Raw genomic sequence first — 60,948 nt, forward strand, 5'->3', positions numbered from 1 at the left:
TGATGGGGTTTTCATCAAACCTGGAGCTTCTTTCATAATCTCTGATGATCTGCTCATATTGCCGAATGATACCGAGTTCTTTGAAGCCGTCAGCATTTTCGACATTAAAGAAACTGATAAGGGTGAGCAGATCGAAGTCCATTTCGGGCTGACTGAGGTAGATTCTTTACCCTTTGTTGTGATTAAACTTGTGTTGGATTTTAGGTTTAGGGTTTCATTCTAGATCACATGGTTAGGTATGTTGTACTTATAAATTGTTGCTTAAATAGAATGGTTAAATTCTTTTGTGAACGAACCAAAAATAAAAAACGGATAAGTAGGTTGTGGACGGAGGTAGTACTTATTTTAACGCGTATATATTGTTGTTAGATTGTGAAGTTGTTGAAGGCATCCTTAACATCCCCAACTCCATTGTCGGATGTCATTCTGAATAAAACAACGAAGTTGAACCATCGAGCTGAGGAGTCTCGGAAGCTGGAAGGTGATAAACCCAACCTTTTCACTTTGAAAGTTATGATGCAAAAATCCACAGGCAAGTTGTTGTGTGCACAAGCTAAAGAAGAATTCGTAGAGTTTCATGTGATCTCCTCTTTATCCCACTAGGACGAGTCGGGCATCTTCTTGGAGGTAAGACTTGTTTTGAGGCCATAAGCAACTTGTATCGGAGCACAACTGATCTTATAGGTGAAAAATATTTCAAGACGGAATATAAAAAAAGAAGCTAATGAAACTCAATGTGGTTCATGGTTGTGTTTCTGTAGCAACATTCTTGGCCTTACTGAAGAAAGCTTGCCTTATTTCTATTTCGTTATTTGTCTTGGGATAACTATCCGATGGGCAAGGGGTGTCACTTGCAAAGGCCACGAACTTATTTGGTGAACGATGATTTATCTGTTGAGCCATATTGTTTTTCCATTTATTACAGTCTACATGTGCAAGGTATTCAGATATCTGATGTGGAAGAAGTGGAGCTGAAAATTGGATTGAAAGAGGTACTTAATTATTTTAGTTTATGCCGTTTATGGATTTAGGGTTTAGGGTTTATAGAAAGGGCGAAGTTTGTTTGTTAATTGGTGCAGTGTTTGGGCATACTAGAAGCTTCTCTCACATCCACTTCTGCACTCTCTGATGCTCTGCTGGCAACAAAAATCCAAAGGCGAACTCTGCATTTGGGGTGTATTGCTTTATATTAGAAGCTTTAGTAGTGTTACAGTATTATTGAGTGTTGGATAAACAGAAGAAAGAGTAGCCTAGACTGATTTTGAGTCAGTTTTAGCATGGGTAAAATAATTTATATCAGAAATGTTATTTTCATGTTGAAAATAATACATTACTTTTCTATTTCATAATTTTGGCCATGAGGAGAAATATACAAATGAAATGATCAAATATGTGACCCTTTTTCTTGTTTGGAAATATAAAATGAACATATTATTATTTCAAACTTTTGGGTTTTCGAAACAAATAAGTATCAGGGAATGGATAAATTAATGGGTCTTGGAAATTTATTAGGCCATTAACTCTTGGTTTATTCATTTCTTGCTAGAATGCAGAAGGCCGTCTTGAAAATAGAGAGACTAAAGTAGAAACTCTTCGTTAACTTCTCCCACATAAAAGATAGTGAATGTACATTCTTCTTCTTGTATAAATTTCAAAATCTCTTACTTCTTCTTTTACCAACTACTTCTAGAGCAAAATGTCCTCATTTAGAAAGGATATCAAGTTTTCATTGAAAGCTGTGGTGAATAAAAAGAAAGGGAAGGTTCTATTTGCTGAAGTAGACAGCACCTTTGTTGATGTGTTGCTAAGCTTGCTAACATTTCCATTGGGATATTTTGCTGAAACGTTTGAGATGTTACCATTTGGAAGCTTGTCCACTTTGCACACTGGTTTAGCTAATCTTGATAGTGTCCATTTCTATTTAGAAGGTGCTAAGTCGATTCTGCTCCATACAATGAGGGTTGGCTCTAGTGGTTCTTCAAAATTTGAATATTTAGTTTGTCCTAAGAAATGCAAACCTTATGTTAGATATCAAAGCCACTGCTATAGTAAAATGGAAAGAGAAGTAGCTAAAAACCAAACTCGGACTGTTCCTTGTGATGATGATGGAGTTTTCATGAAGACGCAACGACTTTTTTGATCACTGATGATCTGCGTATAATGCCTAATGCTGATCTCATGCAATTTGCCAGTGTTCTTGGCATTACATACATGGATGAGACTGTGATTATGGATGTTACCTTTGGATTTATTGATGCAAGTAAATCCTGATTCTAATTCTTTTATTATAACGCATGATAGAAATCCATGGGTTTCATTCTAAAACCAATTAGTGATAGGAGGAGGGGCCCATGAGACTTATATAGTGATTTCAATCTCTTTGTTCATTGTGGGATAGTAGTAATATATGTTTAGTTTCAATTGTTAACAATGCTTGTGGTCACTTCCTCTAGTTTTACCCTGTAAATTAGGTCAGGTTGTTGCTCGTGTATTCGTTGGAATTCATGAATCCGTTATCATGTATGATACTCGATGGGAAAAAGAACGTAACAAGGGAGCTGAGTTCACTGCAAATGAATCAAGCTCTAACTCCAAAACAATGAATTTGAAATTGATGGTGCAAAAGTCCAATAACAAGCTACTCTATGCTGAAGCTGAGGAAGATTTTGTTGAGTTTCTATTTAGCTTCCTCATAATCCCACTAGGTGGTGTCGAGTCCCTTCTGTCCGGTAACACTAATGTTAAGACTTTCGACAACTTGTATAAGAGTGCAGCTAATTGTATCCATGATAAGTATTTCAAGAATCTTGATGCCAAAAATAGGCTATTGAAGCCCAACATAACTCAAGGCTTTATTTCTGAAAACCACATTTTCTCCTCGCTGAAGATAAGTTGCCTGTTTCCTATGGAGATGGTATTTTCCCGGGGTTGGTTCAACTAATTTTCCCGAGTGGCGAGGGTTATCTTAAAGGACCAAGATCGTTTAAGGTGACTGATGACTTAACTGTCACCCCTTTTGTATTGCTTCTATCCTTTCTAGTCTTCATGAGAAAAAAGTTCCATTGTCTGATGTAAAAGAAGTGGAGCTGCAAATCGGACAAAAAGAGGTAATGCACTTTGCAATCTTTGAAGTACTTATGTTTTTTCAGTGTGATATTTTGATATTTAGACATGAGTTGTTGCAGGGTTTAAGCATACTGAAAGCGTCTCTTACATCAAAATGTGCTCTCCCCGAGCCCTGCTCCATAAGTAATGACCAAAGAACCAAAGAGAGAAGAAGGGTGACAATGTTGGCTTTTTATGAACTATGTTTGCTGCATTTCTTCTTTTGAGTAATGTTCTTTGCCTTTTCAGTTATGTACACATTTTGTCTTTCTAGTACAAATTGTTGTTGAGTATTCATTTCTGCAAATTGTTTTTATGAACTTTTAACGATAATTATCCTTATCAAATGGATCAAGATCATACTCTTTTCACTATTTTACTTCTATGATACATGGACTTGTGAGTATTGTTGAAAGTTTAATAAAAAAATTAGATATATCTATCTTATGAGAAGTTGTGAGTTTGCTCGGATATGGCTGCGTCATGACACATTTATGGTGTGGCCGTGTGGGCGGTGTCCTGGTAATAATCCCTCATAATAACAAACTACATTAATAATACATATAGTATTTTAGATCATTTTTGTCATAGAATTCTAAGATAGATGTGTGTTTAGACTTTAGACTACAAACTCAAGTATGCTAAAACCATCTTCAATAGTACCGTAAAACTTAAAATGCAGTAGAGAAATAGCTCCAAACCGTATTGCAAAATCAATTCTATTATAGGTTTTTGAAGAAAAATACCAACCAAAAACACTTTTAATATTTGATTATTGCATTCAAGTCCAAATCATTTTATATTTATCAAAATAGAATACGGAAGGAAGAGAGAATAAAATTACAAAACAGAAAAGCGGCGCGGAGAAGAAGATATATGAATAATAACCTAATTTAATTCTATAAATATTTAGTTAGTTATTTATTAGTGGACTGGGCCATATTAGTTAAATTAAAAAAAATTACACGTACAGATTAGTTAAATTTAAATTACATGTACATTAATATTTGAGAACTTCTTCATAATGTTAATTTTAAATATTAAGATTGTTTATTTTAATTTAATTTAAGTTATTGATAAAGTGTCATGGGATTAGTGTGTAATTTAGATAAAAATATATGGATATGATGGAAAAGAATAAAGAGTAAGTGGGTGGAGAATATTTTTGGTTTGAGTTTAGTGTAAATGGTTGGAGTAAAATCAATATTTAGTGTGATATTTATACTAAAATGGATTTGAGTTTAGTGTAATGATTGGAGATGCCTATAGAAAGCTACCAAAGATCTCAATACTTAATAAGAATTATATCCATGATTTTTTTCTAAAGGGAACATATCACAATCATATATTCAATTATTTGTTAACCAAGAGTATACTATATAGATTCTAAGCGCCTGTTCGGTTGGCGACACTAAATAACCCTAAGATATAGCATGAGATAGGTTGGGAAGACACAAAACTGTAAGGAAGAGTGAAGGGGAGGGAGGAAGGCCTGAAGTTGCGAGGGTTGGCGGCGGCAGGATGAGGTTTCCGACGGCGGGGCCAGATGATAAGTGGTTTCTCACGGCGACGGGCAGATTTGCAGAAGAGTGGATTAGAGGAAGAGAGTTACGCTAGCGCAAGATTAAAATAATCGCAGGGGATGGGGTGAGATGAATAGTCTCCCTAAATAATCAAAATAGTACTCCGTATTAAAGGCGGGGCTCGTTGCAGGGCCTCTTATTAGTGATGGGCCGTGATTTTAGTTTATTTAGCCAACCACTATTAAAAATCTATTGATCTTTAATCTGGGCCAGTCAAACCGAACGGGCACTAAATTCACTGCTCCCTCCGTTGGTCGGGAATCATGCTTTATCATTTTAGGTCACCCATCGTTAAGTTTCTCGCATTTTTATTATACTTTCTTCGTCCCTGAAAATTTGTCGCTTATTTTTATTTTCATCCGTCACTAAAAAGTTGTCATCTTTCACTTTAATTCTCACTCACATTTTATTTCAAAATTAATATATATATAAATAAGACTCACGTGCCATAAATTTTTTTCAACTTTTTATTACTACTACTTTATTTCTTAAAACACGTGGTGGATCAAATGGTGACGAACTTTTAGAAACGGAGGGGGTAAATGATAGGGATATCCTCTGTCCTCTAATTAATTCAACTCACATTTATTATAAAACTAGTAGTAGTATATAAAAATGAATCTCACATTTCATTATCTTTATCCACTCACTTTTCTTAATACTCCTTTCGTCCTATCACAAAGCGATCAACTTTCCATTTTGACTTATCTCATCATAAGTGATCAATTTCCTTTTTAATTAAATAAAACTTAACCATCTCTTATTTTATTTTCTTTCTTACTTTATTCTTTCTATTTCTCTTTTTCATCTCTCATACTTTACTTTCTCAGTTTTACTACTTTACTTTCTTAGTTTTACTCAATATATATATATATATATGGAGTATCATTTTCTTAAATCTCGAGTTCAAAATTAATCATCACATTAGGATGGATGGAGGAAGTACTTCTCCTTCCTAATGATTTGTCACCATTTGACCCAACATTAATTTTAAGAAATGTATTAAAAAATAGATCGAAAAGTTAGTGGAATGTGAACCATATTTTCATATTTTAGTTTTATAATAAAATGTGTGTAGAAATGAGTCAATGGAATATGAGCTCCACTAAAAAAATTGCAAACTAACAATTTTTAAGGACGGAAATAGAAATAAGTGACAAATTTGAAGGGACGATTAAAAAATACTCCCTCAGTCCCAAGATAAGTTAGTCACATTCCTTTTTGGAATGTCCCACTATAATGGAACCATTTTCCTATTTAGTAAAAATCATCTCTCTTCTTTATTATTCACTTACTTTATTCTTTCTTTCAGTTTTCTACTTTTTATCTCTCTCATAATTTACTATCTTTACATTAACTCTTTATTTTAACTATTTAAATATCAATTCCTTAATTTTTGTGTCCAACGAAGTGCTTGTTTATCTTGGGACGGAGGGAGTAGTTTAAATTAATTATTAAATGAAAGGTTGACGAAGGAGTACATTTTACTCCTCCGTCCCATAATTTTACAATATTCCATTTTGGGCAGTCCCACATAATTTTTCACACTTCACTTTTACTATTTTTGGTAGTGGACCCCATATTCCACTACCTCATTCCTCTCATATTTTATTATAAAATTAATACTTTAAAAGTAGGATCCACATCCCACCAATTTTTTTAACTACTTTCATTAGATTTCTTAAAGCTATTGCAGGTCAAAGTGGAGTAAAATTACGTGGAAAGGAGGAGGGAGTATACAACTTGATTATTCTGCCAATTTCAAAAACCACTCGAGTGTGCCCATTAATTTTTGTTATCTTCTTCCACATATATAATCCTCTACATTTCAATTTAATTAACCGAGATTTAATTATTCAAGCAATTTAAAAAATCTATGTGACAAATAGCAGTAGGAGGGTTAACTATCCAATTAAAATACATTGATGCATGTATAATAATACATGGAAAGTGCATAATTTTTGTAGTTATATATTTATGATTTGTGTATAAATTTTTTTTGCTTTTTTGGAACTATAAATACAATTAATTAGTGCATACTTTAAGTTAAATTTTCAAAACAATATAAAGGAAATTCAAATATAAAAATAAAAAATATGATTAAAAGCTAATAAGTTTTTTTAACTTGTCTATTTATTATATTTAATTATTTTAATATATTAATATATTAAATTATTAATACAATCTTGATTATATAAAATTTGATTGTTTATCGTCGCACATTTCAAAAACCACTCAAATTATTAACCACTAGCATACGGCATAATCACACTGTGGCCATTAATTCTTGGTTATCTTCTTCTGCATTTCAACATCTTGAACTTCTTTATCACACCCCACCCCACCACTGCCGCTAGCAAAATGGCAGATGATATGAATGATACTCCTATCAAGTTTCCATTGAAAGCTACGGTGAATAAAAAGAAGGAAAGGTTCTATTGTAGAAGTAGACGGCACCTTTGCAGATGTTTTGATAAGCTTCCTAACATTGCCATTGGGATCTGTCGGCGAATTCTACAGGTCCAACCTCTTCCCATCTGGAAGCTTGAAATCTTTGTACCTCGGTTTAGAACGGCTTGATAGTGCTCATTTCTTGAAGGAATCTGACAAGTCAACTCTGCTCCTCCATCCACGCACTTCATCCAATGCTGAGCCTTATATTTACTTTTCTTCACTATTGAAAAGAAAAGCAGATTTCATGAAGTCGGTGTCTTCATTTCTGATCACTGATGATCTCCATTTAGTGCCTAATGCTGGCCTTTTGCAAGTTGCCAGTGTCGTTGGCGTTACCGACATGGATGGAGCTGAGACGATGGATGTTTCCTTTGGATCAAATGAGGTGTCTTCTTTATCCCTTTTATGTTTATTTTATCTTATTGCTCGTGCATTCGTTGACTTCCATGAACCCGTTGTCTGTTGTAATACTTGGTGCACATCCAGAATCTAACAAAGAAACTCAATTCACACCAAATGCATCCAATTCCATCTCCAAAGGGATGAATTTGAAATTGATAGTGCAAAAGTACAGCAACAAGCTACTGTATGCAGAAGCTGAGGAAGATTTCGTTGAGTTTCTGTTTAGTTTGTTCATGATCCCACTAGGTGGAGTTGAGTCTCTCTTGTCGAGTAACTCTAATGTTAAGGCCATCGATAACTTGTACAAGAGTGTGGAAGAACTTATCCCGGATAAGTATTTCAATAGTCTTGATGCCAAAAATAGGGTGTTGAAGCCCATGATACCATCAAATGATCATATTTTCCCTCTGATAACTCGAGATAAGTTACTTGATTCAACTAGTTCTGCTGAAGGGCAAGGGAGTTATGTTAAAGGGCCAAGAACTTTTGAGGTGAGTGATGATTTAAGAGTGACACCTTTTTGTATTGTTTCTACCCTTACAAGCCTTAGAAAGGATAAAGTCCCTTTGTGTGATGTCAAAGAAGTGGAGGTGCAAATAGGATTAAAAGAGGTGAGTAAAACACTTTGCAATCTTTGTATATTTTCTTAATTAGTGTATGTTTTGATTGAGGCATATGTTTGTGCAGGGATTATGCATACTCAAAGCCTCTCTGACATCAAAATGTGCCCTCACTGACGCCGTGCTCTCTCCAATATTGAACAAAAAACGAAAGAGATGATGCTACCTTAATGTTTTTAAATGCTTGTTTTTAGTAATGTATTTTGCCGTTTCATCTATGTAGATTTGCAAATTGTTGTTTAGTGTCCATTTCAATATCTTTGATCTAGAAATTCATGTACCTGTCCTTATTATCCATTGGATCAAAATTCTACTTTTTCAATGTTTGCATCTATGATTCTTTGGCCTAAGAGCATCTTTGCAACTATACACTAGTGAATATTTTGAATTAGAATTTCCCACATAATTAGAGAAGCAAATTCAGTACAGCTCAGTCATTTAATGCATTAATTATAAGTAGTAGTATTAATTAGATCAAAGATTTTGATTTTGTGTATAACTAGTTCTGACAGCCGCAGAGAAAAAACTGTAGACTATGAGTGCTGCAATGCAAAACACACAGATGTCTGAAATGATTTTGGAGCAGTAAAGAAATGACTAAAAGTAAATAGATGAAAGATTTAAATAGAAAATGGGAAAAATCTAGGTTTTTAATTTTTTTGACTGTCCATATAATTCAGATTGTATTAGCAAATTAAATTTATTTAAAATTTTAAATTTGAAAACTATTTTGTGTATATTCTGGAGCAAGTAAAATGAAATAGGTTTTTAACCAATATTTAAAATATTCTGGAGCAAGTAAATTAATTAAACTAGATTTGATTGTTTCACCGTTTCCCAATATTAGATCCACTGCAGTCTTTATACTACTGCAAAGAAATGAAAGAAGCAACCACCGATTTCCAAGACGCCAAGACATCATTAGTGTGTTTGAATTTTCGTGTAAATAAAGATACGAACAAATCTTTCACATAAATAAAAGACTTATTAGTATCTTTATTGTAAATAAAATCTTGTGACAACTGTCTCGATTTTCGGAAGCAACAAATATATGTAACCAAATTTTATATAACAAAAAATTAGTTTATTTGAGAAAAAATTAAGTTTATTTATACATTTAATTAGAATATATGGATGTATATATAGTATATGGAAAGTGTATAATATTGTGGTCATATATTTATAATTTCTATATAAATTTTTTAGAAGCATAAATGTAATTAGTGCATACTTTAATTCAAATTTTAAGAGCATCTATAATAGGGTCGAGGATGCGACGGACGATGTATCCTCCGTCCTTTAGTTCGCCACTACGCACCACGGATTAACACATTATCCCTGCGGATGATAGATCGTCCGCAGACTATGGCACGGAGGATGCATCCTCTGGCCTATACTCCGCCCCATTGTGGGAGTAGGAGGATAGGTCTGAGCATGCACACATTTTTTTATTTTTTGTATTTTCTTCTATATGATACTCCCTCCGTCCCACATTAAGAGTCACACTTCCTTAGCACTCGCTTTATAAAAATGATAATAAATAGTTAAAATAGAAATGGTAAAGTTGAGAGAGAATAATGTAGAGAAAAGTCTTATCTATATTATTCTCTCTTACTTTACCATTTCTCCACTTAACTATTTATTAACATTTTTATAAAACGAGTAAAAACGAAGTGTGACTCCTAATGGGGACGGGAGTACCATTTGTATACTTCATTTCACACCTTTCACTCCAGTCTCCTCTCTCTAAATTCGTAATTAATTCCGAAGATTTTCATATTTGCAAGCATAAAATATAAAAATAAAAAATAAATATTGGCAATAGGATATCCTTTAATTTGTGGTGTTTTTATATTTTTATTCTTGCTAATTGATATATTTACAAATATAAAAAATAGGATTAATGAATTTGGAAACATAAAAAATATATTTTTATTCTTGCTAATTAATTGATATACTGTAATTTGAACTTTCAATGAAATAAAGTTATTTTTTTCAATTTTTGTAGTGTTTAAATATTCAAATAATAAATAAAATGTTTAGGGCGGACTATGATCAGTGTGAAGGCGGATGATAAAATGCGATGTGACGGAGCATAGGGCGGGCTTAGGCTCGCATCCTCCGCCCCATTGTGGATGCCTTAAAAACAATAGAAAGGAAATTCAAATATAAAAAATATGATTAAAGACTAATAAGTTTTTTTTAACTTGTCCAATTAATATATTTATTATTTTAATATATAATTAATACATCAAATTATTAATATAATCTTATTTTGGTTGTACAAAATTTGATTGTTTATCATCACTCTTCCGAAGGGATCACCTCAAAAATCCTAAAACAAATTCTAAATCACACTCACAATAAAATAAAATAATTTTATAAATCAAACGGATCACCTACTCCACCTATACACAATAAAATAAAATAATATTATAATCATATATAATTTTAATAAGTGACGTGGATTATTTTATTTTGTATGAGTGAGAAGTAGGAATTGTGGAATAGGGGATCCGTTTCGATTATAAACATGTGCAATTTTACTAAGCCATGATGAGGTCTATTACACATCTTTGTCGGTATATTTTAGGATTTGTTAGGCAATCCCTTCCGAATTCCCCACTTTCCCTAGTCTTAAACTTTTTGTTTAATAATCTCCTGTCCCAACAAAGTTGAAACAAATCTTTTAGGTACCGAGATTGAGAAATTATGCTGAAAAATAGGAGAGATGAATAAAGTGAGAAAAATAACGAGAAAGTAGAATAGATGATGGAATAAAGTAAGAGTAGTTGGATGTTTTATTTTTGTTAAAAAATGAAATGACTCGGATCCAGCTAAGATGCCATATTTCTTAGTCGCACGAGATTTTAGAATTCTTGGTTTTTAATTGAGAGAAAAAGAGAGTATGTAAGTATTAAATGGAGAGATAAAGAGAGTTGAATATTTAATTGTAAATAGAAAGAAATTATTTGAATGTAGTAATTGGAGAGAGAAAATTAGTATAAATAAAAATGTGCAATTATTTTGAATAAATTAAAAAGAAAAGTGTCATCTTAAATGGGATGGGATAAAGAATATGAACAAAGGTAGTAGAAAAATGTCATTATATTTCTACTACTGCAAAGCAACCACCGATTTCCAACACGCCAAGATTCGAACAAATCTTCCACATAAATAAAATCTTGTGATAAACTACTCTCTATTTCTCTCCACTTTCCCTAGTCTTAAACATCTTTGTTTAATAGAAAAATGTCCGACGCAAAAAGCTCATCAAGTTCAAAGTGAAAGCAATGGTGAATAGAAAGAAAGGCAAGGTTCTATTTGCCCAAGTCGACAGCGCCTTTGTCGATGTGTTGCTAAGCTTTCTCACCTTGCCATTAGGCACCTTTGCCAAAATCTACAAGGCCTTACCATTTGGCAGCTTGTCCACTTTGCACACTGCCTTAGAAAATCTTGACGCCGGCCATTTCTGGAAGGAAGGAGCTAAGTCGATTCTGCTCCATCCTCGAAGCTCATCCGATGCTGAACTCAAAAACTAAAGCTCAACTTCACTGAATCTTCATCGCTGGAATATTTCAATTGCTCCAAGAAATGCAGAAGGGAAGCTCGGTTCCAAAGCCTCAGTGTGTTTTATGACAGCCTTGGTGAATGTAAACACTGCAATAGTCCAATGGAAAGAGAAGTGGTTGCTGCTAAAACCCAAATTCAGAGTGATGAGGATGGAGTCTTCGTGAAGGAGACAACGTCTTTTCTTATCACTGATGATCTGTGTATAGTGCCTAATGTTGGCCTCTTGCAAGCTGTCAAATTTCTTGGCATTACAGGCATGGATGAGGCTGTCCCAATGAATGCTACCTTTGGATTTAATGAGGTGAGTGAGTCTTAAATCTTAATTATGTTTATTTTGTTATTATGCTTGTGATCAGTTTTATAGTTTTGCCTTGCAAATTAGGTTGTGATGTTGCTCATGCGTTCGTTGATTTCCATGAATCCACTGTCAATTGTTTTACTCAAGGGGAGACTAAAATCTAACAAGGAAATTGACTTCACTACAAATGCATCCAACTCCAACTCTAAAACCATGAATTTGAAATTGATTGTGCAAAAGTCCAATAACAAGCTATTGTATGCGAAGCTGGGGAAGATTTCAGTAGAGTTTCTGTTTAGTTTCCTCGTGATCCCACTAGGCGTAGTCGAGTCCCTGTTGTCGCGTAACTCTAATGTTAAGGCTATCGACAACTTGTACATGAGTGTTGAAGAACTTATCCCGGATAAGTATTTCAACAATCTTGAGCGAAAAATAGGTTGTTAAAGCCCAGGATACCTCATGGTTATGTTTCAAAAGATCACATTTTCCCCCTCACTGAAGATGAGTTACCTGCTTTATATGGAGATGGCAGATTCGAAGCTGCTTCAACTAATTTTCCGGAAGGGCAAGGGAGTTATCTTAAAGGACCAAGAACTTTTAAGGTTGCTGATGATTTAACTATCACACCTTTTTGTTTTGTATCCATCCTTGCAAGTCTAAGTGAGAAAAAATCCTGGTTTCTGATGTCAAAGAAGTGGAGCTGGAAATCGGACTAAAAGAGGTAACACACTTTGCAATTCTTGTTATGTTTTTAGTGTATATTCTGATGTTGAGACATAAGTTGTTGTTGAAGGGATTAAGCATACTGAAAGCGTCTCTTACGTCAAAATGTGCTCTCACCGATGCGCTGCTCTCTCATAAGATAACCAAAAACCAAAGACAGAACAAGTGTGACAATGTAAAATATGGTGGCTGTATCTTTTGTTTTTAGTACTAATGTTTTTTGCCATTTCATTTACATAGACATTTTGTCATTCTGAAAATTGTTGTTCAGTATCTATTTCATCATGATTATAGTATCTTGAGTTCTAGACATCAAATTTTATTTACTTTTATCTAGAAATTCATGTATTATCCATATCCAAAGGGTCAAGATCCTACCTTTTTCACTGTTTGTTATGAAAATCTCAGTATTTGATGTTGAAAAAGTGTGGAGCTGCGAATTGGACTTAAAGAGGTAAAACAAGATCTTTGTACATTTTCTTGGTGTATATTCTGATGTTGAGACATAGGTTGTTGCAGGTTTTAAGCATACTGAAAGCTTCTCTTACATCCTAATCTAATGTGACAATGTTGGCATATGGAGTATTTATTAACTATGGCTGCATTTGTTTTTTAGTAATGTTCTTTGCCTTTTCATTCCTTCACATAGTCTTTCACTTATCTTGACATTGCCTTTTCATTTATTTTATTTAACAGATCTAGAAATTCATGTACTTATGCTTATTCAATGGATGAAGATTCTGCCTTAATTAATTACTAATTTTACAACCATTATTCTTAGACCTTACTGAAAACAATGGACTAGCTAGTGAGTATTTGGAATTAGAATCACACAAAAAATAGAGATATAACTCGTTAGTCATGTGCCATCCTATCAAAAATTTCATAGATCACTCGAAGTCTCTAATTGCCTCATAATGAAAACACCAATTAATACGTATGAATTAAGAATTAGCATGTATCGAACCTATAAAATAGTGAAAATCTGTTTTGGATAAAGAGAATGATAAAAGAAATATTTTTCATTCTTGTTGTTATCAAATATTATACTCCCTCCGCTCAAGATAAGTGACTCATATTTCTTTTTAGGACGTCCCAAGATAAGCGACTCATTTCCTTTATTGATACTATCTCTCTTACTTTTTCTCTCTACTTTATTAACTCTCTTACTTTATTCACTTTCAACTTTACTAACAAAACCTCATTTCCTTAAAATTTCGTGTCGAAAAGTTTGTGGTCACTTATCTTGGGACGGAGGGAGTATGTGAAGATTCAAAAGAATATGGTTCCCAAATCAAATCCTAACAACATATAAAATCAAATCCTAATTAATAATCTACGATAATAAACAAAATATACTAATTAAATAATCTATGTATCATCCCCTTTTATAAAACTACTAATAACGGGAAACCAACTCATTTTGATGCAAGTGATACTCGCCGTTTAGCAGCTCAAAACCACCATTTCAGCCACCCTCAATCAAGTAATCTTCTTGGCTTAGTCTTCTTTATTTTTACTGTTTATTAAATTACAATGGTGTTTGTTGGGAGAGGGTGGTACAGTGGTGCTCACATTTTCTTAAACATGGTGTTTACTTCTCTCTGATTTTTGTGTTAGCTTAATCAAGTTTAGTTCTACTGATTTTTGCCCTACTTTTTGTACATTGGAGATTTTCTAACTAGAACCTAGGCACACTTGTTAAACTTCTTCCACACAAATGAAAGGGAGTGATGTGCTTTTTATTCAAAATTTATGAATTTCCAATTATCTAATTTCTTGGTTGTACCACTGATACTAGGAAAATGTCTGATGCTAAAAAGGATATCAAGTTTTCATTGAAAGCAACGGTAAATAAAAAGAAAGGGAAGGTTCTATTTGCACAAGTAGACAGTGCCTTTGCAGATGTATTGCTGAGCTTCCTAACATTGCCATTGGGAACTATTGTCAAAGCTTTGAGTAAGTGTGAAGATATAACTCCACAGTTCGGAAGCTTGACCAGTTTGTACAGTGGTTAGCAAATCTTGATAGTGTCCTTTCTGGACATAAGGTGCTAAGTCGATTCTTCTGCATCCACGATGTTCATTTGATGCTGACCGTCAAAGTCTAATACTCGATTTTAGTGATTCCCCACCGTTGGAATATTTCGATTGTCCCGGGAAATGCGAATCCCATGCTAGATTTCAGACTGATCCTTGTGATGATGGAGTTTTCATGAAGAAGACATCGTCTTTTCTGATCACTGATGATTTGCATATAATGCCTAATGCTGGGCTCTTGCAAATTTCCGCGTCCTTGGTGATATAGACATGGATGAGGCCGAGACGCTGAACGTTACCTTTGAATTACATGAGGTGAGTCTTAATCCTGTTTTTTGCTTATTTTCACTTGTGCATATATGTAGTCACTTTCTCAAGTTTTATCCTGCAAATTAGGTCTTGAAGTTGCTCGTGTTTTCGTTGATTTCCATGAACCCGTTGTCTGTTATCATACTCGATGCACGCTCGAATATAAAAGGAACTGAATTCACTGATAATGTGTCCAACTCCAAAAGGATGAATTTGAAATTGATGGTGCAAAAGTCCACGAAAAGCTACTGTATGCCGAAGCTGAGGAAGATTTTGTAGACTCTGTTCAGTTTCCTCATAATCCCACTAGGTGGAGTCGAGAACCTTTTGCTCCGTAAGTTTTGCAACTCTCGTGATAAGGCTATCGACAACTTGTATATGAGTGCAATTGATTGTATCCATGATAAGTATTACAAGCATCCTGATGCCAAAAATTGGCTAATGAAGCCCACCATACCTCATGGTTATATTTTAAAAACCACATTTTTCTGTTAACTGAAGAAGAGTTGCCTGAGAACCATAGAAATGTCAATTGCCTTCGTTCAACTTATTTCCCAATGGGCAAGGGAGTTATCTTATAGGACCAAGAAGCTACAAGGTCACCGATGATTTAACTGTGACACCTTTTTGTATCGTCTCTATCCTTTCCAATCTGAAAGAGAATAGAATCCCATTGTTTGATGTCGAAGAAGTGGAGCTGCAAATCGGACTGAAAGAGGTATAACACTTTGCAATTTTCTCTATATTCTTTAAGTGAATATTTCGATGCTGAGACATAACTTGCTGTTGCAGGGTTTAAGCAAACTGAAAGCGTCTCTTACATCCAAATGTGCTCTCACCGACGTGCTGCTCTCTCAAACAATGACCAAAAAACCAAAGACAGAACAAGTGTGACAATGTTGGCTTATATTATTTAGCTATGGTGGCTGCATTTCTTGTTTTTAGCATTGTTTTTGCTCTCTCGTTTGTTTATACATGATTATAACCCATTATAAAGCCTCAACTATCTAAATTTATTCTACCTCTTCACTGTTTCACACTCATTTTTAGCTTTGGCAGTATCATCATTTTGAGCATAACTGATCATCATGTTAGTTCAAGAAATATCATCATTTAACGGCATCAACATTCTTCACGGCCATTTCATCAAATACTGTCCTAGTCCATTCTGAAAAAAATCATGCTCCACCAAATGAATTGCGAGAGTCAGAGCATTCACGATGGGGTGGATGATGCCACGCCTGATGCATCGTCCTGCCGAATAGTATATTGAAGTGGGGTGCGATAAAATGACAACACCTCTTAAAATAATATCATACCACTATTCCTAGCCAATCATTTGTACACGTGGACGAATAATAAGCTGCCATGTGGCAATAAAAAAATAATTCTCAAGTGCAAAAATCTCTGACCAATAATATATAAGAGTGTATATAACAATTTTTTCTCGGTAATAATATTCAACACGTTTAGCCATCTATAGATTGTTGTGTAACGTTTATAATATTGTTACGTCATTTTAAATTTTAATACAAACCTTTTGAAATGATATCCATAGATAATGATTAATTTCAGTGGATGCACAAGAAAAACTCTTTTTAGTATCGGAAATCGGACCCAGATGGATTACTATTTATTTCTACGTTTATTATTTATTTATAGAGGCGCCTTTTCACCTTCACTTTGAAATTTCAATCGCCACACCACCGCCTCCCGCCGTCCCAACTCCCAAAGGCCAAGACCGCTTGCCCCGCCACCCGATCTCCGCCTCGCTCAGCCACCATCTTTTCAGTCTCTGAAAATCCCCACTCCTTTGTCATTAGGTAAGTTGCAATCCTACAACATTAGCTCTTCCTTGGGAAAATCTCTTAGCTCTGCATTCAAAAACTTACCTTAGATTTTTGCATCATTATTTTCAAACATTAACTCCTAGAGTTTGGATTACCTTCCATTCCAATCTGTGGTTGAGTTTCCACGATTAAAGTATTCATATGTTTTTTTAATTTATTTAGGTTTACTCTTTGTAAAATGTAGTGGATGTAGAAATTATCCTTCTTTTTAGAGATATCTTGATCTGTTTATCCCATGTTTGATGCATTAACTTCACTTCGCTATCTTACAATTTCTCGGTTTAATCATCAATATTATCAGGATGTCTGATTCCAACAAAGATGTTAGGTTCACGTTGAGAGCTATGTTAAACAAAGAGAACAAGAAGTTTCTATTCGCAGATATCGACAGCAGCTTTGCAGATGTGCTGTTAAGCTTCCTGACTTTGCCATTGGGGATGATCGTGAGAATCTTGAAGAACCACTACAAAGATGAGCCACCTGCATTCGGAAGCTTGGCCACTTTGTACAATGGTTTAGCCAATCTTGATAGTATCCATTTCTGGACAGAAGATGCTAAGTCGATTCTGCTCCATCCAATAAGTTCATCTGATGCTGAACTTAAAAGGCTAAAGCTTGATATCAGCGATTCCCCGCCATTGGAATACTTCGTTTGTGACAAGAACTGCACAAGTACTTGCAAATCTCATTTAATGAAAAGAAAAATGGATGTTACTCGAACTAATCCTTGTGATGATGGAATTTTTACCATTAATACATCGTCTTTCGTATCTTTCATTGTCACTGATGATCTGCGTATAGTTCCTAATTCGACAGGGCTATTGCAGATTGTAAGCTTTCTAGGCATTAAAGACATGGACAAGGCCGAGCAAGTAGATATGACTTTTGGCTATGCTGAGGTTCGTCTTGATTCCTATACCACACAATTATTCTAGTGTTTTGGTGGTCACTTGTTGTAGTAATTTTACTATGCTGCATATATTAGGTTATGGCTTTGCTCAAGGCTTCCTTGGTTTCTTCAACGCCATTGTCAGATGTCATATTCAGTAAAACAGAACAGATGAAGTCGACAGCATTAAAACTTCAACATAGGACTTTATCATATGAAATCAAGAATGCATCATCATTCAAGACAAATAAGGTGGCTCTGAGAGTGTTTGTACAAAAATCTACCAATAAGGTTTTGTATGCTCAAGCTGAGGAAGATTTCGTAGAGCTCCTCTTTGGCTTCCTCGTCCTCCCACTAGGAGCAGCCGTGCGTATTCTAGAAAGAAGCTCTCTTAATAAGTGTTTCGACTTATTGTACATGAGTGTGGCTGATCACATAGACAACAAATATTTGAAGATTGGTGCAAAAAAGATGCTGACGAACCCCAAGTTACCTCACGGCTATGTTTCAGAAAACTACATTCTTCCTCTCGTTCAAGAGGTCTTAACTGATCTCCACCAAGATTTGTTCCCTTCTGAGATGTTCCCAAATGGGCTGGGGAAATACCTCAGGGCACCACGGACATTCAAGGTCATGGATGATTTAACTGTTACGCCTCTTTGCATTGCTTCTGCCCTTTCCTTTCTCAACGGGATGAAAATCCCTATATCCGATGTCAAAGAAGTTGAACTGCAAATTGGATTGAAAGAGGTAATATGATATTTGAATCTCCTAATTTTTTGGTGTTACACATAGTTTCGTCTGTATTATTGTTTTTTTGGTGCAGGCTTTAGACATATTGAGAGCATCACTTACATCTGATTCTGCCTTATCCAATGGTCTGAATTTGACTAATCACAAATCTCAAAAACAGAAGGACAGAGACTACCAAGTGCAATCACAGTTTGACTTATAATATTACTAGTCATATTTGTTTCATGGCCGTTTTCTGAAGCTGATTTTGGAGTTCTGCTTCTTATTTTATGTATTTTGTATGCAATTGGGTACTTTACATTCAGTGGGACCCTTAAGCCATTGAATTTACAGGTACATATTTTTGCCTAAAATCTTAAATGTGTTATTATATGACTTGTGCATCTCTTTTTATCATTTTGGTGCCTCCATCAAAATCAATACATTTCTATTTTTAGAAAAAATTGCATCAAACATTACACTATATGACTTGCTATAAGTAGTAAAAGATTTCATTTTTTAAATCATAATAATCACAAGATTCCAAAATTTATGTAAAATTGAAAAAATTGTTTCCAAAAAGATGAAATCGATTTTATACTATACAATCCACCCAATTAAATTTAGGCGTGTAAAAATGCCCAAGCCCAAGTTAGAATCCATTGATAAAACTTCGTCCCTGAAAATTTGTCTGCATCTTTTGTTTTAGTAATGTCTTTTGCCTCTTCATTTATATAGACATTTTGTCTTTCTGAAAATTGTTGTTCAGTATCCATTTCATCATGATTATAAACTATCAATGAGTTCTAAACTACTCCATGACCTTAATGAAATACTGTAGATAGCCATTGATAGAAAGAAAACACCATAACCAGTAGCCACAGCCAATTCAGCAACACATAAACAGGGAGAGAAAAAACAGAAGAAACACGCCTAGAACTAGTCTGAGAACTCGTCTTCTTCGTATTCACGATGATAAGCTTCTGAGTCTTCATAATATTTGTATACGTATACTTCAGAATAGGCATCAACACCAAACATATTGCAGCCATCGCAGTTAGGCCACGGAACATCACTATCACTGACGGGGTCATTAGGGAGTTTAAGATGTTTGATCGTCTGGCGGCATCTCTTCTCCAAATCTCCTTCAAGAAGGAGAACAAAGCATTGCCGGACATCAAGTGATTCAAGGTGTGGGCAGCCGTCAAGGATGTCTTCAAGCCCTTCGTCTTCAATCCAATGTGCAAAGAGTTGGAGATGCTGCAGATTAGGCATGCTGACGCTGATTGCAAGAGCACACAGATTCCGGTAGAATTCCAAACTCTCATATTCATCGCCTTCCAATGGCACGAACTCGCAGTTCAAACTGTTGAGTGTGAAGGATTTCAAGTTCGGGCAAGCATATCCGAGGGCTTTGATGCTTCCAGCGCCAACGCTCGGTCAATAGTAAGGTGCAATTCTTCCAACTGCGGAAGTTTAGCAGTTATTCTACCTGGGCAAACTCTTGCTATGACGAATCCTGCTAAGGTAAAGCAAACTCCAATCCTAAGGCGTTTGAGATTTGGTGACCTGTCAAACAACACAAGGTGATTCTTAAACCAAGAATATTAGACATTGTTTTTACATTTAATTATCAAGAGGCGCAGAATATTTAATTTACCGATTGGCTGATGTAGTTGATGTCGAAGCCGTGGTACTGCACGGTACAGGTCGACCAACATGCACGCATGCTGCGATCCACTGCGCAGCGGCACATGAGATCGTAATCGTACAGCCAATTCTGTTTATCAGGGTTTGAGAAAATGAGCACTCGCCACAAGGCTGGATCCTTGCTGATCCTCCACCAGCTAGAGCACACTAGCAGCGCGCTGCGCAGCAGCTCCTCTTCCCCCAGCCTCTGTAGGATATTGGCGGTTACATCTCTCGGAAGATTCATCCATGGCGGTGAGGATGCAGCAGCAACCACCGCGTCACATTTCCTTCCTTCCATGGCCATTCAAAACAGTTACTCCAAGTGAATATGAGCTGCACTAATAAGTCTGTCTGTATATGTAATATACTCCCTCCGTCCGGAAATAGGAGTCCCATTCTATTCCGGCACGGGTTTTAATAAATGTTAATAAAAGTGGGTGGAACAAAGTTAGTGGAATAGAGGTCCCACTTATATATATTAGTTTTAAATGATATGTGAGTGGAATGAGTTGGTGGGATGTGGGACTTTTTTACTATTTAAGGCATATATGAATCGGGACTCCTATTCACGGACCAAAGAAAAACAGGACTCCTAGAATAACTCTTGTATCAGAAATTTTAAACGTCGAGTTTTTTTTTAAAAAAAAAGGTGAGAACTTTATTAATTAGTGTGTCTTGGAAATTTATGAGGGCTATTAACTCTTGGTTTATTAATTTCTTCCTAGAATGCAGAAGGCCTTCTTGGAAATTTAAGAGACTAAAAACTCTTCGTTAAGAGTCTCATTTCTAAATGACGCGGATTTTAAGAAATGTTAAGAAAAGTGGGTGGAAGAAAGTTAGTGGAATAGAGGTCCCACTTTTATATATTAGTTTTAAATGATATATGGAATGAGTTAGTTGAATGTGGGGTCTCTTTACCATTTATGGTAATTATGAACCGGGACTCTTATTCGTGGACGGACCAAAATGGAAAAATGGGACTCTTATTCGTGGACGGAGAGAGTAACAATGAGTAAATGTGCAAATTTCCAAATTTGTAATTTCTTGCTTGAAACTAGCAAAATGTCAGATAATAGCATACAACATACTGAAAGTGTCGGGGTAATTACAGTTTACATACGAAATATTTCACCAATATTTCAATTGAGTACAAAATGTTTTAAGTTTACAAATATCATACAAAAAGTTTGATTAGTGTTGCAAATTAGTATATTCCGTCTAAAATTTTTTTCATTATTTTAACTCTAAAATTAGCTGCAAATATTAGCCGAAAGTTAAATGGGAATTCATTGTTTAATAAAATGCCCATATGGCAATGCCTAAGGTATTATTTAGAGAAATAATATCATGTTTTTAGGGCACAATTTTAGAGAAAAATAAGAAAAAGTAACAGTGTTCGTGATTTTTAGATGGAATGTACTAATTCGTAACACTAATAAAACCTTTTGTATGATATTGTATTTGTTAACTTCAAACATTTTGTATTCAATTGAAATATTGGTGAAACATTTCTACGTAGATTGTAATTACCCCGAAAGTGTCTCTTACGTCAAAATGTGCTCTCACCGAGTAATGAACGAAAAACCAAAGACAGAACAAGTGTGACAATGTTGGTTATATTAGTATTAACTATAGTGGCTGCATTTCTTGTTTTTAGTAATGTTCATTTATGTTGACATTTTGTCTTTCTGCAAATTAATGTTCAGTATCCATTTCATCGTGATTATATATACTAGGGCATGTTTGATAAGTTAGTAATATCAAGATAGAAAATTATATATGGATATTTCTAATTGTTTGATATCATAGTTAAGTTTAACTCAAAGCTCAATATAAGACCGGGCCCTATCTAATTTTACCAAAATTATAACATTAACCTTGTTTATGTATCCCACCAATTTGTCAAGTTAAGCCATGTTATTTAATATACAATACAAATTTAGATAATTTCTTTTCTATCAAACAACAACGGAAAAAAATCATATCTTTGCATATCTTGACATGAAGCCCGTATTTCTTATCTTATTTTACATATCTTCTCATATCCCATCTTTTTTATCAAACGAGTCCTATTAGTCCTCAACTACTCCTTCCGTTTCAAAGAAGATGACCCCTTTATTGGGTGACACGAGATTTTATGCAGTTATATTTTGTGTGTTGAGAGGAGAGAGTAAAGTAAGAGAGAGGGAATAAAGTAGAGATAAAGGTGTTTCCATTTTAAGTAATGGGTCATCTTAGTTGGGACAAACCAAAAAGAAAAGTGGGTCATCTTCAATAGGACAGATGGAGTATTATTATTTTCCTGATCTAGAAACCATGTAGTATTAATCAAGGTTCTGCCTTTTTACTGTTTTATACCAATGATCCTTGGGACCTTAGTGCAACGATGGACTAGTGATTTTTGGAAGTGGATCTCAAAAAAAAAATAGAGGCATAACTCTTGTGTCACCCTATAAAAAATTTACTAGATTTGGCAATTTCATCATTTTGGCTCATGCACCTATATATGAATCTTGGTCATATTTGGTTCGATATTGACTCTATTGATTGTTGATCATCTTTGGATTCTTTTTTCTATCTATTCTCTTTCACATTCAATTTTAGCATCAATTAATCGTGCGACGGAGAAGTATTCTTTTTTCAAATACTCAATACATATTTATAATATGATAGAAATAATATATTCTCAAATCAAACCAAATCCTAATAATATAGTATGAAAAATAAGAATAATAAACTACTCCCTCCGTCCACGACTAAAAGTCTCATTTCTAAATGGCGCGAGTTTTAAGAAATGTTAAGAAAAGTGGGTGGAAGAAAGTTAGTGGAATAAAGATCCCACTTATATATATTAATTTTAAATGATATATGAGTGGAATGAGTTAGTGGAATGTGAGGTCTCTTTACCATTTATGATAATTATGAACTGAGACTCTTATTCGTGGACGCACCAAAATGGAAAAACGGGACTCTTATTCGTGGACAGAGGGAGTATAGTGTAAAGTTTGTAAACCCTAATAAATTTACTAAAGTGTAATTAAATAATACTCCATATTCTATAGATGCATAAAATTAAATAAAGTGGAATATGTATCCTGGTATCCATATCGCCCTAATCTTCTCTCACCATATCATACGAGTATCTTCTTTATTAAATATATAAAACTTTAATTACTCAACTACTTAATGAGACGCCACCATTTCAGCCACCCTCTCTCCGCCGCGTTTAGCTACCCTCGACGGCGTATCTAAATATAGAAGGTGTTGCTGGGGTTTGCTTCAAAATTATATTTTCTCCAAATCCCCCAATTTTATAAATTGGAAATCAAGTAAATTTCTTTTACTTAGTCTTCTCTACTTCATTCTTTTTTATTTTTTTACTGTTTAGCAAATTACTATGGTGTTTGCTGGGAGAGGATGGTGCAGTGGTGCTCACATTTTCAAAAGCATGGGCTTTACTTCTGTCTGATTTTTGTGTTAGGGCTGAATGCCTTAATCAAGTTAGTCCTAATGTCTATATGATATAGAATAAATTAAGCTGCAAACTTGTGCCTTTTGGAGTTATAATTGAGTGTTGGAGTTTGTAGTAGATGGATTAACCTAGTCAATTTTGAGAAATCAGAGTTTTGGGATTTTTAATTTTCAAATTTTCAAATTTTTGTACATTGGAGATTTTCTAACTAGAACCAAGGCACTTGTTGAACTTCTTCCACACAAATAAAAGGGGGTGAATTTGCTTTTTTTTTTTTTTCTATGTATGAATATCTAATTATCTAACTTCTTGGTTGTACCACTGATACTAGGAAAATGTCCGATGCTAAAAAGGATATCACGTTTTTATTGAAAGCAACGGTGAATAGAAAGAAAGGGAAGGTTCTATTTGCACAAGTAGACAGTGCCTTTGCAGATGTGTTGCTAAGCTTCCTAACGTTGCCATTGGGAACTATTGTCAAGACCTTGAAGAAGCACCATGAGGATGTACTGCAAGAATTTGGAAGCTTGACCAGTTTGTACACTGGTTTAGCAAATCTTGATAGTGTCCATTTCTGGGGGGGAGAAGGTGCTAAGTCGATTCTTCTGCATCCAAAAAGTTCATTTGATGCTGACCGTCAAAGACTAAAACTCGATATTAGTGATTCCCCACCATTGGAATATTTCGATTGTCCCAAGAAATGCAGATCTTTTGCAAGATTTAAAAGCATAAGTATGTACTATGACAAACCTGAATACTGCAGATACTGCGGTAGTAGTCCAATGAATAGAGAAGTGGCTAAAAATGAAGTTCAGACTGCTCCTTGTGATGATGGAGTTTTCATGAAGAAGACGTCGTCTTTTCTGCTCACTGATGATCTGTATATAATGCCTAATGCTGGGCTCTTGCAAATTGCCCGCGTCCTTGGTGATATAGACATGGATGAGGCTGAGACGCTGAATGTTACCTTTGAATTACATGAGGTGGGTCTTAATCATATTTTTGCTTATTTTCACTTATGCATGTAGTCACCACTTTCTCTAATTTTATCCTGCAAATTAGGTCTTGAGGTTGCTCATGTTTTCGTTGATTTCCAAGAACCCGTTGTCCATTATCATACTTAATGCACACCTGGAATATAAAAAGGTAACTGAATTCACTGAAAATGTGTCCAACTATAACTCCAAAAAGATGAATTTGAAATTGGTGGTGCAAAAGTCCACGAAAAAGCTACTGTATGCTGAAGCTGAGGAAGATTTTGTAGACTTTCTGTTCAGTTTCCTCATAATCCCACTATGTAGAGTCAAGTACCTTTTGCTCCGAATGTTTCCTAACTCTCGTGATAAGGCTATCGATAACTTGTTTATGAGTGCAATTGATTGTATCCATGATAAGTATTACAAGCATCCTGATGCCAAAAATTGGCTAATGACGCTCAACATTCGTCATGGTTATATTTTAAAAAATCACATTTTACCGTTAACTGAAGAAGAGTTGCCTGAGATCTACAGAAATGTCGATTGGCTTCGTTCAACTAATTTTCCAAATGGGCAAGGGAACTATCTTATAGGACCAAGAACCTACAAGGTTACTGATGATTTAACTGTGACACCTTTTTGTATCGTCTCTATCCTTTCCAATCTGAATGAGAATAATATCCCAATGTCGGATGTCGAAGAAGTGGAGCTGCAAATCAGACTGAAAGAGGTAAAACACTTTGCAATTTCTCTGTATTCTTCACGTTTATGTATTTCGATGCTGAGACATAACTTGTTGTTAATTGCAGGGCTTAAGCATACTGAAAGCGTCTCTTACATCCAAATGTGCTCTCACTGACGCGCTGCTCTCTCAAGTAATGAACCGACAACCAACGAGAGAACAAGGGTGACAATGCTGGCTTATATTATAAACTATGGTGGCTGCATTTCTTGTTTTTAGTAATGTTCATTTATGCAAACATTTTGTCTCTCTGCAGATTGTTGTTCAATGTCCATTTCTCTTGATCTAAAATTCATGTACTTGTCCTGATCCAGTGGTTAAAGATTCTACCTTTTTACTGTTTTATACTCATGTTTCTTGCCTTCTTGGACCTTGGTGCAACGATGGACTAGTCAACTTTGTTTTTAAGGAAGACTTTCTCCAACATGCAAAATGCATTGTTTATGTTTGGTTGCATGTATTAAGATTTTGCTTGCCAGTGTGATTATTATCAATGTTTTAAAAACCGGACCGGCAAGCGAACCGGCGTCGCTACTGGTTCACTAGTTCAACCGGTTCATTGGTCGAACCACTGGTTGAACCGGAATATATAATAAACATATATATTACTACCTCCGTCCCTGAAAATTTGATACACATTACTATTTCGGTTCGTCCCTGAAAATTTGATACACTTCACTTTTACCATTTTTGGTAGTGGACCCCATATTCCACTAACTCATTCTTACTCATATTTTATTATAAAACTAATACTTTAAAAGTAGGACCCACATCCCACCAACTTTTTCAACTCACTTTCCATTACATTTCTTAAAACCCGTGTCGGGTCAAAGTGTAGCAAATTTTGGGGGACGGAGGTAGTATATATTATTAAATACATATAATAAAATGTGTGAAAAGAAAATAAAAAATAGTCTTATAAAAATATCAAAAATGAAAGATTTGGGCCACAAAAATAAATATATATTACAAATTTAGTAAATGAAATTTGTAGTCTTATAAAAATATCAAAAATGAAATATTTGGTCAAACCGTTTTACTATTACAAATATATATAATTCAATATATAATGCAAAATTTAATATCCAATTTATTAAATGATAAAATATGATCAGTAACTAGTAAAGTAGAAATAAAATTTAGAGGATGATAATTATATGTATCATAATAAAATAATTACATAAAAAATATAAAATAAATGAATTATTAGTTTGTTTAAATAAAAATAATTATATTTTATGTATAAGATTATTTAATATTCTTGTTTTCACATATGGGGCTTGTGGTGGAGTGGTTAAGCTCTTGCTTAGAGTGGAGGTCATGAGTTCAAGCCCTACCAAAAACAAGTTTTTAAAATTTTGTGCAAAAAAATCAAAAAACCGGTTTTTAAAATTTTGTGAATTTTGTGCAAAAAAAAACAAAAAACCGGTTTTTAGAATCACACTTTTCCATTTCGGTCCGTCCCCAATTAAGAGTCAAACTTCATTTTTACCATTTATTTTTACCATAAATGGTAAGTAGGTCCAACATTCCACTAATTCACTTCACTCACATTTTATTATAAAACCAATATAAAAAAGTAGGTCTCACATTCCACTAACTTTTACAATCAATTTTTCTTTACATTTCTTAAAACCTATGCCCGGTCAAAGTGTCCTAATCGGAGACGAAGGGAGTACATATAAAGAAAATATTGAATTGCTTCCTTTTATCATCATTAAAAGATGGTATTTTGTGAATAAATTACAATTGAATTTTTTCATGCAAGTCTGTCCCACAATAGAAGTTATATTTCACTTTTACCACTAGTAGTAAGTAAGTTATACTCACTCTGTCCTATTAGAAATGCAACGTTTTTCTTTTTGGGTTGTCCCACTAAAAATGAAATGTTTCCTAAAATGGAAACATCACTCTCTCTACTTTTCCCTCTCTCATATTTTACTCTCTCTTCATCAACTCACAAAACAACACTGCATAAAATCTCGTGCCGAAAATCAAATGTTTCATATTTATTGGGACGGAGAGAGTATATTCCACCAACTTATTTCACTCACATTTACAATAAAACATGAAGTTTTATATTTATAAGTGAGATTCATATTCCACTCACTTATTATTCAACTCATTTTTTCACATTTCTTAAAATCCGTATAAGAACTAAATAGGACTCTTATTTCGAGACAGAGGGAGCAAAGTTGATGTGACAGAATTTAATCAAATTTTAAAACGATTGGTACTCCATATCTTTTTATTTTAACAACTTAAACGTTTAGTAACATTATTTTAGTCGAGTCAATAAAGAAAACATTGTTATTACTAAGCTCTATAGCTATACACACCATCTCTGGTCGGCCGCCGTATAGCAGCTCAAAACCACCATTTCAGCCACTTTCCCTCCGCCGCGGTCAGCCACCCTCATCTACAATTTCTTTTTCGAAAATGCTTCACACCACAACTTGCATTTAGACTCGGCGACACATCTATGTACAGAAGGCGTTGCTGAGGTTGGCTTCAAAGTCATATATTTTCACAAAATCCCCCAATTTCATAAATTGGAAATCAGGTAATTACTTCACTCTTCTTATTTTTACTGCTTAGTTAATGACTATGATGTTTGTTGGGAGAGGGTGTTGCTCACATTTTATAAACTTAGGCTTTGCTTCTGGCTGATTCTTTGTTATTTACTACTCCACAATTTATGATGTAGAATTGATTAAGCTGCAAACCTTGCACCCTTTGGAATTATAATTGAGCTTGGAGTTTATAGTGAATGGATTAAACTGAAGTAATACTACCTTGGGCTGATTTTGAGTCAATTTTGACATGGGTAAAATTTAATCCATCCGTTACCTAAAAATAGGAACTTTTGAACTGACACGAGTTTTTTGCAAAATTGGTAAAGTAAGAGAGAGATAGAAAGAATAAGTGGGACGGGGTAAAGGGCCCCACCTTATTGAAGAGAAATAAGTTTCTTAGAGTGGAAAATTGTTATTTTTAAGAAACGGAGGGAGTATGTCGGAGATGTTTATAAGAGAAAATCTACGTTCTTTCTTCCCTATGAAGAAATGAAGGAAGGATCCCAAAGAATCGATCTTTCTGTTAGTGGTTGAACCTCTCTTAATTGATCAACACTTCAATGGTGATGTTCTGAATCCTAATTACTAATGGAATCATAATGATGTTTGGGTTCATCGTAAGATTCTTTAAGTTTGCTAGAATCCGTTACTTGAATGAAACTTAGAAATATATAGGCTTAATTATTTCTTAGCATTTCATATCACAATCTGCAGCCTTTATGAGTAAATTAAGACCCATTGTTTGTCTTTCAAGACTAATAATATTCCCTTCCTTCCCTCACTATCCCACTTATTCATTTTGGGGCATCTCAACACTTTTCGCTTTTCCTATTTTTGATAATATAGATCTAACATTTCAATGATTTATTTTACTCACATTTTATTATGAAACTAATGGGATAAAAGAAGACTCACATTCCATCAACTTTTTCCACTCACTTTGCTTTAGATTTCTTAAAGTTTGTGTCAAGTCAAAGTGGGACACATAATGAGATGGACCTAAATTATTGAGCCCAATTATTTTATCTTTGCAAGCCCATGATTCTTTCAAGTCGTTTATTTCGAGATTTTGGGACTTTTTTTTTGTTTGAATTGAGAGATTGGAGGTTAGGGATTACTAATTTTCAATTTTTCAAGCCTCCTTTCCCCTCCTTTTCATACATAGGAGATTTGTTGTTTAGTTATCGAAATTAACTGCTCAATACATAAAATAAACTCCTATTGAAAATCTAACACATGGGCTAAGCCTCTAAGCCCATAGGTCAAGTGCTGAATTTAAAGCATAGTTTAGAAAATGCTCATCTATAAGTAAATATGTACTCCAGCCTTTGGCATTCTTCATTCTTAGGGATTGTTTAAAGGGAGTGAATATGCTTTCTTTTTCCTATAAATTTCCAAAATATCTAATTTATTGCTTGTACCACTGATGCTAGCAGAATGTCTGATGCTAAAAAGGATATCAAGTTTTCATTGAAAGCTATGGTGAATAAAAAGAAGGGGAAGGTTCTGTTTGTAGAAGTAGACGGCACCTTTGCAGATGTGTTGATAAGCTTCCTAACATTGCCATTGGGAACTATTGTGAAAATCTTGAAGAAGCACTGTGGAGATACACCGCCACAATTCGGAAGCTTGACCACTTTGTACACTGGTTTAGCAAATCTTGATGATGTCCATTTCTGTTCAGAAGGTGCTAAGTCGATTCTGGTGCATCCACGAAGTTCAAACGATGCTGCACGTAAAAAACTAAAGCTAGATGTTAGTGATTCCCCACCATTGGAATATTTCAATTGCCCCAAGAAATGCACATTTTCTGATAGAGTGAAAAGCATAAGCATGTACCATGACCCTTATCACTGCAGCTACTGCTATAGTAGTCCAATGGAAAGAGAAAAAGCTGAAAATGAAACTCAAACTGTTACTTGTGATGATGATGGAGTTTTCATGAAGGCGGCCTCGTCTTTTCTGATAACCGATGATCTGCATATAATGCCTAATGCTGGGCTCTTGCAAGTTGCCAGCTTTATTGGTAATGCAGACATGGATGAGGCCGAGATGATGGACGTTACCTTTGAATCATATCAGGTGTGTCTTAGCTCTTAATTCTTTTTTTTTGTCCATTTTCTCATATTCTTGTGTTCACTTAATCTAGTTTTACCCTGCAAATTAGGTCATGGAGTTGCTCATGTTTTCGTTGATTTCCATGAATCCATTATCCGTTATCATACTCAATAGAAAGCCAGAATATAAAAAGGGAACTGAATTCACTGCAGATGCATCGGACTCTACCTCGAAAACGATGAATTTGAAATTGATTGTGCAAAAGTCCATGAATAAGCTATTGTATGCTGAAGCCGAGCAGGATTTCATAGACTTTCTGTTTAGTTTCCTCATAATCCCACTAGGTGGAGTCGAGTCCCTTTTATCACGTAACTCTCACGTTGAGGCTATCGACAACTTGTATAAGAGCACATCTGATCTTATCCATGACAAGTATTTCAAGTATCCCGAGGTCAGAAATAGGCTAATGAAGCCCTGCATACCTCATGGTTATATTTCCGAAAACCACATTTTCCCCCTCGCTGAAGTTAAGCCAATTTATCCCGGACAAGGCAACTGGCGTCCTTCAGCTAAATTCCCCAGAGGGCAAGGGAATTATCTTATAGGACCAAGAACTTATAAGATCACTGATGATTTAACCGTGACACCTTTTTCTGTTGTGTGTATGCTTTCAAGTCTTAATGAGAAGAAAATTCCAGTGTCTGATGTCGAAGAAGTGGAGCTGCAAATCGGACTGAACGAGGTAATTACTCTAGCAACCTATGCACATCTTTTCCGTGTATATTTTGATGTTGAGACATGAGTTGTTGCAGGGTTTAAGCATACTGAAAGCGTCTCTTACATCAAAATGTGCTCTCACAGATGCTCTGCTCACTCAAATTTTGAACAGAAAACGAAAGAGACAAGAAGTGTGAGTGTGGCCCCAAATATTGCTTTTGTGTTCCAATATGTGACAAGGATGGCTTATGTTATAGATTGCATTTTCTTTTTGTAGTAATGTTCTTTTCCTTTTCATTTATGTAGACATTTTGTGTTCCTGCAGATTGTTGGTCAGTATCCATTCCATCATGATTATAATCCATTAATATTCCTCAACAATCAAATTATATTTGTTTGAAGGTAATTAATTCATGCATAGGATTAAACCTCCACATGAAGATTCCCTTAATTAGTGGGTCTTAGAAATTTATGAGGTCATTAACTCTTGGTTTATCAAGTTCTTGCTAGAATGCAGAAGGCCATCTTGTAAATTAGAGAGACTCAAAACGTTTCATTAACTTCCAAATAAATAAACGTGAGTGAATGAATTTACTTTTCTTTTTCTCTATAAATCTCCAAATCTCTATATTTTTCCTTGCACCAAGCAAAATTCTGATGCTAAAAAGGATATCAAGTTTTCATTGAAAGCTACGGTGAATATGAAGAAAAGAAAGGTTCTATTTACATAAGTAGACAGTGCCTTTGCAGATGTGTTGCTGAGCTTCCTAACATTGCCATTGGGAACTATTGTCGAAGCTTTGAATAAGTGTGAAGATATAACTCCACAATTTAAAAGCTTGACAAGTTTGTACACTGATTTTGTCTTTACGAAAATTGTTGTTCAGTTTCCATTACATCATGATTATAATATCCTGGGTTCTTAACTATCAAAGTTTATTTGCTCAATTGGTGGGACAACTGCCCATCAAATCTATAAAATAATTGAAAAGATGCTTTTTGGATACAGAGAATGATAAAAGAAATAATTTTTTCATTCATGTGGTTATCAAATAAGTATGTGAAGATATACCAAATATATGGCTCTATCAATATATAAAATCAAATAACAAAAGAAACTGAACTAAACAAATCAAATATCCTAATAGATATCTTTTCCGCCCTAATCCTTGCTCTCTCATTTATGTAAATAAATAAATCTTTATTAATAATAAAAGTACTAATAATAAGAAACCAACTCTATTTGCATCAATTGATGCAAGTGCTACTCGCCGTTTAGCACCTCAAAACCACCATTTCAGCCACCCTCAAGTTATTTTTTCTCGAAATCCCCCAATTTTATAAATTGGAAATCAAGTAATCTTCTTGACTTAGTCTTCTCTAGTTCATTCTTTTCATTTTTACTGTTTAATAAATTGCTATGGTGTTTGTTGGGAGAGGGTGTTTCAAAAATATGGGCTTTACTTCTGTCTGATTTTTGTGTTAGGTTAATCAAGTTAGTTCTACTGGCCTTGTTATTATGATACTAGATTAAATTAAGTTGCAACCTGCAAACCTTGTGCCTTTTGGAGTTATAATTTAGTGTTGGAGTTTGTAGTAAATGGATTAACCTGGGTTAAGACTAGCTTAGATTGATTTTCAGTCAATTTTGACATTGGTAAAATATATGTCAGAAATGTTTAGTAGAAGAAGAAAGGGATGATCCCAAAGAATCAATCTTTCTTTTAGTGGTTGAATGTCTCTTCTTTGATCAATCTAGAAATATACTCCCTCCTTCCCATCGTAGATGTCACACTTGGGAGATGACACGGGATTTTAGGAGATGTTATTTTGTATGTTAAGTGGTGAGAGAAAATATAATTTTATACTCCCTCTATCCTATTAGAAATGAAACGTTTTCCTTTTTGGTCTGTCCCATTAAAAATGAAACGTTTCCAAAAATGGAAACGAGACTCTCAAAAGAGGAAATGTGACATCTTTTGTGGGACAAACTAAAAAAGAAAGTGTGACATCTACTATGGGACGGAGGAAGTAGTACGTTATACAGGTATATTTAGTTCTTAGCATTTCATATATCAGAGACTACAGCCTTTATGAGTAAATTGGGACCTATTGTTTGTCTTTCAAGACATAAAAATTTAGAATGACCCAAATAACTCTTTAGCGCCAAATATTTTATCTTTGCAATGGCCATGATTCTTTCATGTACAAATATATTTTGGGATTTTGGGACTTTTTTGTTTGAATTGAGATATTAGAGTTTTGGGATTTTTAATTTTCAATTTTTTAATCCTCTCCTTGCCCTACTTTTTGTACATTGGAGATTTTCTAACTAGTACCAAGGCACACTTGTTAAACTTCTTCCACACAAATGAAAGGGAGTGAATGTGCTTTTTTTCTATGTATGAATTTCCAATTATCTAATTTCTTGGTTGTGCCACTGATACTAGGAAAATGTCCGATGCTAAAAAGGATATCAAGTTTTCATTGAAAGCAACGGTGAATAAAAAGAAAGGGAAGGTTCTATTTGCACTAGTAGACAGTGCCTTTGCAGATGTGTTGCTAAGCTTCCTAACGTTGCCATTGGGAACTATTGTCAAAGCCTTGAAGAAGCACCATGAGGATATACCGCAAGAATTCGGAAGCTTGACCAGTTTGCACACTGGTTTAGCAAATCTTGATAGTGTCCATTTCTGGGGGGGAGAAGGTGCTAAGTCGATTCTGCTGCATCCGAGAAGTTCATTTGATGATGAACGTCAAAAGCTAAAACTCGATATTAGTGATTCCCCACCGTTGGAATATTTCGATTGTCCCAAGAAATGCGACTCTCTTGCTAGATTTGAAAGCAAAAGTATGTATTATGACAATCCTAAATGCTGCAGATATTGCTCCAGTAGTCCAATGATAAGAGAAGTGGCTAGAAATGAAACTCAAACTGTTCCTTGTGACGAAGTTTTCATGGAGAAGACATCATCTTTTCTTCTAACCGATGATCTGCATATAGTGCCTGATACTGGGCTCATGAAAGTTGCAACCGCTCTTGGTGATATAGACATGGATGAGGCCGAGACGATGATTGTTACCTTTGGATTACATGAGGTAAGTTTTAGTTCTATTTTTGTTATTTCTCTCTTATACTTGTGGTCACTTTCTCTAGTTTTACCGTGCAAATTAGGTCATGAAGTTGCTCTTGTTTTCCTTGGTTTCCGTGAACCCATTGTCCGCTCTCATATTTGATGCACGGCTAGATTATGAAAAGCGAACTGAATTCACTGCAACGGCAACCAACTCTATCTTCAGATGGATGAAGTTGAAATTGATGGTGCAAAAGTCCACAAACAAGCTAATGTATGCTGAAGCTGAGGAAGATTTTGTAGACTTTCTGTTTAGTTTCCTCATAATCCCACTAGGTGGAGTCGAGTCCCTTTTGTCGCGTAACTCTCATGTTAAGGCTATCGACAACTTGTATGTGAGTGCAGCAGATCATATCCATGACAAGTATATCCGGTATCCTGAGGTCAAACATTGGCTAATTAAGCCCAAGATACCTCATGGTTATATTTCCAATAGCCACATTTTCCCACTCGATGAAGATTCGTTTTCTCGGTTATACTCACATAGCGAATGGAGTCGTTCATCTAAGTTTCCGAAAGAGCAAGGGAGATATCTTATAGGACCAAAAATCTATAAGGTGACTGATGATTTAACTGTGACGCCTTTCTGTATTGTCTCTACCCTTTCCAATCTTAATGAGAAAAAAATCCCATTGTCTGATGTCAAAGAAGTGGAGCTGCAAATTGGACTGAAAGAGGTAAGACACTATGCAATCTCTATAAGTGTATATATATATATATATATATATTTTGATGCTGAAACATAACTTGTCGTGACAGGGTTTAAGCATACTAAAAGCGTCTCTTACATCCAGATGTGCTCTCACCGCCGCCCTGCTCTCTCAAACAATGACCAAAATACCAAAAAGAGAAGAAGTGTGACAATGTTGGCTTATGCTATTAACTATAGTGGCTGCATTTCTTGTTTTTAGTAATGTTATTTGCCTTTACATTTATGTAGACATTTTGTGTTTCTGCAAATTGTTGTTCAGTATCCATTATGAATTTATGATCATGATTATAATCCATTAATATTACTTGTTTTACATAGGGAAATTCATGCATAGGATAGGATTAAACCTGCGCATATATATCTAGAGATGTAGAATTGAATTTGACCAAAAACTAAAGGCTATCAATATCAATAATGGTTCCACTTCTTGCTAGAATGCAGAAGGCCATCTTGGAAATTAAAGAGTCTAAAAACTCTACCTTTTCTAAACAAATATTCAAACAAATTAGGTTTTGAACTTGCTCGTGTTTTTGTTTATTTCCATGAACCCGCTGTCCGTTATCATACTTGATGCAAGCCCCGACTTTATAGAGGGAACTGAATTCACAGCTAATGCATTCAACTCTAACTCCAACATGGTGAATTTGAATATAATGGTGCAAAAGTCGACAAACAAGCTACTGTATGCTGAAGCTGAGGAAGATTTTGTAGACTTTCTATTCAGTTTCCTCATAATCCCACTAGGTGGAGTCGAGAACCTTTTGCTCCGTTTGTCGCATAACTCTCGTGTTAAGGCTATCGACAACTTGTACATGAGTGCAACTAATTTCATCCATGATAAGTATTTCAAGCATTGTATGGTAAAAAGTTGGCTAATGAATCCCAACATACCTCATGGTTATATTTTAAGAAACCACATTTTCCCTTCATTAGTGTTGACATTTTGTCTTTCTGTAAATTATTGTTCAGTATCATTTCATCATGATTATATCCATTATTTGCTTGATCTAGAAATCATGTACTTATCCTGATCGATTGAATGAAGATTCTATCTTTTTTCACTGTTTTTCACCCTTGATTCTTGGACCTTATGCAACAATGGACTAGTGACTATTTGGAATTAGAATCACAAGACACAACTCCTTTGTGGCATCCTATGCTTATGTTAGGCTGATTGGTTGTAATTGTCATTGTGGCATCATAATTCTCTATTTATATTTTCATTGTATCATACGGGTAACTACTACTTTATTACCTAGAGCATCCACAATAGCGGACAACCTCTGTTCGTCGCGCTCGTCCGCCATCCGTTTGCCGGCTCCAATAGTGGAAGTTCGCGACGGACGAGCCGCTAGTCGGCCGCACGTCCGCCCGGACGTCTGCTACTATGGATGCTCTAAGTAATGGAGTAGTAGTTACCAGTATGATACAATAAAAAATATAAATAGATTTAATAAAATATAAATAGAGAAGAATTATGATTCAAATAAAATATGGAGTAATAGATAGAGATAGATAATAAAAGATTTGAGAAAGATAGGGATCAAAAGTCTTTTTTAAACTTTGAATCTAAGATTAAATCTTTTCTTAAACCTGAAATTTTGTTTTCAGAATACAACAGTATATTGTTCGGAAAATCAATAATTAAATAAATCTAATTTATGCAAAATAAATTTAGTGAATAGGATATTTAAAACTACTAAGTATTTAACAAGAAGTATTTGTTATTTACTTATATTAATTCTATTATATCTTGTGAAACCTACTTAGGCTAATTTTGTCTTTTACTTAAAAGAACTGAATTGTTTTGACCTTTATCCACCATTTAAGCCACCATCCCTCCGCCGCGCACAGCAACTTTTTTTTTTTTTTTTTTTTTTTTTTTTTTTTTTTCTCTGGGAAATGCTTTATTTGATTCTACTATAACTTGTGGAAACAACTTCATTTATATATTTTTGAAATCCTGCAATTTTAAATTTGGAATCAGGTAATTTTCTTGACTTTAATTTTTACTGTTTAGTTAATTACTAGTACTGTGTTTGTTGGAGTTCGAATTTTATGAACTTGGGCTGTGCTTCTGTCTAATTCTTGGTTTAGTTATTGCCTTAATCAAGTTAATTCAAGTGATGCAGAAACACTTAACAAGACTGAAAATGAATTCTCTCTTAAATCAAGTATTTAAAGGATACTTAATAACATAGGAAAAATAAGGATATTAGTTGTTCGATGATTTGCCTCAATGAGACTTACATGATTTACAACAAGTACAACTAACCAGTACTAGAAAACAGAACCAGTAGAAAATTGTTACTCCCTTCGTCCCACTTTAGGAGTCCCGGTTTACTACTTTTGGGTGTCCCACTTTAGGAGTTCCGGTTAGAATATTCCATAGTTGGTAATAGGCCCCACATTCCACTCACCTTTTTCCACTCACATTGTATTATAAAACTAATATATAAAAGTAGGACTCACATTCCACTATCTTTTTTCACCAACTTCCCTATATATTTCTTAAAACCCGTGCCGAACTCAACCGGGACTCCTAAAGTAGGACGGAGGGAGTAGTTTTAAAAGATATGTGAGTGGAAATGAGTTAGTGGAATGTGAGGGCCTCTTACCATTTATAGTAATAATGAACCGAGACTCCAATTCGCGGAAAGACTAAAATGGCAGAAACGGGACTCTTATTCGCGGATAGAGGGAGTATTCATGAAGCTCTTGTTATTTCCTTTACAAAATAAAATGGATGTTAAATAATCCTTCTTATTATAGATGTCTTGATCTATAATTTCGATATTTTTAGGATGTTCCTTTTGAACAAAGATGCTAAGTTCTCGTTGAAAGCTATGGTGAACAAAGAGAGCAAGAAGGTTCTATTCGCAAGTGTAGACAGCACCTTCGCAGATGTGTTGTTGAGCTTCCTGACTCTGCCATTGGGGGCTATCGTGCGGATCTTGAAGAACCACTACGAAGGCGAGCAGCCCGGATTTGGCAGCTTGGCCACTCTGTACAACAGCGTTGCCAATCTCGATAGCGTCCATTTCTGGACTGAAGACGCCAAGTCGTATCTGCTTCATCCGCGAAGCTCATGTGATGCTATTCGTAAAAAGCTAAAGCTCGATGTTAGTGATTCCCCGCCATCGGAATACTTCATTTGTGACGAGAACTGCACGAGTACTTGGTTCCCCGGTGAAAGCATTTACAATGATACTATCAGTGCATGCAAATTCAACAAATATCATTCGATGAAAAGGAAACTAACTGATACTAAAACGGAGCCTTGTGATGATGGAGTTTTCACCACTAATACAGCATCTTTCGTGGTCACTGATGATTTTCGTATAGTTCCTACCTCGTCAGGGCTGTTGCAGATTGTAAAATTTCCCGGCATTGAAGATGTGGACAAGGCCGAGCAAGTGGATGTGACTTTTGGCTATGCTGAGGTTCGTCTCGATTCCTATACCGCATAAATTTATTCTAAGAGTTTTGGTGGTCACTTGTTGTAGTTTTTAATTCTACTATGAAACATGTTTAGGTTATGGCTTTGCTCAAAGCTATCTTGGTTTCTGAAACACCATTGTCGGATGTCATATTCAGTAAAACAGGACAGATGAAATCTACAAAATTGAATCTTCAACACATGACTTCATCATATATTGAAACTCCATCATCATTCAACTCCAGTAACATGGTTCTGAGAGTGGTTGTACAAAAATCTACTAATAAGGTTTTGTATGCTCAAGCCGAGGAAGATTTCGTGGAGCTTCTCTTTGGCTTCCTCGTCCTCCCGCTAGGAGCAGCCGTGCGTGTTCTGGACAGATCTCTTAATACGTGTTTCGACTATTTGCACATGAGTGTGGCTGATCATATAGACAGCAAATATTTCAAGATCGGTGCCAAAAAGATGCTCATCAGCCCCAAAATACCTCACGGATATGTTTCAGAAAACTTCGTTCTTCCTATCAACGAAGAGGCCTTAACCATCGAATACATGATGGACTTTTACTCTTCGAAGAAGTTCCCAAATGGCCGGGGGAAATACCTCAAAGCACCCCGGACATTCATGGTGAAGGATGATTTAACTGTTGCACCTCTTTGCATTGCTTCCACGCTCTCCTTTCTCAGCGGGATGAAAGTCCCTATATCGGACGTCAAAGAAGTTCAATTCCAAATTGGATCGAAAGAGGTAATAATGCAATGTGATTTGAATCCCTGTTTGTTATACATAGTTTCATTTGTGGTGTTGTTTTTTGTGGTGCAGGCTTTAGACATATTGAGAGCATCCCTTACATCTGATTCAGCCTTATCCAATGGTCTGAATTTGAGTTATCTCAAATCTCAAAAATAGAAGGACCAAGACCAAGTGGAATCCCACTTTGGCTTATGATTTTACTAGTCATATTAGTAAGGTTTAATTTCATGCTTATTTTTAGTAGGGTTTGTTTATATTCCAAGTAGGATTAAAGAGAGGTATCCAAGGGGATCAAATAGTATTGTCGGGCAAGTTATCGTCGTGAGGCTATGACTCGTTCCATTCTTCGTTATGGTTCATCCCGTTCTTCTTTATCTATTTCAGTTTCTACATCTTGTTCCGTTCTGTTCTGTTCTATCGTTTATGATGCCAATGATGCATTATGTTTCGTAAACCGATATTTTATCGAACGTTTTTGGTACATGTGCCTTTCGCTCCATACCATGCTTGTATACAAGGGGTGCTTAACATTCAGTGAACCCTAAGCCATTGATTTTAGTTGCTAGTGTATTCTTTGGATAATGTGTTAGGAGTATTATAATTTTAGTTACCATAATTCACAATGACTTATTATAATTAATATTTCATCCGTTCCAACCAAATTGAGTTGTATTAATGTTTGAAATGTCTCAACTAAATTAAATTATTTTTTTAACAAAAAAACAAAACATCTAATCACTCTTATTTTTTTCACTTTTATAATTTACTCTCTTTTCTTTCCTATTTCATGTTATTTTATTTTTATATAATCCATTTAACACAATTTCTTAATTAGTGATTTACTGTGCTTGAAAGGAGTAACTCAACGTAGTTAGGACTGAGGGAATAATACATTTCATCTTTTAAATCCTAGCAATATTTTGTGTGTTTTTTTATTAAATGTAAATTATAATCATTAGTATTACTTTAAAAAAGAGTACTTGCAAATTGCGCCCAAGCCCAAGTCAAAAACCCATTTAACATTTTTAATTAAACCCAATGAAATTGTACTATTGATTAACTATTGCGTAGGAAAAACCAATAAGTGGGCCTCTATTTTCATCGATTTTTCATATGGGAATCTATTAGTTGAAATTGGATTATAACTTCAAAAAAGATAAAATCGTAGTACTATAACGCACACAATTTGAGTTCGATTTGTAAGAATACAATAAAGCCCAGGACCAAGCCCATTAAACATTCAAATTCAGCCCATTTAACATTTAAATTCAGCCCAATGAACTTGTTTTTATTATTGCTTAATTTTGTAATTATTTATTAGAATTCATTAAAATCAAGGTTTATAATTAATTGATGACATGGATATTTTAGTCAATCTTATAAATTTATTTAGGATTAATTATTTAAATTGGCGGTAACAACAAAATCCCATCCCACTAATTACTTGGGACGACGACCCTTAAAATAAAGTGAAAATAACTTTTAATCATAAGAATAATTTTAATAAAGTAATTTTTATGTACAAGAATAGTAATTATTTCTCGAAGGCTAAGATAGCTGATCACACATATCTTTAATTTAATTAATTGTGGATGATCGTCATAAGTGCTCCTATCGGCCACCCTTTCGATCTATAATACATGACGATGATTTACAAGTTAGTTTATAAGATACTTTTATCATAATGACTGATAAATTCGAGACTACTATTGATCCTTTTCAATATAAACACGTGACATTTGCCAATAAATTGAACTTCAATAAATATCTTTAATTTCTAAAAGAACGAACTCGAAAATAACAGTTGGTTTGCTCGTGGGGTGGGGAAGGGAACGAAGGAAAAAAAATTAATAGGTAAAAAGTGCAAGAAAAGATCACTTGCACGTGAATTTGACAAAAGGCAAAAGGTTTCTAAATCATCGCTCTCTTAAAAGCCACGCTATTTACTCAATTATCACCTAAATTGTGACAAGCGATTTCTATGATAAAGTTTAATTTTAATATTTTCTTTTGTCAGCTATTAAACGTTTTACTTTGTTTTCACATTTGCGTACATTTGAGTAGCTTATTTTACAGTTATTTTATTCTATATTTCATATATAAAGTGAAATATATATTTTAAGAACTATTTTTTATTTATATTCAATATATTATTTAGAACACGTAATAACTGTGTTGTCAGATGATGGGGTTGTGCTGATGGTTAAAATCTGACCGACAACTGTGATTTTCGAGGTCGATTCGTTTGAAGATCACATAGCAAAAAATTTATGTGGCTCGGTCTGTCAAGATATACCACTTAATAACAAAACACGACGAAACTCGGGAATTTATGAAACAGAAGATGGCATTCGACTTGTGACTATCCTATTAAAAACACATAAGATAGAGTAAGAAATATTTTATGTCACGTTGAAGTGATAGTAGATATGGTATAAGATTGAATCTTTTACATGTGTTCAACTAACCATATAGTGGTCCAATAATTACAACTAAATACCACCTATTGTTGCTTAGTGTTGGAAGAATATGGGGTTGCGGATTTAATTTGTAAAATTAGTTGCAACTTCTTTCTAACTCTTTCTCCTTGTTTTCTTGAATCCCTTTTGACTTCTTATTCGAAGTCTAATCATATTCTTCTTTATTTTGTCTTTTTTGAATTAGACCCATTCATTAACTTTTACTTACTCCTAAACTGACCCCTCTTTGGATTGAGAATGTGCACAAATCAATTAACTACATTTTCAATCTTCCTACAACTCTCAAGCACAAATTTTTAATATCTTCTAAAATTTTTGAAATTTATTTTAAAATACAACTTATAAAAGTCTAAAGTTCATGTATAAAAAAATGGAAATAACCAGAAAATACACAAAGTTCGTATATTTACAGGTAAATAACTCGCGACTATAATACAATATATTTTACTCTTAACTATCATAGTACTACTATTTATAACTATGATTTCTAGAAGCTTTAATCCCATATTAATCTTCATTGTGAAGTATGGTGTAACTAATTGAAAGCTTTGACATGTCACAAACTTATTTCTTAATTAAGAATTAAGAAGAGTTCGCTTTCAATAACGCTGGTTGGATTAATAGTGGTTTGAGGTGTGACATGTCCTTTGATATTTATGACAAGTGTTTCATCACTTTTAAATAACTTTGATAATAAGTACTAACCAATCATCATTTGCTATGATGCCATAAATTTTATTATTGGAATTACGGTTTTTCTTTTATCATATTAAAATTCAATAAAAATCTTGTTTTCAAAGTTATGAAACCACTACAAACTAACAACTTAGTGTGGGGTGGTTTATATCTTAAGATTCAAATGCATCATTATTCCTTGAGGGTCCCCTCTAGAAGGTGATCATTAAAAGTGCAAAATCAGAATCCAAGATTTAATCATACCCAAAAATATTAGTCCAATTTAAATGGTTGAAAATGAAGTTTGATCATAGATATGTGGTAGGTTTCTAGGCGCCAATATTTACTATACTCCTAGTTACTATAAATGTTTTGGTGACGTCACAAACTTGAAGGTGAAGTTTGGCAATAGAACAATTCCTTCTGTCGTGTATCCTCGATTAATGCAACCTGTCATTATCCACTCCAATACAAAACAAGGCATCCAAATATATAACACTTTGGACTATCCAACCCCATCTCTCCACCTACCCTTAAATATGCTCACCATTTTTTCACTCCATAACTATTTATTACAATGTGTTACGTGCACCATGACGTGGAGCCATATTATTTCATTTATCGATCATAAATACATTTATCCTAATAACGAATTTCGAGAATGATAGACTTTGAGTGTCACCTTTTTTTTTTAAGATAAGAGTATAGAGTCATAGATAATAGTTATAATAGTATTACTATTTGAATACAAAACGGTATTTTTGTAAAAATTAAATAAGTATATTAATAATAATAATAATGTTTGTGATTCTTAATATGAAATGGGCTACTTTACACGTGGCCAACGGACATATGAAAAAAGCTTTTAGATGACAAGTCTAGTGTGAAAATGTTAGGATTTAATGTGCAAATCTTAAAAAAGTAGGCATTAAAATATAGTTTTGGCCAAACAAATATGATTGACTATTGCAATTGCACTTTTTGAAAATTTCAAATAATTACTTTGATAAAAGAAACCAACTCACGTAGATTATGTCTTCAACAAGCAAGTTCAAATTCAAATAATATTCTATCACTACTCAAACACCCAAAAAAGTTAGTAGCATATTTTTCTCTTTTATATGTCCCAAATATATAAATTTACTTCCAAAAATGTATATTTTAACTCATTTATTGATACATCTCTATCTGATTCATTAATCAAATCTTTAATATGATTAATCATCAAAATAAATATGGGCACGACTCATTCATTGATATATCTCCATTTAATTCATTAATCAATCCTTTAATATTAATCGATCATCAAATAAATTTGAGTTCTCTTTTAGTGATTTTATAATCCGCATGAAAATCCCATTTAATGTATAGACTTTAGATTCTTCACTAATAAAATTCGTGAAGACACATGGCAAAGAAAAAAAAATCAGTACAAATCCATCAAAAACATGATTATTTTTCTTCTTCTACCAACTATTCATGTTTCGAATAACAATTGGTCACAATTTTGTGTTGGAGTATCGTATGTGCAAACATGTTCTCGACTCTTCATCCTCTTTCATAATCCCGCCACGTGGCGCCATCCCCTTCCGCCAGATCACGACCTGTTTGCCTAACTCCATTGGATTCAATTTAGCTAAATAACCACAGCAAAATTGCCACGTTTTTAGTTCCCGTTAAAGCAACCCTCAACTCAACCAGTCCCCAACTAATTTGGACAAATTAAAATATCATTTCCAAATATGCCACCATGCCACCTTATTCTCATCATTGGTCTCACACACCCACATATATATAGTAGCATAGTACAACAAATGTCACAACCAAATTCAAACACACACAAAAAAAAACATCCATTTCTCTAACAAAATAAGGAAATGGATTGGACTAGAGGCCACATCATAGGCCACGGCGCCTCCGCCGCCGTCTCGATAGCCGTCTCCCGCCTCTCGGGAGACGTATTCGCCGTGAAATCGGCCGAGCTAAGCCGGTCCGAGCCCCTGCAGAGGGAGCAAAGGATTCTCTCTGGCCTCAGTTCACCTCACATAATTGGCTACAGGGGATTCGACATCAGCAGGGGCGTGTTCAATCTCCTGATTGAATACGCCCCGGACGGATCGCTCTCGGACGCGATCCGCCGCGGCGGGGGCCGCCTCCCTGAGGCGGCCGTCCGCCGCTACACTAAAGGCATTGTCCAAGGATTGGACTACTTGCACTCGAGGGGAATAGTGCATTGCGACATCAAAGGGAGCAACGTGTTGCTCGTCCGCGGTGCGGCCAAAATCGCGGATTTCGGCTGCGCCAAGGCGCGGACGGAGTCCGCGGTCGGCGGGACCCCGCTCTTCATGGCGCCGGAGACGGCGCGCGGGGAGGAGCAGGGGTTCCCGGCCGACGTGTGGGCGGTCGGGTGCACGGTCATCGAGATGGCCACTGGCCGTGCGCCGTGGCCGGACGCGCCGGAGACGCTCCGGCGGATCGCGTTTTCCGGCGAGGCGCCGGAGTTTCCGGCGTCTCTTTCGGAGATCGGGAAGGACTTTTTGAGCAAGTGTTTGAGGGTTGATCCGAGGGAGAGGTGGACGGCGGAGGAGCTGCTCCGGCATCCGTTTCTCGGCGATATTCGGGACGAGAAATTGGGCGGAGATTCTGATTCTCCGACGAGTATTCTTGATCGGGGGATTTGGAGCTCGGTTGAGGAATCTTCGCATGATTCGATTGAGATGAATTTTGAGGAATTTTATGAGTTGTGTAAGAATTCAAGAAGTGAAAAGTGGGATTGGACGGAGAGGTGGATGACGATTAGAGACGGTGAAAGTAGATTTAGATGTGAAGAACAGAGCTTTTTTTTACTTAGTTGAAAAGTTTGGGGAGATGTACATAGTTTTTAGTGTAGGATCAATTTGATTTTTGGATAAATTGGTACACACTTTTTTTTCAGTTCAATTCTTGTCTTATTCGATTTTTATATTAGCAAACATAGAAAAAGATTTGGTCGGTTAATGATTCAGGAACTAGAATTTTCTTGGGAAGTGGAATTAGCCCCCATTTCGAAAAAAGGGGAGATAGAGAAATGAGAAATCCCACTTTGATGGAGCTAGATTGTGAGTTTCTAGATGTTAGGCGTAATATATTTTTTTTATTAATAATTTCTACAAATTGTGAAGTAGGAAAAAAAAGAAAATTTTCGTGCTATTTTCTCGAAAGAGAAGTGGACTATGGGGATATTTTCTTGTAGTATTATAGACTTTTGAAATAATATTATAAACTCTATGTCCTAATAAAAATGCAACGTTTTCCTTTTTTGGTTGTCCCATTAAAAATGAAACGTTTCTTTAAATGGAAACAACTCTATCTCTACTTTTTCATCTCTCTTACTTTACTCTCTCTTCATTAACTCACAAAACAACACTACATAAAATTCCGTTCCGATTTTCAAATGTTGCATTTTAAATGGGACGGAGGGAGTACATTAGTATTATGAATTTATAATTAAGTGGACTTATGAGATATTTAATCAGCAGGTGAATTAGGTACCAACTTGAACACTTATTTCCTTGAAACTTTGCTCCTTTCTCCCAACTAACTTAACTGCCGTCGATATTATTGAACTTCTTTTTCACATGTTGAATTCTATCACTTTAGGTTTGGGAGATTGAAATGGACATATATTTCAATTTTCGTTATTCATTACAAAAAAGGGGTTGTTTGCTACCAAATACTCCCTCCGTCCACGATTAAGATTCTCATTTCTAAATGGCGCGGGTTTTAAGAAATGTTAAGAAAAGTGGGTGGAAGAAAGTTAGTGGAATAAGGGTCCCACTTGTATATATTAGTTTTAAATGATATGTGAGTGGAATGAGTTAGTTGAATGTGGGGTCTCTTTACCATTTATGGTAATTATGAATCAGGATTCTTATTCGCGGACGAACCAAAATGAAAAAACGAGACTCTTATTCGTGGACAGAGGAAGTATTTGCTAGCACAAGGCTGTGCTAGCAAATTACGAAATATTTGTGAGCACATTTGTGAGGATATTGAATTAGTTTTAGTATAAATTAGTTCTACTATCTAGTTGAGACTAGTTTAGAAGAGACTTGAATAATGAAATCAGCAACATATTTCTCATAACAATTCAACAGCATATTTGGCATTTCTCTTTTACTTTTAGTTAAAAGTTGTACTAGTTCGTTACCTTTTCTACTATACATGCTTCAATTAATTTTCAAGTCTCATTTTGACAACATTTCTTATTTCCAGTTCTCAATTTGATAGCATCCCTTTTCCTTCATAACATCTCTTTCTTCTTAAAAAAATGGGGAATACTAATAACTGGAAATTTATTCAACACAATCCATGTCCTAAAAATTAATACAGTTAATACCAACATATATACATGTTACTTAAAAAATTAGAAAGATAAGAGAAGCCTAAATGTTCTAATGGGCTTGGCCCAATAAATACTTAACAAATGGGTATAATGGCCCAACGAAAATCTAGTAATTTGGACTACATTCATAGTGGTAGCAAAAATTGTGTTGATTCATTATAGCATTAGTTGCTAAATTGTGCATCACATTTAACCTAATTTGCAATTTGAAAATAAATAAATAAATGGGTATAGACTGTTATTGGAATTTTTTTTCTATTGCAAAATTGGATCTCAATCTTTATTAATTTGATTCCTCCACCTATCTCTTTCAATGCGAATCAGGCAATATAAAATAAATTACTTTTAACCATGCACTGAATACAGATAAATGATCGCTCAAAATCATTCCTTATCACATCGAATTATTGAGAGAGGTCCACATCAAAATATGTTTTGAGCAAGATTACCAATAGAGCAAGTTGCAGTAAAATCCCATCAAATTAAGATATTTACAACTAGATTTATTAGAAATGAGTCTCACCCCTTAAAAAATCCCATCAAACTAAGATATTTACAACTATATTTATCATATTAGAAATGAGCGTCTCACTCCTTAAAAGAGCTTATAAGGGGGAGGGTTATCCCTCACGTATGAGCCAGAAAGGACATCGGTCTTCCATCACGTGGATAGGCAACAAGAGATAAGAGAACCATCATCGATGTGGGCCGGAAAGGACATCGGTCTTCCACTCATGAGGTAGATAAGAGATAAAGAAAAAACCATCGACTTGGGCCCGCTCTGATACCATATTAAAAATGGGCCACTCACCCCTTAAGAGGCCTTATAAGGGGAGGGTTATCCACATTAGATGTGATCTTCACAAAGTCGACGTGGAACAAAATTTTAGAGAATTTAACGTATCCTCAAGCAGCATAATAAACTAGTTCATTTACAAGGCCAATCACACCATAAGTAAAACTATAACAACAACTGCATTATCCAAACATACACCAATCTTACCTCTACCACCCCAACTTTCACCTTCACTTGTTTTATATCAGACAACGAGATCTTCATCTCGTTGATAACAGAAAAACCCGAGGTTAGCCCCAACGGTGCAACAGTCAAGTCATGACTTACCATATACGTTCTCGCTCCATTGAATAGGTAATCTTCGGTATCTAAAATTCTAAGAAGCATAATGTTATTAGAACAATCAATATTACTGCGACCGGTGTTACTGCCCAAAAACCTCTCAACTTTTCTTATAGATATGCTAAGCATGGCCACAAGAAAATCTACAAAATCACTATCTGCCTGAGCAAAAAGAAACTTGTTCGTAGATTTCTGAAGTATGACTTTCAAGATCATCTTCTCCGGGTTCATAAGAATGGCTTTCTTATGACTAAGCCAGAGCAACAAAACATGCCCCTCTAGTTTAACAGACATTTGTCTCTCGGGGAAAATAAGGCCAGAGAGTGGATTCGAGAAAAACAAGGATTTCTTCAGCAGATGTATAATCTGACCAAAACAAAAATGTATCAGCATTTGAAAGATGGTCTGATCAACGAGAGATCAAATGGACGATGAATCACCTTTTTCAATCCGAATGTCACATTTTTTATCTCAATGCCATCCATACATTGCACATCAAGGCCAAGAGTGTTGAGAGTTTGAATGATGGAGCCTTCCACAATAGGCAACACACGGAGATCATCGGAGATTATGATAGTAGCTTCACTTTTGGGCTGAAAAGAGCCGACTTTGAGTCTCAATCTAGACAGTCGTCTATCAAAATGTGTTGAATTGATCACGTGTTTCTTGTCATCCTCTTCTTTGAAATGGATGATATCCAGATCTTTTGCGGATTTGTAGAGTGTGTTCAAGCTTCCAATAACATGTGCCTCGTCTCCATAATGCTTATCGAGGACTTCCACAACCGTTCCCAATGGCATAACTAGGAAGCAGCAACACGTCTGCGAAATCACTACCAGCTTCTGCGAATAGTACCTTCGTCTTCGACTCGTTTATCACAAACTTGACATGGAACTGAACATCCTCGGCCTCTGACATTCTGTTTGCTGCAAAGTTGAGAAAATGTCAGATTCGTTATACCAGTCAAAAAGCCAACAAAATAATGAAGTAGTACTAGCTAGTATATTAACTTTTCTAATCAAACACACAACAAAAAAAAAGAACAGGATGAACAAGAGATGAATAGAATAGGTTAAGAATTACCTTGCTTCCAATATGTATGTACTCCTGTAAGAAACTTCATGAGTAGTTTGATGCAGATAGTTTGGATTTATAAGGGCATGGAATTTAACCAAGACTCTCTTGTCCCTCCAAATTCCACTCCCACTTTTATTTAAGGGTTTTTGGCTTTTTAAACCAAAATCTTTTCTCGAATTCCGGTTTTTCCCATGAACTATGAGATTTGTTTTAAAAACCACGAACTTTCATTTCGTCAGGATTTTCCCAACCCGACCCAAATAGCACATTTCCGACCTGAATAGCATAATTCAAAATGTTAAAGTTGTGTTTTGTTTATCCAAAAGTTGTCATTTGTTATGTAATAATTGTGATTGTATGTATTATTGTGCCAAATAGTATCCAAGTAATCAATTTAATGACAAATAGGATTAAAATTGACATGTAGACAACCCGGGTTTCGTCGTTGACCCGCCAGGGGAAAATCCTAACAAAATGAAAGTTCGTGGTTTTAAAAACAAATCTCATAGTTCATGGGAAAAACCGGAATTCGGGGAAAGGTTTTGGTTTAAAAAGCCAAAAACCCTTTATTTAATTGTATCAGAATCAGTTACTAGATTTCATCAGTCACAACAACTACCACCATGCATCAAAACCAACTCCAGCCAAATCAGCAGGAATTTTATGGGTCCTAATTAAATTCGGTGAACGTTAAAGATGAACGGAATTCGGTGGGACAAGAAACTCTTGATATATTTTTTCACCTCATAAAAACCCATAGTAACTCTGCATGTTATATTAACCAAATTTAATAACTGATTTAGTTTGAGTTTATAATTTGTCTCAAATAATGTTACATATGCGCATTTACGTCAATAGTGGTCAAGATTCAATAGTATAGAGTGAAGAAGAAAAATATTTTAGTCAAGGTTTTCATGAGGTCCATGTCCTTTTTGTTTGGAAAAGTATACTACTGACAGTTATTTTGCTTAGTTAATTTAGAAATAGAAGTCAAAATTTGAAATGCATTGCTTCCTTATCAGAAGGGATGAAATAGAAGTCAAAATTTGAAATGCATTGCTTCCTTATCAGAAGGGATGTGCTTAAAAAATAATTAATTTTAAAGTTATAATGTGCATTCAATCTCGAGCAACTACGTGGCACAAAACATGCAATATTATAAACACTAAAAATGCTATATAAATTTATAGAAGCAGTAGATGGATTTCAACAAATTGCATTTTAATTATAGACATATTATACGTATTTTTTATTGTTGAGTTTTGCATTTTATATATAGACTGTTTAATTTACATTTTATATATGGGTATTTATATATAATTTATTTTGCATTAGATAATTTATGTGAAATGCAAAACTTAACAATATAAAATGTAATTTGCCTATAACTAAAATGCAATCTGCAGAAACTCATCTACAACTTAAAAAATGTACTATATCGCATTTTTGTGTTTAAAATATTATTGCATGCATGTTTCGTGCCATATTGTAGCACGAGATTGAATATATGATATGACTCTAATTAATGATACGCATTAATGCTGCCATATACTCTCTCCGTTCTATAATAGTTGAGTCATTTTACCATTTTGGTTAGTTCCATAGTAGTGAAATCATTTCTTTTTTTAGTAAAAGTAACATATTTCTTTTCACTTATTTTTCTCTCTTTTACTTTTTTTCTATCCATTTTTTCATCTCTCCTATTTTATTATCTTTTTATTTAATACATTACACACTTTTTTTTAATCTTCGTGCTGAAAAAAATGCATCCACTACTATGGAATGGAGTATTAATATGCATAAGGCAATGGTAAGAATTACGGAGTAAGGAGTGTTGCAATAAAGTTTGGATCAAAAACTACGTTTTGGGCCTGGACTATTACAGCACTTTCTTAATGGCCATAATGGGCCATGTAATATTTATGAATTTAACACTTAGAAAAAGTTAAAACACTTCAATTACAACGTTCAAAAATCAAAGAAACACTTGAATTATATTGTTCATAAATTCTAACTATTTTTCAATAACATTCTTTTAAAATATTTCCTTCTTACATATTCTAATTAAATTTATTTATGAATAAACTAAAAATGCTAAAAAATTTACAACGATAATTATATGATTGAAATAAATGAAAATTTGCATGATTTATAAAACTACATACTAACTGACACGTAGGTATGCTTCGGGTTTGTTAAGTTTGTAAGATTATATATTGAGATTATATACTGTGTTTGATTCATGAGATTAAATCTTATAACTGAATCGTATATAATCATGTGATAAATAGTCATAACTATCCCTATCCAACTAAAATAATTTCACTAACTTAATCCTAGATGATATCACTAAAATAATCTCACTAACTTAATCCTAGATCATATCATGGTACAACCCAAGAAACCAAACATCACCTTATTATTGGTGAGTAACCCAAGTTAGTTACATTAAAATAAAGTAAATGATTGCTAATATCATGAACCAAGACCTAAACCCTAAATTTATGAATATTTTGATCGTGTTGGTCCAACAATTGATGATTCCAACTAAATCAAATTATATATGGCTCATCAAATAAAACTAATTGGACTAATCAGGCGGAAATGCAAAGATGGATTTAGAATAGTTTAAACAACGCATTTTTAAAACAAACATGGAGATTAAACCTCATCAGAAAACAAAATTATGGTTGAGCATTCAGTGCCCAAATTTGTGCTTGTTTTTAGATTAATATTCATGATTTTTATGACCATAAGATTAATCCATACGAGTACTAGGTAATATAGCAGGTTTCTTTAAAATTCAGAATCAAACGTTTTCAACTAGACTTATTAAATATAAGCATAAAAAAGTTGTGCTACAAGCCAACACCAAAAAGCCAACACCAAAAACCACATCAAGACAAGATGATCGATTGGTTTAATCAAACATCATCAACTCGAACTGCTACTCCATTTCTTGTTTCAAGCAGGGTTTGATGTCCATTTCTTGTTTACTCAAGAAGGGCTTGATTAGGCCATTTGTCAAAGCAGTGGTTGACGTAAGAGACGCTTTTAGTATGCTCAAACCCTGCACCAACAACAACGCCCATTCAAACGAATGCAAAGACGTATAGTCCAAACGTAACCAATCTTACCTCATCCAGTCCAACTTGCAGCTTTACTTCTTTTATATCAGACAAAGAGATCTTAAACTCCTTGACAGCAGAAATACCCGAGGTTATCCCCAACGGTGAAACAGACAAGTCATCTCGTACAATATACATTCCCAATGGACAGACGAAAGATCGTGTTCCATCATGTTTGCACTTGCTTAGCAAGCTTTTGCCCTTATATTGCAAACTAGCAATATTCTTGCCCAGATAGCAATTAACTCTGGCTAAAGAAATGGTGAGCATGAAGAAAAGAAAATCTATGAAATTGCCATTTGCCTGAGCAAAAAGAAACTTGTTTGTAGATTTTTGAAGCAGGACTTTCAACATCATATTCTTTGAGGTCATAAAAGCGTCCTTCGGATGTAACAAAACAGCCCTCTTAGTTTCTACAATCACCTGTTTCCCCGGGAAAATGAAGGCAGTGAGAGGATTTGACGAAATCAACGATTCCTTCAGAAGAGCTATGATCTAACCAAAACAAAAAGAGAGAATCAATACTTGAAAGATGGCAATTTCAAAGAATGATCAAATGTACGATGATTGATGAATCACCTCATTCAGTCCAAATGTCACAATTCTTGTCTCCATGGCATCCATATCTTCAATAGCAATGCCAAGAGAGCTGAGAGTCTCAATGATGGAGCATCCCACAATAGGCAACACACGAAGATCGTCAGTGATTATGAAAGAAGATGCACCATCAGTGAAAACGGCTCGATATGATCTCCCAGAACTAAAACTGCTGGTCTGAGCACCATAAGTAAGTCCCAGACCAGACAATTCATCATCAAAATATGGTGAACTGATCAGGTGTTTCTTAAGACTCTCTCCATGGAAATGGTCGATAGAAAGATTTGCTGCAGCTTTGTAGAGAGTGTTCAAGCTTCCGATAACAGGCGCCTTGTATGGGTAGTGCTTCTTAAGGACTTCTATAATCTTTGTCAATGGCAGAACTAGGAAGGTTAACAACACGTCTGTAAAATGAGCACTGGCTTCTGCAAATAGTACCTTCTTCTTCTCTTTATTTATCACAACTTTGATATTGAACTTCAGTTCCTGAGGCTTAGACATTCTATTTCTGTAACAGTGAGATATTCTACAATTAAGATCTTTTTATTAGGCCAAATAATCTTTGAAGTGAATACATATATAGATTACGTTTTTGAAGCCTTATTCCAGAACACAACAAATGAAATCACACTCAATGAAATCATACATACTCATGAACTTCACATTTTTCAATTAGTGGATGAAAAAGCAAGAAAATACAAAAGGAAAGGAAGATGGAATTTTTAATATGTTCCACTTGATCTCAGTTTGAAAAGCCACAAATCCAGGAGAAGCAAAACCTAATTGTTGAAGATGGAAGCACAACTAATTAACTAATTGATGAACAGTAAAACAGCAAAAAAGAATGAAGAAGATAATAATTGGCCGAGACTTACCTTATCTCCAATATGTATATATATCTTGTAAGAGAAAAATAGAAACTTGCTGAGTGGTTTTATGCAGATAGTCACTAATTATAAGGGCATGAAAATTCAGCCAAGAGTCTCTTGTCCAATCAAATTCCACTCCATTTTCAATTACTTTTAAAATCAATTACTAGATTCAACATTCTATAGTAATTGCCTAATTAAAATTTACTATGAATAGAGAAGGTGGCATTAAAAGGGTGGGAATTGCAAGCATGCAATTGATTTAATCTCCATTTACGTGTGACCGATAAATTTTTAACATTCACTGTTGCATTAATCACTATTAGCGTTACTAATTAACAAAATTTAAAGAATGATAGTATTGAAAACCTAAAAGTGCATTAGACCTGAATTTGAAATTTCTAAGTTTAGTTTTTTTTTGGTTTTTCTTTTTTTTATCGACGAATCTCTCATTTATTCGACATGCTATTCAAATGCCGAAGATTATTCAAAAGAGCTGGTAAATTGAAAGTTTATATAAGATGCACTTTATCATAAGTTTGTTTTTCGGTTTGAGATTCAATTTATTTGAAATATATTTTAAAATTTTGTAACTCTGCTTTTTCATAAAATTACTTTACAATTACAAAAGGATGCTACATAATTTAATGAAGTTACACACATGAGATCAGTGGCAGGAAACCGATATTTGAGGTCCAAATTATTGTTAACAATAACTGTACTATATTTTTAGTGTCAACGACGCCAGATGCAGTCTACACATGAACAAAATGAATTGCTACATTCCATAATGTTAGCAAAAAAAAGGGGTTATTATTTGCATGTCTCCAATCCTCTCTCTTTCAGTCCGAATCAAGCAATATAAAACAAATCTATACTAGAGTACTAGTACTTTTATCCATGTACACATAAATGAGCTCAAAATCGTTCCTTACCACATCGAATTCCTGACAGAGATCCACATCATAAAAAGACATTTTGAGCAAGATTCATCCATGTAGCAAGTTACACAAAAATAATTTGTTTTGAGCAAGATTCACCCAAGTTGCATCAAAATCCCATCTGAATCAGAAATTTATAGCTAGATTTAACCTCTAATCCCAATTACAACTGCTGCTCCACTCCACCAATACTGATTCCGATTCCATCTGCTCCTCCGATTCTGATTCGTACGGCTGCCTCTCCGATTCTGATTCGTACTGCCTCAATCCTTGTTTCTCCAAGAAGGACTCGATGAGGCCATCTGTCAAAGCAGTAGTCGATGTAAGAGCTTCCTTTAGTATGCACAAAGCCTGCCACAACGAGAATGTGTATTGGATACCATATAACTGAAAGGAAATAAACAAGATGTCTATTTGTTAAGTACAACATGAAAAGTAAGTAGCTAGTAGAATTGTATCAAAGGCTGCATTATCCAAACATAACCATCTTACCTCCTCCAAACCAACTTGCACCTCTACTTCTTTTATATCAGACATAGAGATCTTCAGCTCATTGATAACAGAAAGACTCACCGTTACCCCCAACGGTGCAACAGTCAAGTCTTTGCTTACCATATACATTCTCGCTCCATTAACATACGATTGGCATCCAATCTCGCCAATATTTAGAATACAGAACTCATTTTCACTACTTGAACATTTCAGAATACTGTCATCAAAAGAATCAGCTACAATCCTATGCAAATTCTCTATAGCATTGAGATCATAGTGACTGCCTAAACACCACTTAACTCTTCCTAAAGAAATAGTGAGAATGGAAAAAAGAAAATTAACAAAAACACCATCTGCTTGAGCAAACAAAAACTTATTTGTTGATTTTTGAAGTATGACTTTCAAGATCATACTCTTTGGGTAACGAAGATTGGCCTTTTTTTTAAACTCGCGTAACAAAAAAACGCCCGTCTATCGGTGCAATCTTCCGTCTCCCGGGGAAGATGAGGGCAGTGAGCGGATTCAAGGAAATCAATGATTCCTTCAGTAGAGATATAATCTAATTGAAACAAAAAAGGAAGTACAATATGAGTATAGATTTGAAAGGTGGCTATAGCAAAAACTAGATCAAATATATGATGATGTGTCACCTCATTCAGTCCAAATGTCACATTTCTTGTCTCTACGCCATCCATATCTTCCACAGCAATGCCAATCTTTCTGAGGGTTTGAATGATGGAGCCTTCCACAATAGGAAACACACGAAAATCATCAGAGATTATGAAAGTAGCTTCACTTTTGGGCTGAGTAGAGAGTCTCAATCTAGACAATTGTCTATCAAAATTTGTTGAATTGATCCTGTCATCCTCTTCTTGGAAATGGATGATATCAAGATTTTTTGCAGATTTGTAGAGAGTGTTCAAGCATCCAATAGAAGGGGCCTTGTCTCCATAGTGCTTCTCGAGGACTTCCACAACCGTTCCCAATGGCATAGCTAGGAAGCTTAGCAACAAGTCTGCGAAATCACTACCACCTTCTGCGAATAGTACCTTCGTCTTCGACTCATTTATCACAAACTTGATATGGAACTGAACTTCCTCGGCCTCAGACATTCTGTTTGTTGGAAAAGCGAAGAAATTTCAGATTAGTTATATCAGTTCGAAAAGCTAAAATTGCAAGAGAAGAAGCAATGCCTAATTGTTGAAGTTGGAGTACAGTTTTCTAACAACTTTTATTCAAAAACCTTTAAATAAACAGGATGATAAAGTTAAAGAATTACCTTGCTTACAATTTATGTGTAGAATCTTGTAAAAAACTTGATGAGTGGAGTGATGCAAATAGTCCGGACTTATAAATGTATCAAAATTAACCAAGAGTTGTCCCACCAAATTCCACTCCCTCTTTCATTTACTTTTATCAGAATCAATAACTAGGTCACAAGGCTAGCTTTTGGTTCCCAAGATATTCTTGTTGATTTTGGTACAGAATCCAATGTTCGAGTTTTGCATACACTACCATCATTAATTAGTTACTTGGTTTTAGGTTAAATTTTGTAATTACATTTAGAATGTTCACACTGACAGATCATGGTTGCTTTACAAGGGTGAGAATCACAAGCATGCAATTGCTTTAATTTCCATTTACTCGGGAGTGATAAAAATTAAACATTCATTGTTTGGATTAATCACCGTCACCGTTATAGCTGTTAAACAAGGTTAAGTATTTATAACTACTATATTTGTCTTTACGAGAAATCATTCTTCAAGGGAAAAGTATTTGAAATTATGTTTCGGAATGCATTTTGTACTACTTTTTTATTTAAGAAAATAATTACATTTTCTTTATATTTTTCCCGTTTAGAATGTATCACATTTTAGAAGGAAATATTTCTTTTTTTGACAAGGTAAATAGAACATTTGTATTTTTGTACACTTATTCTCCTTAGAACGCATGTGTCACATTTTAGAAGGAAATATTTCTTTTTTTGACCAGGTAAATAGAACATTCGTATTTTTGTACACTTATTCTCCTTAGAGACGCTTTTAGTGACTAGGGATGTTGAAAATTTTAAGTAGTTGAAATATAAACGGAATTAGGTGGGACAAGACATATAGTTAAACAAAATCAAATGTTATGAGCTACCATAACAAGCACAAACAAGTTGTTAATAAGGACAACACTTACTTCAAAATATTCAAAAATGATAAATGGAACATAAGACCAATTGAGCTAGCCGTGAGTGTGGGCAGAAACAAACATCTCACGAAGACACACATTGATGAAAATATCTCTTTGACCCCAACTATTGTTCTCATTTAGTTTATTTCTTCAACAAGGGCTTGATAAGTTGTTCCTTTAAAAAGGGCTTGATGAGACCATCTGTCAAAGCTGTGGTCGACGTTAGAGACGCTTTCAGTATTTCTCATTTAGTTTATTTCTTCAACAAGGGCTTGATAAGTTGTTCCTTCAAAAAGGGCTTGATGAGGCCATCTGTCAAAGCTGTGGTCGACGTTAGAGACGCTTTCAGTATGTTTAAAGCCTGCACCAAATATCACATGTATTGGATACCATGTTATTGAAAGGAAATACTAAACATGATCAATCTTACCTCTTTCAGCCCAACTTTCAGCTTTACTTCTTCTACATCAGATAAAGAGATCTTCAACTGGTTGATAACAGAAAGACCCGAGGTTACCCCCAACGGTGCAACTGTCAAGTCATCACTTACCATATACATTCTTGAACCCTCAACATAAGATTGACTTTCACTCCCTCCCATATTTAGATAACAATACTCATTGGCCTCCTTTCCAGAAAGATTGATACTAGTAGGATCGGGATTGATCAGCAATTCTTTGTTACATTTCAGATACATGCTATCAATATTACTAGACACGCTAACATGCAAATTATCCATTTTCTTGAGACCAGTGTTAGAGCATAGAAACCACCCAACTCTTCCTAAGGAAATGGTGAGATTGTTAAAAAGAAAATTTACAAAATCAGCATTTGCCTGAGCAAATAGAAACTTGTTTGTAGATTTTTGAAGCATGACTTTCAAGGTCATAATCTTCGGGTTCCTAAGAATGTCCTCCGGGAACACTTGATGCAACGAAACATGCCCCACTGTTGGTTCAATCAGTTTCCGAGGGAAAAAGAGGGCAGTGAGTGGGTCCATGGAAATCAATGATTCCTTAAGCAGACCTATAATCTAAACAAAACAAAAAGGCATCAATATTGAAAGGGTTAGTTCAAAGAAAGATCAAATGTATGATGAATCAATTACCTCATTCAAACCAAATGTCACATTTCTTGTTTCCGTGCCATCCATATCTTCCACAGCAATGCCGAGAGTGCTGAGAGTTTCAACGATGGAGCCGAACACACTAGGAATTACAAAGAGTTTTTCGGTGATTATGAAAGAAGCTGCACTCTTAGTGAAAACTCCTTCATATGATTCCCCATTACTGGAATTTGTGAGCTGAGTTCCGCGAATGTTAAGTCTCAGTTTACACAATTCACTATCAAAAAGTGTTGAATTGATCAGCTCTTTCTTGACATCCTCTCCAAGAAAATGGATGAGATCAAGATTTTTTGCACCTCTGTAGAGAGTGTTCAAGCTTCCAATGACAGGCGCCTTGTCTCCGTAGTGCTTCTCAAGGACTTCCACAATTGTTCCCAATGGAAGAAGTAGGAAGCTTAGCAACACGTCCGTGAAATCGCTGTCAGCTTCTGCAAATAGTACCTTCGTTTTCTCCTTATTTATCACAACCTTGATATGCATCTTCACTTCCTCAGCCTCAGACATTCTGCAGTTTGTTTTATTCGTGAGGAAAATATTCAGAATGGCTATATCAACATATTCCAGAAACAAAGCAATTGAAATCACAAACTTACTTATATTCCTATTTGTCAATTATTCAATGAAAAAGCAATTAAATATATCTTCCATTTAATATCAGTTTGGAGCACAACACAAAAAAATGATGAATAATTCAAGAGTTACCTGATTTTCAATATGTAAAAATGGCAACTTTCAAATAGTGTTTTTTCAAGTCGACCAAGATAGTCCAGATTTGTAAGGTCTCTTGTCCCACCAAATTCTATTCAAATATTACTCTTATCACAATCAGTTACACGTGAGTGTTGGAAATGAAATAGTTGCATTAATCATGGTATATACTTTCATCCTCATTAAACACAGATTACATAGTAACTCTGCATAATGCATTAATCAAATTTAATAACTGATTTAATTTGAGTTAATAATTTCCCTCGAATAATGCACATTTACGTCATTATTGGTCAAGATTCAATAGTACTTAGAGCATCCACAATGGATGCTCTAGTGAAAGCCTTAGTGAGAGCCCTAGTAGTTGCCACATCAACATGCCCTATCTCTTATCCACTTTTCATTTAAATTTTAAATCATTATTTTTTAATTTTGTTTTTAATTAAACTAAAATACCAAAATATATTATATTAAACACCACAAATGCAAAAAAAAAAAAAAAAAACTACATTACTTAATTTAAAAGTGAAACTACATCATACTTAGCTAAAAAAAACTACATTAAAACTAAAATACTAAATTAAAAAAAAAAAACAAACTAGGTTTTAAAAGTGAAAGATTTGGTGTGTGAAAAGTGAAGAAAAACGGAGTATTTATAGTGGTTTAATTAGGGTTTAAATAATTAAAAAAAAAACAGAAAATGGTCGGGCATCGGCCTGCAATGGGTGCCCGATCCCACGCCTGATGGATCGGGCTAGAGATGGGGCGCGACCGAACTCTCGGTCGTCCTCGGGCATGCCCGAGACTTGCAATGGATGCCCGATCATGCCCGAGCCCGATGGCCGATCGGACGTGAGATCGGGCATCCATTGTGGATGCTCTTAGCGTAGAAGAAATTGGGGAGAACTATTAACTCGAAATTTATTCAACATAATCCATAATAATCCTGAAATAAATAAAAAAAATCATTTTCCTAGAATTTTGTATTGATTCCTTAATTGTCTCTTAATTGATTTCTTCATTCCAACATAGAATTCTTACAAAATGCATGCCCTAGTTATTTAGAATCTGAAAATTCACACCGTCACACGTATGAACTTTTCATTTCCGCATGAATTTCCACTATAGTGTAGTTGTTCAATTTAGAGGACCACACAAACACCATCAAAATACAATGCTTTTAGCTAGATAAACACCATCAAATTCCAATGTTTTCAGCCCATAACAGAGATAAACAAGTTTGATTACTTAAAAGAGACAAAAAACTGAGAAGAGCTTTCAGAATGTGCAATGGAACAAACATCATCGCCTCAGGAAATGATATAATCAATGCCTCCTCGACTCGAACTTCTTGTTCATTCGTTGTTTCCTCAAGTAGAGCCTCACGAGGCCTTCTGTCAGAACAGTTGTCGATGTAAGAGTCGCTTCCATTATGCATAAAGCCTGCACCAAACCACCAGTGTATCAGATAACATCTCAACAACTTCATTATCCAAACACAGACAAACCTTACCTCTTCAGTCCCAACTTGCAACTCTACTTCTTTTACATCAGACATAGAGATCTCCAACTCTTTGATAAGAGAAACACCTGATGTTACTCCCAACGGTGAAACAGTCAAGTCGTCTCGTACTATATACATTCCTGACTGCACAACATAAGCTTGCCTTTGATTTTCTTTGGACATGTTCTTTTTCATTTTCTCAGAATCATTAGCTATCAAACTAGCCATACTTTTGAGACCAGTGCAACTGGTCAGATACCAATCAACTTTTCCGAAAGACATACTGAGCATGGAAAAAAGATAATTTACAAAATCACCGTTTGCCTGAGCAAAAAGAAACTTGTTTGTAGATTTTGGAAGCATGACTTTCAAGATGAAATTCCATGGTTTACTAAACAAGGCAACCTTGTCACTCCAATGTAATAAAACATGAAACTTTGTTGCTAAAATCCTTCTCTCAGGGAAAATAAGTCCAGTGAACGGATTCGACAAAATCCATTATTCATCCAGGAGATGTTGAATGAAGATCGTTGACTCATTAATTCACAGCTCAAGACTTATCTAGACTTAGTCTTTGTTAGTTTTCAAAATTCCTAATGTTTAGCTATTTTCTGTTTTCGTAGTGGTCCTATTTCTTAGCTATATTCAGTTTAGCAGTTGCATTTTTATTGTGTAGAGTGCCTATAAATAGCACCTCATTTCAATGGAATAAATAAGTCTTTTGAGTCATTCTTCTAATAGAAGAATGGAAAATTTTGGGCGTTTTTGTGGGGGGCAATAACCAAACCAAATGCGATCTTGT

At 34.8% G+C, this 60,948-nt stretch overlaps 6 protein-coding genes across 6 annotated transcripts; 4 read left to right on the forward strand and 2 right to left on the reverse strand.

Annotated features, from left to right (window-relative positions):
- Positions 1-19,516: 19,516 nt before the first annotated feature.
- LOC125188114 (putative F-box/LRR-repeat protein 23) lies at positions 19,517-20,567 on the reverse strand. Its single transcript, XM_048084857.1, has 3 exons — positions 20,238-20,567; positions 20,070-20,122; positions 19,517-19,943 (listed from the first exon to the last, which is right to left on the reverse strand). The coding sequence occupies exons 1-3, from the start codon at positions 20,565-20,567 to the stop codon at positions 19,517-19,519; spliced, it is 810 nt and encodes a 269-aa protein (XP_047940814.1).
- Positions 20,568-24,076: 3,509 nt separating this feature from the next.
- On the forward strand, positions 24,077-25,769 carry LOC125188116. The gene is made up of 3 exons (XM_048084858.1): positions 24,077-24,724; positions 24,804-25,448; positions 25,528-25,769. Exons 1-3 carry the CDS (start codon positions 24,077-24,079, stop codon positions 25,627-25,629), a joined length of 1,395 nt encoding a protein of 464 aa, XP_047940815.1. The 3' UTR covers positions 25,630-25,769.
- Positions 25,770-27,778: 2,009 nt separating this feature from the next.
- LOC125187643 lies at positions 27,779-31,162 on the forward strand. Its single transcript, XM_048084268.1, has 4 exons — positions 27,779-28,023; positions 29,473-30,118; positions 30,204-30,836; positions 30,907-31,162. Exons 2-4 carry the CDS (start codon positions 29,474-29,476, stop codon positions 31,006-31,008), a joined length of 1,380 nt encoding a protein of 459 aa, XP_047940225.1. The 5' UTR covers positions 27,779-28,023; position 29,473; the 3' UTR covers positions 31,009-31,162.
- A 7,060-nt stretch (positions 31,163-38,222) lies between these two features.
- On the forward strand, positions 38,223-39,321 carry LOC125186559. The gene is made up of 2 exons (XM_048082938.1): positions 38,223-38,843; positions 38,919-39,321. Exons 1-2 carry the CDS (start codon positions 38,268-38,270, stop codon positions 39,003-39,005), a joined length of 663 nt encoding a protein of 220 aa, XP_047938895.1. The 5' UTR covers positions 38,223-38,267; the 3' UTR covers positions 39,006-39,321.
- A 4,520-nt stretch (positions 39,322-43,841) lies between these two features.
- LOC125190935 (mitogen-activated protein kinase kinase kinase 17-like) lies at positions 43,842-45,098 on the forward strand. Its single transcript, XM_048088357.1, has one exon. It carries the CDS (start codon positions 43,882-43,884, stop codon positions 44,857-44,859), a length of 978 nt encoding a protein of 325 aa, XP_047944314.1. The 5' UTR covers positions 43,842-43,881; the 3' UTR covers positions 44,860-45,098.
- Positions 45,099-57,061: 11,963 nt separating this feature from the next.
- Positions 57,062-58,438, reverse strand: LOC125188120. Its single transcript, XM_048084864.1, has 3 exons — positions 57,917-58,438; positions 57,239-57,841; positions 57,062-57,169 (listed from the first exon to the last, which is right to left on the reverse strand). Exons 1-3 carry the CDS (start codon positions 58,436-58,438, stop codon positions 57,062-57,064), a joined length of 1,233 nt encoding a protein of 410 aa, XP_047940821.1.
- Between the last annotated feature and the right edge of the window lie 2,510 nt (positions 58,439-60,948).

This window comes from Salvia hispanica, chromosome 5, assembly GCF_023119035.1.
Source record: "Salvia hispanica cultivar TCC Black 2014 chromosome 5, UniMelb_Shisp_WGS_1.0, whole genome shotgun sequence".
Lineage (NCBI taxonomy): Eukaryota > Viridiplantae > Streptophyta > Magnoliopsida > Lamiales > Lamiaceae > Salvia > Salvia hispanica.

Bases quoted from the DNA above. Each gene is read 5' to 3' on its own strand.
- LOC125187643 (XM_048084268.1), top strand. From the start codon at position 29,474: ATGTCTGATGCTAAAAAGGATATCAAGTTTTCATTGAAAGCTATGGTG. The intron at 30,119-30,203 runs GTGTGTCTTAGC...CCTGCAAATTAG, and splicing joins TTACCTTTGAATCATATCAG to GTCATGGAGTTGCTCATGTT. The intron at 30,837-30,906 runs GTAATTACTCTA...GAGTTGTTGCAG, and splicing joins TGCAAATCGGACTGAACGAG to GGTTTAAGCATACTGAAAGC.
- LOC125186559 (XM_048082938.1), top strand. From the start codon at position 38,268: ATGAAATCTACAAAATTGAATCTTCAACACATGACTTCATCATATATT. The intron at 38,844-38,918 runs GTAATAATGCAA...TTTGTGGTGCAG, and splicing joins TCCAAATTGGATCGAAAGAG to GCTTTAGACATATTGAGAGC.
- LOC125188120 (XM_048084864.1), bottom strand. From the start codon at position 58,438: ATGTCTGAGGCTGAGGAAGTGAAGATGCATATCAAGGTTGTGATAAAT. The intron at 57,842-57,916 runs GTAATTGATTCA...TGTTTTGTTTAG, and splicing joins TGACATTTGGTTTGAATGAG to ATTATAGGTCTGCTTAAGGA. The intron at 57,170-57,238 runs GTAAGATTGATC...TATTTGGTGCAG, and splicing joins TGAAAGTTGGGCTGAAAGAG to GCTTTAAACATACTGAAAGC.
- LOC125188114 (XM_048084857.1), bottom strand. From the start codon at position 20,567: ATGGAAGGAAGGAAATGTGACGCGGTGGTTGCTGCTGCATCCTCACCG. The intron at 20,123-20,237 runs GTAAATTAAATA...CAAACGCCTTAG, and splicing joins TCAACTACATCAGCCAATCG to GATTGGAGTTTGCTTTACCT. The intron at 19,944-20,069 runs GTAGAATAACTG...CACACTCAACAG, and splicing joins CATAGCAAGAGTTTGCCCAG to TTTGAACTGCGAGTTCGTGC.
- LOC125188116 (XM_048084858.1), top strand. From the start codon at position 24,077: ATGTCCGATGCTAAAAAGGATATCACGTTTTTATTGAAAGCAACGGTG. The intron at 24,725-24,803 runs GTGGGTCTTAAT...CCTGCAAATTAG, and splicing joins TTACCTTTGAATTACATGAG to GTCTTGAGGTTGCTCATGTT. The intron at 25,449-25,527 runs GTAAAACACTTT...TGTTAATTGCAG, and splicing joins TGCAAATCAGACTGAAAGAG to GGCTTAAGCATACTGAAAGC.
- LOC125190935 (XM_048088357.1), top strand. From the start codon at position 43,882: ATGGATTGGACTAGAGGCCACATCATAGGCCACGGCGCCTCCGCCGCC.